Here is a 72089-nt window from a genome sequence, read left to right as displayed (position 1 = left end):
TGCTGGTTCCTTAGAGTGTAAATAAATGGATTCAGCATAGGAGCGACAGAGGTGTAGAGAATAGCCACCCCTTTTGTGAAAGCAACTCCTTCCTTTGCTGATGTTTTCACATATATGAAGATGCAGCTTCCATATGAGATGGAGACAACAATCATGTGTGAGGAACAGGTTGAGAAGGCCTTTGTTCTTTGTTGAGCTGAAGGAATTCTTAGAATTGTTCTGAGGATGTAAGCATAGGAGAGAATTATTAGTGTCAATGTGGTCAGGAGAGTGAACAAAGCTAAAACAAAACTCAAGAGCTCTAGAGTACTGGTGTCTGTGCAAGAGATTTGCAGCAAAGGAGCAGAGTCACAGGTGAAGTGGTCAATGACATTGGAATCACAGAAATCTAACTGCAAGCCCATGGTCAGTGGTGGAAAAATGACCAAGAAACCAGCCAGCCAAGAGATGATGATGAGCTGGTAACAAATCTTGTTGCTCATGATGGTTGTATAATGTAGAGGCTTGCAGATAGCCACGTAGCGATCATAGGACATAGAGGCCAGGAGGAAAAACTCTGTTGAGCCCAGGAAGATAAAGAAAAATAGTTGAGCTGCACAAGCATTGTAGGAAATCGACTTGTCCCCAGTTAGGATGCTGATCAAAAACCTAGGGTTACAGACAGAAGTAAATGAAATTTCTAGGAAGGAGAAATTCCTGAGGAAGAAATACATGGGTGTCTTCAGGTGGGAATCCAGCAGGGTCAGGGTGATGATAGTTAGATTTCCAGTAACACTCAGCACATAGGTGAGAAATATAAAGAAGAAAATCACAACCTGTAGCTCTGGATCATCTGTTAGACCCAGGAGGATGAAGTCTGTTACTGATGTTCGATTTTTCATTTCCAATGGTTGGTTTGAGGCAGATTTTACTGATAACATTGACCTGGAAAACAATAAAATATTGGTCAGAAGAGAAGCATGAACATCTGCATATAGTTTTTAAAGTGATATTGTATTTTGATATGAAGCACTGGGGACTTTTGCTGTTGTTGTGATTGTGTGTTGTATATTTCTCACTTTTATAGTCCAATCATGTATCTTTAATTTTTAATATCACTCTGGTGTATTTTATTCTGTCTCTACTGCATTAATTATTGAAAAATGAAGTTATTATTCACATAGTCTTCAAATGCTTCATTATTTAGCTAATACATATGGGGTACTGTGCCTTTCTTACATCATCTTCTCCAGGAACACAAATTCTTATTTGATCATGGAATTCTTGATCAACTCAACTTTCTAGGAAAAGCTCTAAATGTAATTCTTGATAATTAGTGACTACTACCTTTATTAGTATTTTGACAAAAAATTATAAATGTACAAATATTAAAGAAGGTATGCTATATTCTACATATTTCAGTTAGTTGCTAAACATTATCACTAAATATGTTTTTATACATCAGTTATCAAGTTAACTACTAAATATATGTGCAAATATTATAGATATATAGATAGATAGAACAATCTGAGAGAGATACAAAAATGCACCATAGTGAACAATAGGATAGAATGAATAGAAGTTGAAATATAATATAAAATAAGTTGAAATTACTTGCCTATTACCAAATATTGATGGTTAAAAGTAAGTGTTGAGTACAAAATGGTATTCTCAATTTGTTTAAACCAAAAGTCATGCAGTTGTTCAATGCTGCAGGGAGAAATACATGTTTTCTTCTCCTCCCATGGAACTGCAAATTCCCTCTCAAAGTCCTTTATACTTCATCTCAAAACACCCAGGAAAATATTTCCTTTTTATCTTTCCCCAGCATCATTTAACATCTGGAGCCCTGATACATTCCAAGCATCATCTTAATATCATATCTTTAGATGAAAGTTCTGCTTTATAAATGAAAAAAAAATTCTAGAGTTATTTTTGATAAACTATTTTGATATTTCTCAGAGGGCCAAATCCATAAAATTTCCCTTGGAATAAAGTATACCACCTTAAATGTATTTTGTTTCACATAATATCAGAAAAAATAATTGAAGCAAATAAATTCTTAATTACCTTGTGGGTAAATAATGGGGCTCTAATGAATCTGTTCATTAGATAAATTTGGGCAATCATATTTGAATTGGTTAATTATGAGACCTATGTCCCAGGAGAAAACAGATTATTCAGCAAAATGTTAACTATGCATCTGGGGAAGGGTGAAGCCCAGGAAAAATTCACTGATATCTTCTGATTTTCACTTTCATGTGTTGCATGCATTACTCTGAAGACTGGAAGGAAAATCAGATTAAAAATACAAAAAGCATGTTATGCCACACAAAAAAACAGAATCATCTAGAGGTGTGCTTTTTCTCCACATCCTCTCCATCAATTATTGTTGTCTGTATTCCTGTTAACTGCCATTCTGACTGGAGTGAGATGAAATATTAGAGTAGTTTTGAAGTTTTGATTTGCATTTCTTTAATTACTAGAGATGTTGAACATTTTTTCATATATTTGTTGATTGATTGTATCTTCTTCTGAGAAGTGTCTGTTCAGCTCTTTAGCCCATTTATTGATTTTGTTGCATGGTTGTTGTTTTTGTTGTTGTTGTTGTTGTTGTTGTTTTTTCGTTTGTTTTGGTTTTGGTTTTTGGTTTGTTTTTTGTTTTTTGTGTTTTTTTTTTTGTGTGTGTGTTAAGTTTTTGGAGTTCTTTATATCCTGGAGATTAGTGTTCTATTTGACATCTGTGTTGCAAAAAATTTTTCTCCCAAAATGTAGGCTCTCTCTTCACCACATTGATTATTTCTTTGGCTGAGAAGAAACTTTTTAGTTTGAGTCCATCCCATTTATTAATTCTTGATTGAATTTCTTGCCCTTTAGAAGTCTTGTTAAGACAGTTTGGGCCTAATTTGAAGTGATGAAGATTTGGGTCTACTTATTCCTCTATTAGGAATAGGATCTCTGGACTAATTCTTAGGTCCTTCATTCACTATGAGTTGAGTTTTTTGCATGGTGAGAGATAGGGGTTTATTTTCATTTTGCTGCATATGGATTTCTAGTTCTTATAGCACCATCTGTTGAAGAGTCTATCTTTTCTCCAATGTATGTTTTTGGCACCTTTGTCTAGTATGAGGTAACTGTATTTATGTGGGTTTATTTCTGTGTTTTCTATTTTGTACCATGGGTCTAAATGTCTATTTTGGTGCCAATACCATGACGTTTTTGTTATTATACCTTTTTAGTTTAAGGTCTGGTATTGTGATGCCTGCTGCTTCACTCTTCTTGCAAAGGATTTTTGGTTATTCTGGGTCTCTTATTTTTCCAAATAAGTTTCATGATTGATTTTTCTATTTCTATAAAGAATTATGTTGGGATTTTACTTTGAATTGAATCTGTATAGCTCTTTGGGTAGTATGAACATTTTGACCACATTAATTTTGCCTATCCAAGAACCTGGGGGATCTTTCCATATTCTAAGTTCTTCTTCAATTTCTTTCTATGGTGTTCTGTAGTTTTTATTGTAGAGGTCTTTTCTTTTTGTTAAACTGATTTCCAAGTACCTTTTTTTTGAGACTATTGTGAATGGGATAGTTTCTAATTTCTCTTTCAGAGAATTCATCACTGATATATTGAAATGCATTTAATTTATAGGTATTGATTTTATATCCTGCTCCTTTGAATTTAATACATTGTATCTGTGTTCTCTTTCACATTCAAGCATTTTTTTTCATTTCCTTCTTGTTGTCTTTTGCAAACCCTTGTTCATTCAGTAGCATATTACATAGTCTCCAGGCGTTAGAGGAGCTTTTTTTTTTTAATTTTATCATTGGTTTCTAATTTCATTTCATTATGATCTGATAGAATGAAGGGTAGTATATCTACTTTTTTGTATTAGGTAAAAGATGCTTTGTGGCATAATATATGGTCTATTTTAGAGGAGGATCCATGTGCTGCTGAGAAGAAAGTATACTCATTCTTTGAAGGATAAAATATTCTATATATGTCAGTGAAGTCTAAGTTATTGATGTATTAATGAATTCTATAGTTTCTTTGTTCAGCTTTTGTTTGGACAATCTATCCCCTGGGGAAATAAGTGTGTTAAAGTCACCCAGAATTATTGTGTTGTGGTCTATTTGAATCTTGAACTTGAGAGGAGTTTGTTTGATGAATATAGATGCTCCATTGTTTGGGCATATAAATTTATTATTGTGTGTCTTGTTGATGAATGGTTCTCTTAAGCAGTATGAAATATCCTTCTTTATCCCTTTTCATTAACTTTGGCTTCAGGTCTACTTTATTTGATATAAGGATGGAAACCCAGCTTGTTTCTGCAGACGTGAGTGGTATGCTTTTTTTTTTTCCAAATTTTCACCTTCAGTCTGTGGATGTCTTTTCCTAAGAATCTCCTACAAACAAGCATATTGTTTGTTCTTTTTTTTTTTAAAATCCAATCTGCCAGTCTATGTATTTTGATTAGTGAGGTTAGGCCATTAACATTCAGGGTTATTTTTGAGACATGATTTGTATTCCCAGTCATTTTTGTTTATTTTTGGTATTTAACTTGCCTTGGTTTCTCCTTTGATTAGTTTTTCCTTTAGTGTAATACCTCCCTTTGCTGATTTTCATCATTGTTTTTCAATTCCTCTTCATGGAATATTTTGCCAAGGATATTTGTAGTGAAGATTTTGAGTTCTAAATTCTTTTAACTTTGTCAACATGGAAGGTTTTTATTTTGTCATTAAATCTAAAGCTTAATTTTGCTGGATATAAGATTCTTAAAATCAGCATACTACAGTGATGCAGCCGTATCAATGTTTATAGCAGCGCAATTTACAATAGCCAGACTATGGAACCAACCTAGGTCTCCCTCAATAGATAAATGGATTAAAATATTTGGTATACAAACTCAATGGAATATTACTGTATTTAAAGAAAAGTAAAATTATGACATTTGGCAGTAAATGGTTGGAGTTGGAGAATATAATGCTAAGCGAAATAAGTCAATCCCACAAAACCAAAGGCTGAATGTTTTCTCTAATATGTGGATGCTAATTCACAATAAGGTGGGGGCACTAGGGAAGAATAGCATTAGCTTAGATTAGGTAGAGGAAAATGATGGGAGAGGAGAGGAGGGGATGTGGGGATAGGAAAGACAGTAGAGTGAAACAAACATTATTACTGTGTGTATATATGTGATTACATGACCAATATGATTCTGAAACATGTGCACTCAGAAAAATGAGAAATTTTACCCAACTATGTATGGTATATCAAAGTGCATAGATGCATTCTACTGTCATGTATAACTAAATAAAATAATTAAAAATTTTTAAAATTAAAAAAAAGATTCTTGGTGGGCATCATTTTCTTTCAGAGCTTCATGTATGTTTTTCCAGGATCTTCTAGTTTTCAGAGTCTGGGTTGAAAAATCTGCACATAATCTAATTGGTTTTCCTCTATATGTAATCTGATCCTTTCTCTCATGGCTTTTAATATTCTCTCCTTATTCTGTATGTTAGACATTTTCATTATAATGTGCCTTAGTGTGGATCTGTTGTGATTTTGTACATTTGGTGTCCTGCAAGCCTCCTGAATTTGGTTTTCCAATTCATTCTTCATGTTTGTAAACTTTCCTGATATTATTTCATTGAATAGATTGCTCATTGAATAGATTGCCCATTCCTTTGGTTTAGAGAGAGAGGGGGGAAAAAATCTTGAAGGAAGAAACAGGTATTGTTTTGGTTGGAGATCAGTATCTTTCCTGCTTCCCTTCTCATCCAATAGGTAGGGTCATCTGTTGTTAGCTGGTATCTCTGTCCTCAGGATGGTGAAGGTAACAAGGGTGTCACTGTGCAGTGGTAGCAGCTGCTGGGGAAAGGGGTGAGTTATAAGCTGGGTACCTGGCGAGCCAGAGTTCCAAACTGAGAGTTGTCCCCACTGAAGTTGGTGATGAAGGTGACCAAAGGTGGAGGCGCATGCTTTCAGAGGTGGGTTATCAGGTTGCAGGGGTAGCCAAGCCATGGTGTTGTTGGAAGATAAGCTCCGAGAGCAGCTCAGAGTGTGCAATGTGTGGCTGTCTGTTGACTTCAGAGCCTGTGTCAAGTTCTCCAGTGCAGGCAGGCTACTGCATGTATGGGACTATCTTTGCTACTGCTGACTCTCAAGATGGTGGCGACTGGGGGAGCCCCACATTGGTAGATGGGGATCCATATGGGAATGGTAGCCTGAGATCCTACTCATAGAAAGCTGCCAGGTCTTGTATGGGAGTGGTGTCCTGATTTCTCCTCGGGTGGGTGGCTGAAAGTTCTGCCCAGGTGGTGCTGGTGCTGATGGTCTTGCTCAGGTACCCGGTAGTCCTGCGTGGGTGAGTAGTTGAGAGACCTACTTTGACGCTGAGGCCTAGAGCCCTGGAAGGGCACAGGACCATGATTCCTGCATGGGAGCAGGAATATCACTATCTGAGAAGCAGTATTGTCATTACTTGACTCCCATGTCACAAATGACACAGAATGCTTCCTCCCTCTGGCCTGCCATCTTGGATCTCTCCTGTCTTCTCATTTTGACTTGCAAATTTTGCTTCAGTTTTTTAAAGTTTTTGCATTGCTTAATGGTAACTGAAGCAAAAAATCTCTGAACCAGTTCATACATAAGGTGAAGTGGCATTTTTTTGTTGTCATTACATGAATATTAATTTTACCTTTGGGTAACATTTTAATTGTTCATTTAATATGTATTTTCTTTGTGGTTTTGATAAAGCTAGTTTCATAAATGTGTTACTTTTTTCTAGTTTTCATTGATTACTTATGGTACATAGTATATGTTTTGAGGTATTTTAGGTGTTTTTTTTCTCATCTCGCCTATTTAAAAGATAAAATGATGCACTGTATTTCAAAGTTTCTTTATAATCAGATATCTTTGTATTTCTCCTCTTGTCCTAGTATCTTTTAATACTATTGACTCATTACAGTAGGATTTATACATGTTTATATCTTGTGGAGATTTTGATATATCATTAAGGAAATAATTTTTCATCATTTTATATTTTACAAATACTTTAAAAATATATATTCTTTAAATAAATTGTTTATGCATCAAATGTTTAAAATAAAATATTAAAAACATTGTAAATATTTAGATGACATAGCTTTTTGAACTATTTATATTTTTATATTTTTAATAGTTTTTAGATAAATGTATATTTAGGTAAACTGAATGTTTGCTAATTAATTTAAAAAAAAACTATTTCAAATTGTCTTAATTTCTTACTGGACAACTATGACTATATAATAAAGGAAATAATTGTGACATTTGTACATACACATAATATAATCTGATGAATTTTATTTACACTACCTCTCTTTCCTTATCCATAACCCTGAACTCCTCTCTTTATTCTATTTGTTTCCCTTTCATTTTCATGAGATCGTCCACTCTTCTTTCCATTTTTTTCTCTCTACCTTTCATATATGAAAATAAGCAAACAAACCAAAACAACACTTGACTGAGTTTGGCTTATTTCACTTAACATAATGTTCTCAAATTCCATTCATTTTCCTACAAATGACATAATTTTATTCTTTGTGTCTGAATAAAATTTCATTGTGTAAGTATGCCACGTATTCTTTATTCATTTATCAACTGGTGGATACCTAGGCTGGCACCATAATTTGGCTATTGAAAACTGGGCTGCTATAAGCCCCCATACATATCTCCATAGTGAGTGTACTAATTTGTAAGTCCACCAAGAGTGTGTAAGTATTTTTTTCTCTTCTCACCATCTTGCCAGCATTTATTATTATTTGTATTTGTGATGAAGGTGTTCTAACTGGCATGATATCAATTCTCAGTGTAGCATTGGTTTGCTCTCTTATTGCTAAAACTGTTGCATTTTTTCCATATATTTCTTACTATTTGTTTCTTTTGGGGGGAAATTTCTTACTTAATTTATTTGGCCATTTGTTGATTGGTGTTGTTTTTTTGTTTGTTTGTTTTGTTTTTGTTTTTGATGTTAAGTTTTTTGAGTTTTTATATATTACAGATATTCCACTGTCAGAGAGTAGATGGAACATATTTTGTGTAGGTGTCACATGCTCATATTTTCTTTGCTGTGCAGAAGCTTTTTAACTTGATGCCATTTCATTATTGTTATTATTTCCTGAGCTTTAGATAATGAGGAAGTTATAGCCAGTGCTTTGATGTTGGAGTGTTTCCCTTATTTTCTTCCAGAAACTGCAAACTTTCAGGTTTTTGATTCATTTTGAGTTGATTTTTATTTATCTGCATATGGATATCCAGTTTGCCTGGCACCATTTGTTAAAATGGCTGTCTTTCTCCAGCCTATGTTTTTGGTACCTTTATCAAGGATCAGATGGCTATATTTATGTGGGGTTGTCTTTGTGTTTTCTTTTTCATTGGTTTATGTGTCTGTTTTAATGAAAATACCATGCTGCTTTTGTTACTGCACTTCTGAATTATAACTTAAAATCAGAGCCTCCAACATTGCTCTTTTCCTTACAATTGCTTTGGCTATTGTAGGTCTTTTATTTTTCCATATAAATTTTGGGACAGTTGTTTTGTAATTCTGGGAGAATGTTATTATATTTTGATGGGTAGTGCATTGAATCTGTAGATCACTTTCAGTAATGTGGCCATTTTAGCATTAGTAAGCCTGTCTATAAATAAACATAGTAAGTCTTTGCATCTTCCAATATTGTCTTTAATATCTTTCATCAGCATTCTATAATTGTCATTGTAGAGATCTTTCAGTTCCTTAGACTGAATCATAGGCATTTTATTTTTATTATTTGAAGCTATTGAAAAAGGGATTATTTTCTGATTACTTTTTTAGTGAATTCATTATTGATTTTTGAATGTTGATTTTTAATATGTTACTTTGCTAAATTTGTATGTTAGTTCTAGAAGTCTTCTAATAGAGATTTTTGTACCTTCTAAGTATCAGATCATATCATCTACAAAACTTGAAATTTGATATCTTCTTTTCCTATTTGTATCCCTTTCATTTTCTTTTTATGCTTAATTGATCTGACTGAAATTTCACATACTATATAGAATAAGAGTAATGACAGTGGACACATTTGACTTATTCCTGATTTTAGAGAAAGTGTTTTTAGTTTTACCCCATTCAGTATGATTTTGGCTTTAAGTTTGTCTATGTAGCCTTATGATGTTAAAGTAATTTTACCTTATCTCTAACTTCTTCAATTTTGTTGTCGTGAATGAGTGCTGAATTTTGTTGAAGACTTTTGCAAAATCTATTGAGGTAATCAAGACACTTTTTATTTACTTCTGTTTATGTGGTGGATTACATTCATTGATTTGCATATATTGAACCATTCTTTCTTCCACGGCATGAAACTAACTTGATTGTGATATTCAATATTCCTAATGACTGTTGAATACAGTTTGCTGTTTATTAAGAATTTTTGCATCTATATTCATAAAAATATTATTCTGTAATTTTCTTTCTTTGAGGTGTCCTTATCTAGTTTAGGTATAAGGGTGATAACTAAAATTAATTTGGAAGTGTTCCATCCCTCTTTCTATTTCATGAAACAATTTTAGGAGGAATGGCATTAATTATTCTTTAAAAGCTTGATAGAATTCACCAGAGAATCTATGTGGTTATGGGCTTTTCTTTGTTGAAGACTTTTTAATTACTGCTTCAATCTCATAGCTTGTTTTTTTTTTTAGTTTTTTATATCTTTTTGGTTTATATCTTCTTGGTAATTCATATGCATATAGAATTTTATCCATTTCTTTCAGTTTTCTGATTTATTGAAGTACATGTTTACAATACAGACCCTAGTTAATCTCTCAATTTCCATAATGTCGATGGTGGTATGTCCTTTTACATCTCTACTTTTATTAATGTGGGTTATTAGTTTGTTTAAGGGCTTATCAATATTGTTTGTCTTTTCAAAGAACCAACTATTCATTTTATTGATACTTTTCCTGTATTTTTTATTCTCTATTTCATTAATTTCAGCTTTGATGCTGATTATTTTCCTTCTTTTACTGCTTTTGAAATTTTTTGCCCTTGATTTTCTAAGATCTTGATATGCATCATTAGGTTATTGATTTACTTATTATTTTCTTTATTTGGGACCTTTCTTATTTATTTAATATAGGCAGTTATTGCAACTGAGTTTTTCTCATAGAACCACTGTTACAGTGTTTCAGAGACTTTGATTTTTTTTATAGTTTTAAAGTTTTTTGGTTTTTTTTTAAATTTTTTATTGTTGGTAGTTCAAAACATTACATAGTTCTTGACATATCATATTTCACACTTTGATTCAAGTGGGTTATGAACTCCCATTTTTACCCCATATACAGATTGCAGAATCACATCAGTTACACATCCATTGATTTACATATTGCCATACTAGTGTCTGTTGTGTTCTGCTGCCTTTCCTATCCTCTACTATCCCCCCTCCCCTCCCCTCCCCTCCCCTCTTCTCTCTCTACCCCCTCTACTGTAATTCATTTCTCCCCCTTGTATTATTTTTCCCTTTCCCCTCACTTCCTCTTGTATGTACTTTTGTATAACCCTGAGGGTCTCCTTCCATTTCCATGCAATTTCCCTTCTCTCTCCCTTTCCCTCCCACCTCTCATCCCTGTTTAATGTTAATCTTCTTCTCCTGCTCTTAGTCCCTACTCTTTTCTTAGTTACTCTCCTTATATCAAAGAAGACATTTGGCATTTGTTTTTTAGGGATTGGCTAGCTTCACTTAGCATAATCTGCTCTAATGCCATCCATTTCCCTGTAAATTCTATGATTTTGTCATTTTTTAATGCAGAGTAATACTCCATTGTGTATAAATGCCACATTTTTTTTTATCATTTCGTCTATTAAAGGGAATCTAGGTTGGTTCCACAGTCTTGCTATTGTGAATTGAGCTGCTATGAACTTTGATGTAGCAGTGTCCCTGTAGCATGCTCTTTTTAGGTCTTTAGGGAATAGACCGAGAAGGGGAATAGCTGGGTCAAATGGTGGCTCCATTCCCAGATTTCCAAGAAATCTCCATACTGCTTTCCAAATTGGCTGCACCAATTTGCAGTCCCACCAGCAATGTACAAATGTACACTTTTCCCCACATCCTCGCCAGCACTTGTTGTTGTTTGACTTCATAATTGCTGCCAATCTTACTGGAGTGAGATGGTATCTTAGGGTGATTTTGATTTGCATTTCTCTGACTGCTAGAGATGGTGAGCATTTTTTCATGTACTTGTTGATTGACTGTATGTCCTCCTCTGAGAAGTGTCTGTTCAGGTCCTTGGCCCATTTGTTGATTGGGTTATTTGTTATCTTATTGTCTAATTTTTTGAGTTCTTTGTATACTCTGGATATTAGGGCTCTATCTGAAGTGTGAGGAGTAAAGATTTGTTCCCAGGATGTAGGCTCCCTATTTACCTCTCTTATTGTTTCTTTTGCTGAGAAAAAACTTTTTAGTTTGAGTAAGTCCCATTTGTTGATTCTAGTTATAAACTTTTGTGCTATGGGTGTCCTATTGAGGAATTTGGAGCCCGACCCCACCGTATGTAGATTGTAGCCAACTTTTTCTTCTATCAGATGGCGTGTCTCTGATTTGATATCAAGCTCCTTGATCCATTTTGAATTAACTTTTGTGCATGGTTAGAGAAAGGGATTCAGTTTCATTTTGTTGCATATGGATTTCCAGTTTTCCCAGCACCATTTGTTGAAGATGCTATCCTTCCTCCATTGCATGCTTTTAGCCCCTTTATCAAATATAAGATAGTTGTAGTTTTGTGGATTGGTTTCTGTGTCCTCTATTCTGTACCATTGGTCCACCCACCTGTTTTGGTACCAGTACCATGCTGGTTTTGTTACTATTGCTCTGTAGTATAGTTTGAAGTCTGGTATCGCTATACCGCCTGATTCACACTTCCTGCTTAGCATTGTTTTTGCTATTCTGGGTCTTTTATTTTTCCATATGAATTTCATGATTGCTTTCTCTATTTCTGCAAGAAATGCCATTGGGATTTTGATTGGCACTGCATTAAACCTATAGAGAACTTTTGGTAATATTGCCATTTTGATGATGTTAGTTCTGCCTATCCATGAACAGGGTATATTTTTCCATCTTCTAAGATCTTCTTCTATTTCTCTCTTTAGGGTTCTGTAGTTTTCATTGTATAAGTCTTTCACCTCTTTTGTTAGGTTGATTCCCAAGTATTTTATTTTTTTTGAAGATATTGTGAATGGAGTGGTTGTTCTCATTTCCATTTCAGAGGATTTGTCGCTGATATACAGGAATGCCTTTGATTTATGCGTGTTGATTTTATATCCTGCCACTTTGCTGAATTCATTTATTAACTCTAATAGTTTCTTTGTAGAGCCTTTTGGGTCTGCTAGGTATAGAATCATATCATCTGCAAACAGTGATAATTTAAGTTCTTCTTTTCCTATTTTGATGCCTTTAATTTCTTTCATCTGTCTAATTGCTCTGGCCAGTGTTTCAAGAACTATGTTGAAGAGAAGTGGAGAGAGAGGGCATCCCTGTCTTGTTCCAGATTTTAGAGGGAATGCCTTCAGTTTTTCTCCATTCAGAATGATGCTAGCCTGAGGCTTAGCATAGATTGCTTTTACAATATTGAGGTATGTTCCTGTTATCCCTACTTTTTCTAGAGTTTTGAACATAAAGGGATGCTGTACTTTGTCGAATGCTTTTTCTGCATCTATGGAGATGATCATATGATTCTTATTTTTAAGTCTATTGATGTGGTGAATAACATTTATTGATTTCCGTATATTGAACCAGCCTTGCATCCCAGGGATGAATCCTACTTGATCATGGTGCACAATTTTTTTGATATGTTTTTGTATCCGATTCGCCAGAATTTTATTGAGGATTTTTGCATCTAGGTTCATTAGAGATATTGGTCTGTAGTTTTCTTTCTTTGAAGTGTCTTTATCTGGTTTAGGTATCAGGGTGATGTTGGCCTTGTAGAATGAATTTGGAAGTTCTCCCTCTTTTTCTATTTCCTGAAGTAGCTTGAAAAGTATTGGTATTAGTTCCTCTTTAAAGGTTTTGTAAAACTCTGCTGTATACCCACCCGGTCCTGGGCTTTTCTTAGTTTGTAGTCTTTTGATGGTTTCTTCTATTTCCTCAATTGATATTGGTCTGTTTAGGTTGTCTATATCCTCCTGACTCAATCTGGGCAGATCATATGACTTAAGAAATTTATCTATGCTTCACTATCTTCTAATTTATTGGAGTATAACGATTCAAAATAATTTTTGATTATCTTCTGTATTTCTGAAGTGTCTGTTGTGATATTGCTTTTTCATCCTTTATGCTAGTAATTTGAGTTCTCTCTCTTCTTCTCTTCGCTAGCATGGCTAAGGGTCTGTCGATTTTGTTTATTTTTTCAAAGAACCAACTTTTAGTTTTGTCATTTTTTTCAATTGTTTCTTTTGTTTCAATTTCATTAATTTCAGCTCTGATTTTAATTATTTCTTGCCTTCTACTTCTTTTGCTGTTGTTTTGCTCTTCTTTTTCTAGGATTTTGAGATGAAGTATGAGATCATTTATTTGTTGGTTTTTTTCTTTTTTTAAGGAATGAACTCCATGTAATGAATTTTCCTCTTAGAACTGCTTTCAATATGTCCCATAGATTCTGATATGTTGTGTCTGTGTTTTCATTTATCTCTAAGAATTTTTTAATTTCCTCCTTGATGTCTTCTATAACCCATTGATCATTCAGTAACCTATTGTTCATTCTCCAAGTGATGTATGCTTTTTCCTTCCTTCTTTTATCGTTGATTTTCAGTTTCATTCCATTATGATCAGATAAGATGCATGGTATTATCTCTACTCCTTTATATTGTCTAAGATTTGCCCTGTGACATAATATGTGATCTATTTTTGAGAAGGATCCATGTGCTGCTGAGAAAAAAGTGTAAGTGCTTGATGTTGGGTGGTATATTCTATATATGTCAATTAAGTCTAGGTTATTAATTGTGTTATTGAGTTCTATAGTTTCCTTATTCAACTTTTGTTTGGAAGATCTGTCCAGTGGCGAGAGAGGTGTGTTGAAGTCTCCCATGATTATTGTATGGTGGTCTATTAGACTCTTGAACTTGAGAAGAGTTTGTTTGATGAACATAGCTGCACCATTGTTTGGGGCATATATATTTATGATTGTTATGTCTTGTTGGTGTATGGTTCCCTTGAGCAGTATGCAGTGTCCCTCTTTATCCCTTTTGATTAATTTTGGCTTGAAATCTATTTTATGTGATATGAGTATGGACACTCCTGCTTGTTTCCGAAGTCCATATGAGTGATATGATTTTTCCCAACCTTTCACCTTCCACCTGTGTATCTTTTCCTATCAAATGCGTCTCCTGTAGGCAGCATATTGTTGGGTCTTGTTTTGTGATCCATTCTACTAGCCTGTGTCTCTTAATTGGTGAGTTTAAGCCATTAACATTTAGGGTTATTATTGAGATATGGGTTGTTCTTCCAGCCATATTTGTTTATTTCTGTTACTAAACATGGTTTGTTTTCCTCTTTGATTATTTTCTCCCCCTTTACTGTCCTACCTCCCACTCTTGGTTTTCATTGTTATTTTCCATTTCCACTTCCTGTAATGTTTTGGCGAGGATGTTTTGAAGAGATGGTTTTCTAGCTGCAAATTCTTTTAACTTTTGTTTATCATGGAAGGTTTTAATTTCATCTTCCATCCTGAAGCTTAATTTCGCTAGATACACAATTCTTGGTTGGAACCCATTTTCTTTCAGTGTTTGAAATATGTTATTCCAGGATCTTCTAGCTTTTAGAGTCTGTATTGAAAGATCAGCTGTTATCCTGATTGGCTTACCCCTAAATGTAATCTGCTTCCTTTCTCTTGTAGCTTTTAAAATTCTCTCCTTATTCTATATGTTGGGCATCTTCATTATAATGTGTCTAGGTGTGGATCTCTTATTATTTTGCACATTTGGCATCCTGTAGGCTTCAAGGATTTGGGATTCTGTCTCATTCTTCAAGTCTGGCAAGTTTTCTCATATTATTTCATTGAATAGATTGCTCATTCCTTTGGTTTGGAGTTCTGTACCTTTCTGTATCCCAATGACTCTTAAGTTTGGTCTCTTAATGTTATCCCATATTTCTTGGATGTTCTGCTCATGGTTTCTTAACAGTCTTGCTGAGCGGTCTATGTTCTTTTCCAGTTGAAATACTTTGTCTTCATTGTCTGATGTTCTATCTTCTAAGTGTTCTACTCTGCTGGTAGTATTCTCCATTGAGTTTTTAAGTTGGTTTATTGCTTCCTGCATTTCTAGGATTTCTGTTTGTTTGTTTTTTATAACCTCTATCTCCCTGTATAGTTGATCCTTTGCTTCCTGGATTTGTTTGCGTAATTCGTTGTCGAAGTGATCTTTCATTGTCTGATTTTGCTGTTTAATGTCTTCCTTGATACTCCAGATCATCTGAAGCATGTATATCCTGAATTCTTTATCTGACATTCCATCTGCTGCAGCTGTTACCTCTTCTAAAGTTGAGTTGACCTGCATTGCTTGTGGTCCTTTCTTTCCTTATCTTTTCATACTGCTTGCGTTTCTTTCTGCTTGGTGAAACTGTTGTGTTTTTGAAATGTTTTTTTCCCCTATATATTTATATTGCTCTTGTATAGTTGAAAAGTCTCCCTTGCAGCGGCGGTCTGCCTACCTTGCAGGCGCGGGCGGGGGCTCTGCTCTCCCCAGCCTCCAATTGGTGTGAGGTGTCTACCATGCCCGCGGACCCCTGGGCCTGTTCTGCCGGTCTGTCGCAGGTCTGCCCACCTTTCGGGCTCGGGTGGCGGCTCTGCTCTGCCCCTACTCCAATTGGGGTGTCGTGACTACCACGCCGGCAGGTCGCTGGGCCTGATCTGCAGGTCTGTCGCTGGTCTGCCCTGCACCTCCTACCATGCCCGCGGACCACTGGGCCTGATCTGCAGGTTGGTTGCAGGTCTGCCCACCCTGCGGGCACGGGTGGCGGTTCCGCTCCGCCCACACTCCAATTGGGGTCACGTGACCACCACACTGGCGGGGCCTGATCAGGGCGCGGGCGAAGGCTCTGCTTTGCCCCTACTCCAGTTGGGGTGACGTGTGTACCACGCTGGCAGGCCGCTGGGCCTGACCCACCAGTCTGTCGCAGGTCTGCTTACCTTGCAGGCACGGGCGGCGGCTCTGCCCTGCCCCTCCTACCACGCCTGTGTACCACTCGAACCCAGAATTCAGCAGGTCTGCCCAGCTTGCGGGCTTGGGTGGCGGCTCCGTTCCGCCCTCTCTCCAATTGGGGTCACGCGACCCCCACGCCGGCGAGCCGCTGGGCCTGCTCCGGGCGCGGGCAGTGGACCGGCTCCTCCCCTCTGGCTCGAAGACAAAGCGAGAGAGACTCGGGTGTCTGTGACTCACCCTCCCTACCAGGAGACCAACTGTTTCTGTAGCCGCTGGTATTGATGAAGTTCTCTCCTCCACCGCTTTCTGAAGACATCAGATCTCTGCCATGTTGGTATCCTATGCGAATGGCAGCACTTCGTTCCCTTTGCCAGGTGACCAAAGCAACGGGTGAGTCCTGACCGGCCCTCACAGGCCCCGTCTCAGTCCTGTTGCCACTGCCCACGAAGACTCGGTTGGTATTTACCTCCACAGTACTCATCAGGACCCGGACCGAGAAGCAGTTTCCGCGGGCTCCTTAGCCCTGGGCCAGAGCAGTTCCGGGAGCCGGAACTCAGCCGCTCCGTTCTCCGTGTATGCTCCAATAAGGCAGGCTCCAAGAAGCAGTCTCCGCAGGTCATCTAGCACTGAGCCTGAGTAATCTGTCTGCAAGCCGCAGGCAAATGGCAGCCTGAAATTACCTGTTCTATGGCTGAATGAGCTGCGGTCAGTCGAAAACAGGGATGGTGACGTCAGCTCTCCAAGATGGTGGCCGCTGGCCTCCTCTGTGGTCTGACCGGTGTGGAGAACCAAATTGGACCGCTTCCTTCCCCCGTCTCGAACCCAGAATTCAGCACTGAGTACGGTGATTGCACGGCTGGCAGAAACTGCAGCGCTGTATTCCTGCGTCACTATCTCTTCGTTTCCCAGCGCACGCCGCAGAGTCTAGCCGCGGGGCAATTTGCTGAATAAGCAGTGTTACCCTCCATGCGACAAATCTCTCGTGTTTGAGTCCCCGCAGCCGATCCTTGTGAGATGGAAATCCTTCCTCCAGGTTCCGGAGCACCCCACTGTTGCTGGAAATTCCTAACAAGATAGCCTTTAGCAGTCCTGACTCGTCATTCTCCCACAAAGTGACGAGGCACACGGGGGCAATGCACTCCCCTCGCCGCCATCTTCCTTCCAAGAGCCAGAGACTTTGATATGTCATGAGTTACTTTTTATTTTTAAACTTTTGATATGTCATGAGTTACTTTTTATTTTTAAACTTTTTAAATTTATCACCTCATTTCCTTATTTTTATATACTTTCTGTCATTTTTCTTGTTTATTTCTAATTTCGTTCCACTGTTATCTGCTAAAATGCAAGGAATTATATTGATTTTTTTATACTTTCTAAGACTTGCTTTGTGGTGTAATATATAGTTTATTTTGTAGGAGGTTTTATGAACAGCTGAGAATAAAGTAAATTTGGGTGTTGTTGAATGAACTATTTTGCAGATGTCTATTAGTTAATTTATTAATAACATTGAGGGGCAAAGAATTCTTTACTGATTTTATATCTGTTTGACCTATTTATTAGTGGGAAAGGGGCATTAAAAACCTCTCAGTATTATTGTATTGGCTTTTATCTGAGTTATTATATCAAATCATATTTATTTATTTATTTAGGTGCACCAGTATTTTGGGCATAAATATTTACTATCATTATATCTTATTGTTAGATTTTTTCATTTTATAAAGTGACCATCTTTGTCTCTTATGATTAATTTGGGGTTTGATGTCTGTTTTATTTGTGTCTTCATTTGAATTGAATGTTTCTTTTTGTTTTAGACATATTTTTTTTCTGCTGTGACCAAAAGACCTGAAAAAAATTAAGAAGAAAAGTTTATTTGGGGGCTTATGGTTTCAGAGGTCTAGGCCAGAGACAGCAGCTGGTTCCATTTCTTGGTGTACAAGGGCAAAAGAATGTGGTGGAGAAGTGGCTCAGGACAGCATACCAGTAAGCAGAGAGAGATAGAGTGCGCACTTCACTCAAGAAGAACGAAAGTTATAACCCAGGGACCACCATACCTGCCTACTGTTACCACCAAGTTAATCTTTATCAGGGTATTAATACACTGATTGAGTTAAGGCTCTCTTAACCCAATCTTTTCACCTCTAAAACCATCTTCAGTGGCTCACACATGTGCTTTTTGGTACACCTGGTATCTAAAGCATAACACTGTTCTTTAACCTTCAGTCTGTGGCTATTTTTGCCTATAAGATGAATCTTTTGTAAACAACATATAGTTAGATCTTGTTTTTTAATCAATTATGCCAATCTAAATTTTAATTGGAGAGTTGAGATAATTTTATATTTAGTGTTATTACAGAAAGAGTTTTATAAAATCCTTAGCTATTGCTTAGCTATTCTTCTAAGAAGATTCATACATTCTTGAGCTCTAGAGTTTGTTTTTAACTTCTTTAGTGTGTACTTTTAAAATGTTTCTGTAGTGTTACCTTAATATTTATGTAATCTTTTATTTTTTGCTTATCTTGGAAGGTTTTCAAGAAATCAAAAATTTTCCTTTTGATTTTGAAGTATAGCCTTTACTCAATATGACAATCTTGGTTTATAGGCATTTTATATAATTACTTGTTTGTAGTTATTTTATTTAATAACTTTTATGTTTTGGAGCACAGTGTTCAATCCCTCATGGATGAGGGAGGGAGAAATCAAATTCTGATTGAATTACCCCTAAATGTTACATGATATTTTTCTCTTGAGACTTTAATTTTTTTTTTTACATGTTAAACATTTTTATTATACAAGGTGTCATGGAAAATTATTTTAATTTTTCTATTTGGGGTTCTGAATGTGTCTTTCATCTGGACAAAGTTTCAAAAAATTTCTATTAACCAAATAGTTTATCCATAAACTAATCCTGTATCTCAAATCCCTGTTTGATTCCAATAGTTTTTAAATTTGGTCTGTTAATGTTGTCTGTGAGTTCTTGTATATTCTGTTCATGGTTACCTATTTTCTTAATACAGTCTGTATATTTAATGCCAGCCCCCTTCTAGTTCTAAGATTGTGTGTTCTACTTGATTTACTCTATTGGAAAAGCTTTCACTGGAATACTTAATTGATTTATTCTGCCTTTTGTTTCTAAGATTATAGTTTGATTATTTTTGAAGTGTTTATCTCTTTATTGAATTCTCATTTATATCCTGTATTGACTTCACTAATTTCCTTAGTTGTTTTTTGGTTCTCTTGAAATTCATTGACTTTTTAAATAATCATTCTTTTGATTTATTTATATGGTATTTCATCCAATTCAGTATGTTGGGAGTTACTTACTAAGGAAGTATAAACTTTAGAAGGTGTCAAGTTACCTCTTATTTTCATTCTTTTTGTGGTTCCAAAGACTTGTGCATTTGTTAGGATATTTTTCTTTTTCATTTTTATGTGAGGGCATTTTTAGGGCATATCTTCCTCCTGGAAAAGTACCCTGTATTTTTATTCATAAAAATATTCATAACATAATATGTATTCATATTATGTTATGAATATTGAATGTATTTCCAGTATATACATAGTTTAGTATCCCTGCTAGTTTTTTGGTGCTTATTAATATGTATTATTTCACAGCTTGAGGATCCCACTTTTTAAATCTCACAAGAGTGGGTTTCTTCTATTATGGCGGAGAGTTGTGTTCTATATATCAATGTAGTATGGAATAGAACTTCTATCATGGGATTTTAGACTGCAAAATTCTGTATTTTCTAAAAAGGTTAGGTTGAAGCTCCTGCTAGGTATAGTTTACAAAATCTTTCTGTGATTTCCTATTGTTGGTATAAGAACAAAATTCCATGAGTTGAACCTATGTCCCCCTTTAGCCATTCTTACTTGAGGTCTTCTCATTGGTTTGGGATATTAGTTACCCTTATTCTTTGTGTTTAATTATTGCTGATGTTTGAACATGGTTGTGTTGTGCTACGTGTAGCAAGAAGCACTGTATCTGGACTGGGTTGAAGTGTACCTCCTTAGCAGAGTGTGTACCATGTGAACTTATCATCAAACCAAATACCCAGTCCCATATAAAAGGGGGAGATAAACAATTACAACTTTAGCAGTTAACAATATATAGCATTAGAGTAAATACTGCTTGCCTATTAAGACCTACACTAATAATCACAAAAACAGGAATGGCAGGGTCAGAAATTAATAGCAGGTAGAACAACAAACATTTGGGAACTAAATAGAGCACCAATGTAAACACCAGTTTTCAGCAACCTCCACAATACAAATAATAAAAACAACATGAATAGTGGGTCAGAAATTACATAAACTAAATAGTTTGAAAAGATGGTAAAAATACAGTTAGTTAAGAGAAAAGAAAGTGGGGAAAGAAGGTAAAGAGAGTTTAGAATACGAAAAATGGAAATGAGAAAAAGCATAAGAGAGGGAGCACCTACCTGAAAGCGACAGAGAAGAAGGAAAAAGTAAAATAACAACAACAAAAAAAAGTATATTTGTTTATAATTCAGAGAGAGAAGAGATTTTGACTATTTGAGACAAAAGAAAAGAAAGTGTAACAAACCAAACCAAACCAAAGTAAAAAAAAAATAAATAAATAAAAGAAAGAAAATAGAAAAGCACAAAACTCATCAGCCACCAGGAAACAAAACAGAATAGCAAAAGGATGACAAAAAGAAAAAGATGAAACTAAAAAAGAAATGAAAAATGTATGTATTTGCATTTACATAAGCCAATTTGTAAATGCAATGGTAATAACCAAAAAATTCTAAATAAAAAATGAAAGAATTGTGTACCCTGAGGTGGCTAAAATTATAGACATGGAAAGATATTCATTATAGATGCCATGCTGCTCTTGTTTTCACGTTTTCTTGGAGATGACAAAGGCTGGGGTTACTTACCATTTCTTCATTTTGTGTCCTGGGACCAAAGACAGAAGTGGTCTGGGACCAAAGCTGATTAAAATGGCTTTCAGCTTCCCTGCTCACCAGTGAAAGGTAAGACAGAATGGGAAGTATCATCTATTGAAACTTTTTTTTCTAGAAAGACTAGATCAATGCACTCCCAGGGTAGGGCTGATCCAGAGTTGTAAATGGGAAGTTACTATGGTTGGGGGCTAGCTCAGATTGCAACTTTGGAAATTTGTTGGGTGATACCTATTTTGAAGAGATAATATCAACACATCCTAAGGCCAAACAAATGGAGTTATCTGATGGGCACCTGAATCTTGCCCCCTCTCCAAGAATTCTATTTATCAGCAGGATAATCAGCTGCCTTGGATATAGGTGATATAGCAGGTATTGTGCAATATGATAAGAGAGAATGTTACAACTTGTAACTCTAAGTCATTTGTAAGTCCAGAAGAATAAATTCTCCAATTGATGTTTTATTTGGCATGGCCATACTCTGAATTCTGATACATCTAGGTGAAAAGAAAACTTAACATCAATTTATAATATAATTTCAAATACATTTTTAGTTCTCTTATTCTGCATAAAGTTCATCACTAGACACATTCAACAGGAAATGGCAAAACAGCTGTTCATCAGAAGTGAAAGCTCATATCAGAATGTATTAGGGAGGGACAGGATTAATTTGTGTCCAATTACTGTAAAAGTATGTTTTAACCTCAGTTTTAATAATTCTCTCTCATATGCTTTTTGGTTACTTAGTTAATACACAAAATGCAGGTTTTTTTTTTAATTTTTAATTTTATTTATTTATTTTTTAGGTATCTTTTTAAAATTTCTTTTAATTAGTTATACATGACAGTACAATGATCTTGACATATCATACATTTGAATCACATGGTATATAATTTCTCATTTTTCTGAGTGTACAGGTTGCAGAATTACATTGGTCATGCAGTCACGTATATACCTACAGCAATAATAATGTCTATTTTATTCTGCTCTCCTTCCATTCCCCACTTCTCCTCCCCTCCCATCACTTCTCTCTACCCAATCTAATGTGACCCACTTCCTTTTTTTCCCCTCACATTGTCATACCTGAATTCTGTATAATGAAGGGGGTCTCCTTCCCTCTTCCATGCAATTCCCCTTCTCCCTCCCTTTCCCTCCCACCTCTCTTCCCTATCTAGAGGTAATTTTCTTCTCATGCTCTTCCTCCCTACCCCATTTTGAGTCACCCCCCTTATCTCAGAGAAGACAATTCGGCATTTGTTTTTTGGGGATTGACTAATTTCATTTAGCATAATCTGCTCTAATGCCATCCATTTCCCTGCAAATGCCATGATCTTGTTATTTCTTAGTGCTGAGTAATAATCCATTGTGTATAACTGCCACATTTTTTTTTATCCATTCATCCATTGAAGGGCATTTAGGTTAGCTTCACAGTCTAGCTATTGTGAATTGTGCTGCTATAAACGTTGATGTGGCTGTGTCCCTGTAGTATGCCATTTTTAGGTCTTTTGAGTGTAGTCTGAGAAGAGGAATAGCTGGGTCAAATGGTGGTTCCATTCCCAGTTTTCCAAGGAATCTCCATACTGCTTTCCAAATTGGCTGCATCAATTTGCAGTCCCACCAGCAATGTATGAGTCTGCCTCCCCCCCACACACACATCCTCACCAGCATTTATTGTTTTGTTTTGTTTTTTTTTTTTACTTCATAATGGCTGCCATTCTTACTGGAGTGAGATGGTATCTTAGAGAAGCTTTAATTTGCATTTCTCTCATTGCTAGCAATGGTGAACATTTTTTCGTGTATTTGTTGATTGATTGTATATCCTCTTCTGAGAAGTGTCTGTTCAGGTCCTTGGTCCATTTGTTGATTGGGTTATTTGTTTTTTTGCTGTTTAACATTTTGAGTTCTTTGTATACCCTAGAGATTAGAGCTCTAACTGATGTGTGAGAGTTATAAAATAGTTAATGATGATAACAGTTTGGCTTTATTGTACTTGAGGAAGATGAAACAAATTGTCAAAACAATTAGAAATTTTGAAAAGTTAGTGACAATAAAATGAAAATTCTAAATCTGTCATTGGAAAATATTGTTTAATAAGTCAATTTTTTAAAAAAGTGATTTTTGATCTACATTCATAGAAAAAAAATCAAACAAAAGTGTTATATTTGGGGGAAATTCATTGAAGTCTTTCTTATTGTGCCATGATGATATATTAACCCTTTTAGCTCTTCTCTGACTAAAGTTGACTCAAGTTGATACAATTTTCTTGGGCAAAATAGCTCCCAAGGGCCATCTCATATATCATGGAAGCTAGAGTGAAATACACCTTCTGGGGTTCAGGAATTTGTTGGAAAAGCTGGCAGCTGTGTGGGCTTCATGAAAGCAGTTGTTGAAGGTTAAGGCAGAATGGGAAGCAGCCTGACTAAGCATTGAAGAAGTCCCCCATCTTTGACTCAGATCCCAAGACCAGAATAGTTCTACGAATTTTTCTTTTTTTCTGTTTTTGGCTTCAGATGTTTAAAAACATTCTGACGAGTCACCATCTGAGTACCAACATAGAAAAATAGAGGCCATTGTGATCATGCACGATAATAGAAGTCTTATAAAAAATAGTTTAGTTAAAATCTCTAAATCAATATGACTGCAGTCCTCAACAAACAACAGCAGCAGAATCGGCAAGGGAAAAGAATTTGATTCCCAGAGTAACCACACTATATTATTCAAAATGTCATTTAAAAAATAAAAATTAAAAAAAAATAAAGAGTGACAAGGCTTACCCAAAAATAAGAAAGTATGGACTAGTCACTGGGATTTGGAAGTAGGAAGATACAAGAAAGAAATTGTCAGGAACAGATCCTCAGAATGTGCAGACATAGGCCACATTAGATGGTGACTTCATATCCATTGTGTTCAAAAAGTTGAATGTAACTATGGACAAGCAATGGAACCACAAGAATGATGAATAAATGAAAAATATCAACAAAGTGACTAAGAGTATAACAGCAAATCAAACAGAAATTTAAATTTGCAAAGTATAATAGCTGAAATAAAGAATTTTAAAGGACTTCAACAGCAGATTTTAGTGCCAATGAGAAAGCAGGAAAATCTTGCATATTGGAAAAATGATATTATATAGTTAGAGAAGATACAGAAAAAGATTAACAGTATCTGAGTCTATAGTACTTGCAGTATATAAATACCCATTTTGGGAGGCCCAGAGGATGAAATGAAAGGATAAACAGACTATTTTGAGTAATAATGGTTAAAATTTCCCGACTTGAAGAAAGACATGGATTTACATATTCAAGAGGGTCAATGAACTTCAGTTAGGATAAACTAAAGAGACTACAAAGAGATACATGAAATTCTGATGTCTAGAGCCACCCAATTTCTGGTTCTCAGTACATCAGCACTTATAAGTGAATGTATTTTCTTACAATTTCACTCTGGAAAGGTTTAGATTGATTTTCAATTATTTCCTTTTTTTAACTTTTAGAATAATCATCTTCAGATAAATTTTGAATAAGATTATAAATATTGCTTCATTTATCTTTAATGTATCTGTATTAATTATGTATGCTAGTATAAGGTTAACATTTATCATCTAATTTAACATTTACTAGCTTTATTCACATTTCTTATTTTCTCTTTTGTGTTTTTGCTTGAATAATATAATCTTATAGAGTGTCTTATTTCATTTTGGGGGGAAGCTTTTGCTACAATATGATATTCATAGACAAAATAATCATAGAATTATAGTTTTGTATTGGTATTTTATATATTGGATTAAATTAGCAATGACCAATTTTCTGTTTTAAGAAAATCTCTGTTATATATATATATATATATATATATATATATGTATAACTATATATGTATATATATATATGTATAACTATATATATATATATGTGTATATATATGAAACTGACATATATATTATATATTATATAATATTTAGTATATATTATCCATATATAATTATATATATGTATGGTTTTATCTATAGGTAAAAAAACCATTCAAAATATTTATTTAGAACAATATATTATTAAAAAAAAGATGGTAAGATGCACACTTTGGCAGCACATATACTAAAATTCCAGTGACACAGAGAAGTTTAGTATAGCCCTTGTAGATGTATGACATGCAAATTCATAAAGGTTTAATTTTTTTCATAAATAAATAAAATGGCAGGAAATGATGATAATTTTTATAAACACATTGAATGTCAGTGGTCTCAACTCTCCAGTTAAATGACAGACTGATAGATTGGGTTAAAACAGGTATCAATCATCTGGTGTTTTTAATAAATTCACGTCACAGGAAAAGGTAGCCATAGGTTGAAATTGAAGGAGTGGATAAAGATATGCCATGAAATTGAAAATAAAAACAAGCAGGAGTAACTACTATCATAGCTGAAAAAGCAGACTTCAAGACAAAATTAATCAGAAGAGACACGAAATGTTACTTTATATTGGTTACAGAAACTATCCAACAAGAGCATATAACAATTGTAAATACTTCTGTCACATATCTAACTACATAAAAGAAATCATACATATAGTATCATCAGATATACTATAATACAATAATATTAGGTGATGTGACTATTTCTCTCCAATTAATAGATAGGTTATTCAGACAAAAACCTGAAGACTATTTAGACATTAACAACACTATTAAAAAAATGGATCTCACAGACATCTGTAGACTATTTCATCCCACAACAAATGAATTCACTTTTTTCTCAGCTGTACATAGAAACTTGCCCAAAATAGAACATATTTTGGGGCACAAATCAAGTCTTATACAAAAAAGCAGAGGTTATATCTTTTGTCTTATCCTATCATAATAGGATGAAATCTTAAATTGATAACAAAATAAAAAACAAACCATTTTAAAATTCGGAGATTGAATAATACCATTTTGGATGAGGAATGGGTCAAATGAGAAATAAAAAAAATACTAATTCAAAACCAGTAGAAAAGAGGAAATCATTGAATCAGAGCCCAAATTAATAAAATGTAGAATAAAAAATGAAGGTAGTATCACCCTGATATGAAATCTAGACAAAGGTTTTACAAAATACTGCATTAGATATGAGGTTCTATTTATATTTAGGCAATGGATTTCTTTACCATTTAAATATACTTGAAAAACATTTCTTGACAAAGTTCTTAAAAGATTCTTTTACCTGCTGGTTCCTTAGGGAGTAAATAAAAGGATTTAACATTGGGGTAACAGAGGTATTGAGCACAGCTATGCCCTTGGTCAAGGTTTCCTTTCTTTGGCTGAAGTTTTGACATACATGAAAATGCAGCTTCCATAAGAAATGGAGACAACAATCATGTGTGAGGAGCAAGTGGAAAAGGCCTTTTTCCTTTGCTCAGCAGAGGGGATCCTCAGAATTGTCTTAATGATTAACACATAGGACAGAATCACCAATGTTAAGGTTGTAATGAGAGTTAATATGGCCAGGAAAAACGCCAAGAGCTCTAGTAAGGACGTGTCTGTGCAGGAGATCAGAAGCATAGGAGAGGAGTCACAGATGAAGTGATCAGTGATATGAGAGTCACAGAAATCCAGTTGTAGTCCCATGATCACAGGCGAAAACAATGATAAAATCAGTCATCTAGGAACTAATGAAAAGCAGAATGCAGATCCTGCTGTTCATTATTGTTGTGTAATGCAGTGGCTTACAGATAGCAACCTAATGCTCATAAGACATAACAGTCTAAAGGAAAAATTCTGTTGCACCAAGCAGTATGAATAAAAACAACTGGGCCATGCAAGAATTAAAGGAAATGGTCTTATCCCCTGTTGTTATGCTGACCAGGTATCTAGGAATAGAAACTCTTGTGAATGAGATTTCTAGGAAAGAGAAATTCCTAAGGATGAAATACATGGGTGTTTTTAGGTGCAAGTCTATATGAGTGAGAGTGATAATTTTTAAATTTCCAATAATTCTCAGTATGTAGGTGAGAATTAGAAAAATTAAAAATGAAAATATTTGGCTTTGGATCATCTGTTAATCCCAGAAGAATGAACTCAGTTTCAGATGTTTGATCTTTCATTTCTTATTTTTCACTTCTTCCAGGTCTAAAAACGCAAATAAGGATCAATTCTTTAAGGATGTTAGTACTACCTTTTCATCACGTCTCCTGAGGTGAGAAACATAAAAGGCATGTAAAAAGAATAAATTAACCATAAAGATGTACTAATTTTAAAAAATACACATTAACCACAACAAAATAATCTGTTTGTTACCTGCCTTATACATCCCTAGCCATTTAATATGAAGTTAGTCTGTTGGTAGGTATAATAAGAGAGTCTGCATAAGAAAGGTATACTTTTTGAATATGCCATACTTTCCTTTACTTATCTGACCATATGTGTGCAAAAACTACATAGAAATTCTTAAAACCTAAAATACACTTTTGTTGTTAAAATACTATTCCAATGAACACACATTCTGAATTTCTGAACATGGAACATTTCAAAGTATGTTTCTTAATTTTCCATGATACTCAGTGTCCCTCTTAACAGTATATAGGATTAATAATTTTACAAATAAACCAGGACTTTGAAAATATTACTTATATAATTCAAAAGAAACAAACACGGAATTTTCCAAAATATTAAAAATTTTCCTTTCTGAATTGAGTAATAATTTATCTCTGCATAGATGAGTTTCTGAGGGCCAAAGTTAAGTGTATATTATACAATTATTAGAAAAGGGAGAAAAAGAAATGAAGAAAAAAAGAAGAAATGCACTTATAGTCATGTGAATGCTGTTGAACTGCCGAAACCCAAATGCTAAGTTACTCTTATTTAAGTGATGATGTTTGACACTTTACTTTCAGAGTTTTTCATATACTTCTCAGCCTGCCTATCTCTATTTTTTTTTTTTTTGCACAATGACAAATATATAGCATATTGGTGGAATTGGGGCTGATGGTCTTTGTTATATACAGTGAACTTGCTGTAGGAATGACCCCATTAGAAAATCTAATGCTAACATCAGAGAGGCCCTGATGGGATGGGAATATGGCCTCAAGTAGTCAGAGAAGGTCCTAAAACCAGACTTAGGCAAAGTATCCAAGAAGTTCCACTCTTTATGGTCTGGGAAAGAGTTTGGGACCTGATGAGAAATCTTGTATACTGGGAAGAAGCCCTAAGGGTAGTCTGAAGTATTCAATTCATGTTAAGTCTGAAAGTCTGGAACACAGGTAGCATTGCAAAATGGTCATTGAGTAAAAGTGTCTGTTACCAACTTACTATTTTTAAGAGTAGAACTATAAGTTTGAAGTTGGAGATGGCAGTAGAAAAATGAACAGTTTAGAATTGATTACAGGGCAGGATTTCACAGCCAGAGATAATGCTTTCTTTGAATTTGGAAAAAATTCTGAGAAAGAAAGGAAAGAATAAAGGAAGGAAGAAAGAAAGGAGGAAAGAAAAAGCAGGAGGGAGTGAGGGATGGAGGTGAGAGAGGGAGTAATAAAGAGAGAAATCATTAAATAAAAGGAACAAAATAAGTGGCTTTGGGGGATTTTTTTTTTTATTTTGAGGGCCAATACTTACAAAGAAAGAGACAAATAGAGGTGATAAAGATGTCAAATTTGCTTGTGAATTAAGTGAAACAGTTTCTAATCAGGACAGAACACATGCCATGAATAAAAATCAAGGATCAATAGTTATGAAAAACAGGTGAAGTGCATGGCATATGAAATGCAATTGTTGTGATGATTAATAGTAAAGGATTATATCAAGTTGTATGATCCAAGATCAGGCATTTAGTATCTTGTTTCCAAAATTTCTATAAAAAGAATAAAGTCCTGACCTTAGATGCTAGGAAACCTGAAATACATTTTACTTGGCTCTCAGGAAGCATTAATAAAAGATAGGTTGCAATTTTTTTATTACTTCTTTTTTACCTTTCTGTTGGAAAACTTGGTTTTATAAATATTCTTTTTAAATAAACTAATTTGTTTTGTCTGTTTCTTTTTTTTTTTAATTTCCCCTCCTCTAAACAGACACAGGGGATTCTTGCTGGAGAGCAGAATTAAAATGTCTCTGGAGAGCATGGTACTGATGAGAGCACCCTAAAGAAAAGCTGAGTAACTTTAACTAGACTTATTTTAGAATTTTTTTCCTCAATATTAAATAACAGAAAATTGTACAATGGCAACAATAACAATAAAGAAATGACAGTATTATGTTACTTTGGACTTCATATTGTCCATCTTGTCTTTTTTTCAACCTGAAACAAAAGTCTGATGAAATAATATAATCCTACTTCATGGGAACATGTAAAAAAGTAGAAAATAGAATGAGAAGAGACTTCAAGAATATTGTGTTAGGCAGCTTTTGATTCCTCTGACCAAAATACCTAACAAGAACAGTTAGTGGATATACTATTTACTTTGAATCACAGTTTTGTAAGTTCAGACCATGGTTGGTTCACTCCACTACTCTGGGCTGAGATGAGATGGAGCATCACGACAGAAATGTGTGGTGAGAAAAAGCTGCTGACCTCATGGATACTAGGAAGCAGAGGGAGAGAGAGACAAGAAAGAGGGGGAGAGAGAGAGAAATGGGGTGGGGAGATGCATTCAGGCACTGGGGCAAAATATAAACTCCAGAGTCATGCTTCCAGTCACCTACTTCTTCCAACCACACTCCACCTACTTATATCCTAACCATCCTGTTAATCCATTCAAATTAAAATGGTCTGCTTAAGTTACTACTCTCATTATCTAAGCATTTCAAATCTGAACATTTCTGTGGTGATTCATGCGAGACACCTCATATGCAAACCATAACAAATATTAACTGTGCCATTCAGATCTTTATTTGTTGATAGAAAGCATATTGGGTATGTATTTTAGGGAAGATAAAGATAGCTATAGGCATATCAGCAAGATACAATGAAAATTGAGACTATAATATAAATATAAAACTCATAAAATTGATATCTGTAAAAACTCCTCAAATATTTTCCTGTACTCCATGTTTGTGAAAATATATCAACATACACTCAACTCTCATGCATTAACAAATTAAATTAAAATTAAAACATTAACAAATTAAATTAAAATTAAAACATAAATTTTTTTAACAAAAAAAATTAAAAATATTGTTTCTTTCACATTAGAAACCAAGTAAACAAAGTTTTTGTGCTGTTTTTATTGTCTATGTCTGATTTTTCTATGTGACAATTTCGGGTCTGTTACATTGTTTCAGTTACTGAATCCTTTAAATATAATATGTTTGTTGTGTATGCTGAATTTGATTTTTATTTTAATCCTTGGAATTGTGTTATATCTACCTGGATGTGCTACAAAAAAATGAATCTGCAGAAATGGGGGAGAAATACTGGTGACTTAGGTTGATTGTCTACTTTAAGAGCATGTTTAATGAAGGACATGATTTTTCTAACCAAAAAAAAAAGTTCCTTCCCCCTTTCTAATGGTGAGATTTTGTAAGATTTCTATCATATTTCTTTTGGACTCATTTTTCCTGTTGAATTTTTTAAAATTCATTTGTATGAATACATTATAGTTTTATATAATTATATGGTTCTTTTGAATATTCATAAGTGAATATAATGTTTTTTTTCAGTCTCAATCCCCAATATTATCTCCTTTGCTCCCCATCTCCATCTGGTCTTATTATTGTACTGGGACTTGCCATTCAAATGAGAGAGAAAGAGAAGGAGAAAAAAGGGAGGAAAAAAAATGAGAAATGTACTGCTGTAGTCTTCTGGGTCCTGGGGTTGTCAAGAATACCATAGAAGATGCAGAAAGGGGTATAGATCGCTCATGCTCTCTACAAATAATCTTGTCCCTTTTTTAAGATGCAATCCTTGTCCCAGTTCTCACTGTCTTCAACAGGGAGTTCAGATAACCTCACCAGTGCAGATCTGCTTGTATGGAGGATTGTAGTTCTATACTTAAAATTGCAAATTGCATATATGTCTGATTGGTGTGGTCTGTAATATTTGAGATCTTTATGATATCTGCACCTCCTCCCAGCACTCAGAAAGGGAGTTCCCCATTTCCTCTGAGCAGCCACAATCCAGGTGCTCTTGTAGACTGTTACACTCACCCAACCATTGCAACTTTCTTATTTTTCTAAAACTCCATTACTTTTTGTGCTTTGCCTGAGTTGGAATAGAGCTCTGCTCTCCTGACTCCTTGTGAAGCTGCACAACTGTTGATCCAGTTCAAAGGCAGAGCCATCAATATGGTCTGGCCTCTACTCACCCACCGCCTTATTCCATGATGGCATATTTTTTTACATGCAAAGTCCATAAGGAATGAATACCACAATCATAGAGGAAGAACAAATGGAAAAGACATTTATTTTTCCTTTGCAGGGCAGAGGGGATCTTCAGACGTCCAAGGATGAGTATGTAGGAAAGAATCAATAATGCTAAAATACTATGAGTGTGACTATTAAGAAAAATGTTAAGTCCTTTAGTAATTTTGTGGCAGGCAATCAGCAAAAAAGGAGAAGAGTCACTGATGGACTCTTTTCATTTGTGTTGAAGTCACAGAGATTCAACTGGAGGCCCCAGATCACTGAGAGAAACATAATGATAAAACTAGCTAACCATGAGCTGGTTACAAGATTGTTACAGACTTTGTTCCTCATAATAGATGTTTCATACTGAGGTTTGCAGATAGCCACATAGTGATCATAGGGCATGACAGACAAAAGAAAAAATTCTGTTGCTTGCCAAAGCATTAAATAAAACACCAAAGAAAACACATAAAATAAAATACAATAAATTGCCAGGCAAGAATTTAGGAAATGATTGTGTCCCCATAACAATGCTAATCAGAAATCTAGGAATGCAGACTGTTATAAGCAAAATTTCTACGAAAGAGAAATTCCCCAGAAAAAAATGAAGATTTGGTAGTGTTAATGTAATGATGATGGTTGTGTTGCCATTTAAACGCAATAAATGTGTGATTAGCATAAAGGAGAATATCACAGCTCATAATGCTGAGTAATCTATAAATCCCAGAATTTCTAATTGACATTTTATTTGACATGGCCATGCTCTGAATTTTGGTACATTTATTGGTAAAAAGAAAAGTGAATATCAACTCATGATATGATTTCAAACATATTTGTGGTGCTTCCATTCCTCGTAAAGAACAAAGAAGAGAACACAGCCTACAGATCTTGCACAATACCAACTGTACCAAAACATGCATTATGGGAAGCCAGAAGGAAATAGAAAGGCATAAAGTGAGTATTTGAGAAATAATGTTAAAATTTTCAAATTTGGGGAAAAATATGAATTCACATATCTAAGAATCTCACTGAATTCCAACAACTCAGGGAAATTGCAGTGAGACACCTTAAAATACAATGTCTTAAGTCACCCCATTTCTCTTTTTTTTTTAATTATAGCATCACTTAGAAATGAATACATTGTATAGGATATGGGGTACATGCATGTGTTCCCAGCTACTCTGGAATCTAAGCAAAATATTATAAATTTGAGACCAATTTGGTCAACTTATCAAGACCCTGTATCAAAAGAAAAAAAAATTATTCTTATGTTGAGAATTATTGCTCAATGATACTATCAATGGTAGAGCTTCCCTGGATTCAATATCTAGAACTGCAAATAAAAAAAAAGGAGGGAAGGAAAAATGGAAGGAAAGAAGGAGGAAGAAAAAAAAAGGGAAAGAAAGAAAGGAGGAAAGGTATATATTTCTTAATAATTTTACTTTGAAAAATTTATACTAATTTTTACTGTTTGACTTGTGGAATAAATTTATTTAGATAAATTTTGATTGATTAAGAGTATCAAATTTTGCTTCATTTTATTCAATATAAATTTCTTTTCTCAATATTTATTTTTCTATGTATCTTTATCATTAATGTATATACATAAACATAGTATACATATAACATTAACACTGATTATACCATTTCATATTTACATTTTTTTACATTTCTGATATTCTCTTTTGCTCTTCTGCTTGAATATTATAACAATACAAAAAGTCTCATATCGTTTCATTGCTTTGTAAATTTTGTCCTATAACTGGAACTCTAGACAAAATAATTATAAGTTTAGATTTTTTTGTCGGTATTATGTATATCATAATAAATTGTCAATGATGAATATGCTCTAATTTTAAGAAAAAAGTTTTGTGTAATATTACTTATATCTGGTTGATATTTATAGGTCAAAATAGCATGTTAGAATGTACATTTAAGATAATATATTATTAAAGAACATATAAAATTGCAATAATGTGCATATTTTAAGAATTCAGGCCTACAGCCAATACAACTTTTTTCAATAACCTAACAGAGCTCCCTTTGTCCTCAATTCTGAGAATACAGGATAGGGCCACAGTGCTAACCTTTTCAAAATCTTGGTAGGCAGTCAATGAACAAAGTCATAATTTTAAATAAACTCTGTAAACATAATTATGTTTATCTAAAATTAATCTTAACAACTCTTCAAACCTTACATGTTATCAGATTTAAAGACAGAGAAAGGGCGGATTGAAATACCCTTTGTCAAACTGTGGTTAAATTGCAAATATTACCTTCTTATGAACTTATGTTTAGAAAATAACAACAAAAACATTGTATAAAAATGAATTCTATATATGAAATTTGCAAAAAAGTATATTTGTATGCTTTATTATTATCAGTTGCATTACAAAATTTATATCTTAGAATTTTTGTGGATGAACATTTCATTGTTCAACATTTAACAGCACATCTTTTCTCTATTCTCATATGCACTAAAGGAGCTAGACTTCTGCATACCATATTGCTTGAGTCATATCTACATCAAAAGGTACAAAGCAAACTCTCACTTACACAGAATCACCAAAGCAACTACTGTAAAAATAAAAGGCCTTGTCAAGCAATTAGAAACAAAAACCTAATTCTGAATGGGCTTAAAAATTCAGCTCTGTAAAGCTTAAGAAGAAATTCCAATGAATGTATCAATTCAAAAGGAAGTTGCTATCAATTTAGCAGAACATTTCTTGCAATCACACAAAGTCAATATTTTGGCCAAGATATATGGATGTTTTAAATATTCATACTCTCAGTATAAATTTGTTAATTTTCATTTTCATTATTATTAATTTTCATTTTTTATTATTGTTTCTATAAAACTTTGCTAGAAAAACTCATTGTTTTTAAGGAGGAGAAAAAAATAACTAAAGCACTGAGAATTTTAATGAATAGGAAGGCAGTGTTCCCATAGTAAATGAAATAATTTCACATGTAGATGCATGGCTGTAGAAGAATATTGCAAAGTGGTTAATGATGAATATGGAACAAAATTTTAGTCTTACAAATTTAAAGTTATAACTAACAACCTCTTAAAGAAATGGATTATACCAAAGAGAGAATATTTTAAACATTCCTAATCCCACACCCTCCAGAGTGTCAAAGTGTGTGTGTGTGTGTGTGTGCATGAGAAAGCTAGAGAGAGAGAGACAGAGAGAGAGAGAGAGAGTGAGAGAGAGAGACAAAGTATAAATATAAATAATAACACAATATACACACTGAAAAACAGTTTAAGGTATCATCAGTGTATTAAAATTTTGAGAATTGCAAGGACGATAGAATGCAGAGGGGTTTAACATGCCACAAAAAATATGGATCCAGCAAAAACATCAGATCCAGCAAAACCAAAGACAAGACAGAGTCATTCCAAAAACAAGCAAACAAATAACATACACACACACACACACACAAATCCTCTAAGATAAAATCCAGGATCAGAAATAGCAAATTAAAAGAAAATACTGGGATATGGGGCAACCATTTGTGTAGTTCATTAAAAATGTATCCTTCTGAGCATACTGGAGCCTGCTAGAAATATCAGTTGTCCTTCCTATGTAACTTTGAAATTGGAGTCAAAGAGCATTAACTAACATGCACTACAACAATAAAGGATTTAATTCACAATGAAGACACAATACATATGCACTAAATAGAATGAGACAGTATTCATGATGTGAGATCCATTGGAGGTAGGAAGAGAAATAGAAACATACTAGAATACATTAACTCAAAGAAGAGTTTATGTTAGTACTCTGCTTATGCCCTCAAAAAAATAATGCACAGAGTGTCATGATAATATTTGCTAAGCTTTGGCTTGGTACTCAAAAAGAAAGTTCTTCAGTTACCCTAAAACCCGAATTCTGGTAATTTTGTTAACTGTCATTTTCATTTTTATGACATCAAAACATTCATGCTCGTCAGAGAAATGCAAATCAAGACCACCCTAAGATACCATCTCACTCCAGTTAGATTGGCATCCATTATGAAGTCAAACAACAACAAGTGCTGGCGAGGATGTGGGGAAAAGGGTACACTTGTACATTGCTGGTGGGACTGCAAATTGGTGCAGCCAATTTGGAAAGCAGTATGGAGATTTCTTGGAAATCTGGGAATGGAGCCACCATTTGACCCAGCTATTCCCCTTCTCGGTCTATTCCCTAAAGACCTAAAAAGAGCATGCTACAGGGACACTGCTACATCGATGTTCATAGCAGCACAATTCACAATAGCTAGACTGTGGAACCAACCTAGATGCCCTTCAATGGATGAATGGATAAAAAAAATGTGGCATTTATACACAATGGAGTATTACTCTGCATTAAAAAATGACAAAATCATAGAATTTACAGGGAAATGGATGGCATTAGAGCAGATTATGCTAAGTGAAGCTAGCCAATCCCTAAAAAACAAATGCCAAATGTCTTCTTTGATATAAGGAGAGTAACTAAGAACAGAGTAGAGTCGAAGAGCATGAGAAGAAGATTAACATTAAACAGGGATGAGAGGTGGGAGGGAAAGGGAGAGAGAAGGGAAAATGCATGGAAATGGAAGGAGACCCTCAGAGTTATAGAAAAGTACATACAAGAGGAAGTGAGGGGAAGGGGAAAAATAATATAAGGGGGACAAACGAATGTCAGTAGAGGGAGCAGAGAGAGAAGAGGGGAGGGGAGGGGAGGGGAGGGGAGGGGAGGGGGGGAGGGGAGGGGGGATAGTAGAGGATAGGAAAGGCAGCAGAATACAACAGACACTAGTATGGCAATATGTAAATCAATGGATGTGTAACTGATGTGATTCTGCAATCTGTATATGGGGTAAAAATGGGAGCTCATAACCCACTTGAATCAAAGTGTGAAATATGATATATCAAGAACTATGTAATGTTTTGAACAGCCAACAATAAAAAATTAAAAAAAAAACATTCATGCTCAGGGGCTGGGGTTATATGGCTCAATTGAAGAGTGCTTGCCTTCCATGAATGTGGCACTAGGCAACACATAAAAATAAATAAATTTAAAAAGGTATTGTGTCCATCTACAGCTAAAAACAAAAAAAAAAAATTAAAAATTCATGCTCAAGAAACTTTCAGGGCATATAAATGTAAAATGCTAACTATTCCAACTGAGATGGAAATGTAATAATGTAGAACACAACATTCAGGGAAAGGTAGTTTCTTAGTGAGTCGATGCCCAAATACAACAGGGTTGGTATGGCATTGCATGTGACATTCCATTTAATGCCCAGGCAGGAATTTATTTACCATTAAAATTTACTTGACAAACATTTCTTGACAAAGTTCTTAAAGGATTGTTTGACCTGCTGGTTCCTTAGGGTGTAAATAAAAGGATTTAACATTGGGGCAACAGAGGTATTGAGCACAGCTATGCCCTTGGTCAACGCTTCTCCTTCTTTGGCTGAAGTTTTGACATACATGAAAATGCAGCTTCCATAAGAAATGGAGACAACAATCATGTGTGAGGAGCAAGTGGAAAAGGCCTTTTTCCTTTGCTCAGCAGAGGGGATTCTCAGAATTGTCTTAATGATGAACACATAGGACAGAATCACTAATGTTAAGGTTGTAATGAGAGTTAATATGGCCAGGATAAATGCCAAGAGCTCTAGTAAGGATGTGTCTGTGCAGGAGATCAAGAACAAAGGAGAGGAGTCACAGGTGAAGTGGTCAATGATGTTGGAGTCACAGAAATCCAGTTGTAGTCCCATGATCACAGGTGGAAAGATGGTGAGAAAGCCGGTCAGCCAAGAACCAAGGACAAGCAGGGTGCAGATCCTGCTGTTCATTATTGTTGTGTAGTGCAGAGGCTTGCAGATAGCCACATAACGGTCATAGGACATCACAGTCAAAAGGAAAAATTCTGTTGCACCAAGCAGTATGAGGAAAAACACCTGAGCCACGCAAGAATTGTAGGAAATGGTCTTATCACCTGTTATGATGCTGACCAGGTATCTAGGAATAGAAACTGTGGTGAATGAGATTTCTAGGAAAGAGAAATTCCTAAGGAAGAAATACATGGGTGTTTTTAGGTGCAAGTCTACCAGAGTGAGGGTGATAATTGTTAAGTTTCCAGTAATGCTCAGTATGTAGGTGAAAAGTAGAAAGAGAAAAATGAAAACATTTAGCTTTGGGTCATCTGTTAATCCCAGAAGAATGAACTCAGTTGCAGATGTATGATTTTTCATTTCTTTATTTTTGGGTCTAAAATAAAAAATAAGAAACAATTCTTTAATGAGTTTAGGACTCCTGAGTGAGGAAACATAAAAGGCCTGTAAGGAAACAATAATTTAGCCACTAAGGTGTACCAAATTTTGAATGTATGTATTAGACACATACAAAAAAATAACTTGTATTATCTGCCTAATACATCACCAGTCATTTAATATGAAGTTATTCTCCTTCTAGGCTTAATAATTGCATCTGCATAAGAAATATATACCTATCAAATATACTCCACTTTCTTTAAAAAATCTGATCATATGTGTGTAAAAACTAAGTAGAAATTTTAAAATGTAGAATATTCATTTATGGTAAAATAGTATCTCTATTACCACAAGTTCATTTTATTTTCTGAAAATGAAACTTTTTGACAGTTTATAAATTCTTCAGCTTTTCAGGTATCTAACATCATTCAAATGTATAGAGAATCATGTAATAAATAAATAAGGACCTTCAAAACCAATACATTATCTAAAGAAACAAATTCATACTTTTACAAAGTATTAAATTTTTTCTTTTGTTAATCAAAAATATTAGACCTGTATAGTTGAGTTTCTGTGTACCAAATTTGAGTTTTGTAGGTTATACAATGATTATAAAGGAGAAAAATAAATGAAGCAAGCAATAAAAATGCACTTACATTGAGATAATATCATGGGTAGCAGTTGGACCACTGAAACCCAAGTTGTAGGTTGCTTTCTTTGTGTCACAATGTTTGATGCTTTGTTTTCAGAGTTTTTCATGCACTTCTCAAGTTGTGTGTACCTGTGACTTTCTTACATAATGACAAACTTGTATAGCATATAAGTGGAATCTGAACACATGATCCTTGTTATATACAGTGAACTTACTGTAGAAATGACTCCAATAGAAAACCTATTTTTAACATCAGACAGACTCTGATGGAGGGGGGCATAGCTTCAGGTACTGGTAGAAGTTGCTACAAACAGATGTAGGCAATGTATCCAAAAATCTATGGAATTTATCATCTAGGAAAAGAGTTTGTGAATTGATAAGAAATCTGGTGTCCCCTGGTCAGTGGCAGAAGCTCTGAGGGCACTCTCAAGTGGTTAATCATGTAAAGTCTGTAAGCCTGAAACTCAGGTAGCATTTCAAAAGTTGTCATTGAATAAAAGGGTTCCTGGTACCAATTATTTAAGAGCAAAAAAAAAAATGGACAGTTTAGAACTGCTTACAGGGTAGGATGTGTGAGCCAGAGCTAGAAATAATGCTTTCCTGGAGTGTGGCAAAGCTTCACAGAGTGAAAGAATGAAAGAAAAAAAGAAAGAACAGGAGTGGGAAAGAAAAAAGGAATAAGGAAGAAACAAGAGAGACAGAGAAATAGAAAGCAAGAAAGTGGAAGAACAAAAGGAGTAAAAAAGTGGAAACTTTATCAGTTTATTATGAAAATACTTACAGAGAAGCAGGCAAGTAGAAGTTGATAAAGCTGCATATTTTGCTTGTGAGTTAAGTGAAAGTCAATTGATGAACTGGAGAGTTCTCATATCATGAATGAAAATCAATAATCAATACTTATAGAAAAGAGGTGAGCTGCATATAAAACAAAATTTTGGAGAAGATTAATAGTAAAGGGCTATGCCAAGTGTATGATCCAAGATTAAGTTTTTGGTAGTCTCTTGTTTCCCCAAAATCTATAAAAAGAACAAAGTCTTGACCTGGGTTACAAGAAAACCTTCTAATATATTTTACCAATTTCTTATCAATTTTTGTAAGAAAGATGGGTTGTAATTTTTTTTTTACTTTGTTCACCTTCAAGTTAGAAAACTTGGTTTTATAAATATTCTTTCTTAAATAAGCCAACTACTTTTATCTGCTTATTTTTCTCCTCCACACAGACACAGGGGATTCTTGTTGGAGAGCATAATTAAAATGTCTCTGGAGAGCATTGTACTGATGAGAGCACCCTAAAGAAAAGCTGAGTAATTTTAATTAGGCTTTGTAGAAATTATGTTTTTTCAACATTATATATCAGAGAAATATGCAATACAAGCAACAACTGTGAAGACATGACAGTCTTGAATTAATTTGGACTTCCTATTGTCAATCTCATTTTCTTTCAACCTGAAAGAAATGTCTAACTAAGTAATATAACCCCACAGCATGGAAAATGTAACAAAACTATAATGAGCAAGAGAAGTGGACACAGAATATTAAATTTGCAAATCAAATATTTTATTTGTTGATAAAAGCATATTGAGTGTGTATTTTAGGCAGAAGAAAGTTAGTACATAGACACATCAGCAAGATACAATAACAACTGATAGTACAGTATAAATATCAAGCTAATGAAATTGGCAAATAAAAAAATCTAAAAAAAAAAAAACCTTGGGCTGGGGATGTGGCTCAAACAGTAAAGCGCTCGCCTGGCATGTGAGGGGGCGCTGGGTTCCATCCTCAGCACCACATAAAAATTAAATAAATAAAGATATTGTGTCCACTGAAAACTGAAAAATAAATGTTAAAAAGTTCTCTCTCTCTCTCCTCTCTCTTTCTCTTTCAGAAAAAAAATACAACTTGGCATAGTCCTTTACTATTAATCACCTCCACAATTTTGTTTTATATGCCATGCAGCTCACCTCTTTTCCATGACTATTGATTCTTGATTCTCATTCATGGTATAAGCCCTCTATCGCTCATGAACTAAGTTTCACTTAACTCAAAAGCAAAATGTGCACCTTAATCACTTTTTTTAATTGTTTCTTTCACAGTAAATTAAACCAAGCACAGTTTATGTGCTTGCTGCTACCTGCACAGCTGAATCTTAGAAACCAGTGAGGGACATGGGAGATTAAGACAGACAAAAACACTTCTAGAGAGAAAATTGGGACCATGTGGGACACTGTCCTCTGAAGGAGGAAAAATGACTTGGAGCTAGTACAGCATGTTTGTTATTCGAGTTTTATTATCAATAGGTTATTTGTGGGAAAGTTTCTCCAAACCAGTCACAGCACTTGTGAGACATTGTGGTTATCTTATCATGCTCAGAATTCTCTATCCCTGACAGCTAATGTTTGAGCTTAAGGTCAAGAATGGTATAGTTCCATGCCTTTGTACAGAGCCTCCTCAGGAAAGGCATCACCATAGAAACTGGGCAATCTTGTCCTGAAGCTTTGCAAAGAAAGTTCCCTGTGCAACTCAGCCACATCCACAGCCACGAGGCAGTCAGAGACCATGATCCAAGTCACTTCCTTCCACATGTGCTCCTTTCATTATCTATGTCTGATTATTCCTATTGGAAAATTTGGGGTATGGTACATTGTTTCAACTTCTAAATTGTTTGATCACAGTATGCTTGGCACATATTCTGAATTTAAATTATTTTTGTTCTTCAAATTGTTTTTGTATCTACCTAGACTTTCTAAGGCAGGATATCTTTGGGAATTCAGGAGAAATATTGATGAATTAGGTTGATCAGAATATTTGAAGAGAAACTTCAATGAAGAAAAAAAGTTTTGGTTTTTTTTGTTTTTTGTTTTTTTTTTAACAAAAAAGACAAAAAGTGTCTCTTCATTTGTCTTGGAAAAAGTTTTTTTGGTTGTTTGTTTGTTTGTTTTGTTTTGTTTGTGTTTTTTTTTTAACAAAAAAGGAAAAAAGTGCCCCTTCATTTGTTTTCTAATATTTTCTAAATGTTTTGTGCAAGACGTTTCAGAATTGTTTTTTTCTTTACATTCTCCACCAGGCTTCTAGGAAAACATTTGCTTTTGAAGATGTGGCACTTGGGTTTTAATAAAAGTACCAAGATTGGCAACCCCTGGGATTATACCCTTTCATAATCTCTTCTTCAGCACTGGAAAAGAGGCTTAATTCTAATATGACAAAGATGATTTGAAGGGCTGGGGTTGTGGCTCAGTGGTAGAGTGCTTGCCTAGCATGTGCCAGGGTCTGCATTCCATCCTCAGCACTACATAAAAAAAAAGATGATTTGATGTCCTTTTTGTGATTTATGTTGTATTATGTAAGGTTCTTGCCAGTTTTGTTGCTCTCCATCCCCTCTCCTTGCTGGCTCTGGAGAAACAAGCTTTCAGGAATTCTAAAGCTATCATAAATGTGCTGGCAACAGCCTGAATCATCCTGGAAGTAAACTCATGATCCCCAGTTGGACCTCAAGATAGTGACCAGACCACAGAATGCCTCTGTGAAAGTATTGTAGAACATCCAGGTTTTCCATTCACAGATACGGTGAAACTTCTTCTGTGTCTTCTTAAAAAGTGCTAAATTTGTAGTACTTAGTTACATGGCATTGGATACTATTACAGAACATACTGCCTGTGCCTCCCAAGTGGAAGATTTGTAAGGAAGCACATTAAGATCTGGCAGGCTTGACATCAACTTGCTTTGGAATCTTTAGTACCTGGCAATCTAGTGGACAAAATTTCTTATTTTTCCTCTTAAGGAGAGCATTTTCCTTCTGAGTTAATCCATCAGTGAGCTTTTCGGTTCAAATTTATTTTTTGTTTTACACTTTTCTCATGTAACACTCTAGCCAATTTTCCTCTTCTCCACAAAATTTCTACTTTACTCTTTATTTTTTCTGTAGCTTTATCTTTGTGCTAAGGCCTTAAATGATAGGCATTCTTATTTATTCTTCTTATTAATATATGTTTCTTATATCTGTGAAAAATTTTGTATCTAGGAAAATACAATATTCCCCAAATAAACTTGTGCTTGCAAATCATTTTTACCCCTGTATCTCCTCAGCTAGAAACATGCTTGAAAAGAAGTCAGAAAATGCATGGTTGGCAGAATAGACTCCTCCTGTGATTTTTACACGAATAAAAAAAACACAAACCCAAATAAAACCTTTAACTATATAAATCCTCAGATGAGAAATTGAAAACAACATACCATTGTGCAGACCTAAATTTCTGTCTCTCAGACTATCAAATGCATGCTCCATTTCTTCAGTAAAGGGAAGGACAGATTGTAATGGCTTTTATTCATTGGGTAATATCCCTTCCTCTTGTACTTTGATGAGATTATTTTTTTTAATATCTTACAAATGTTTAAGTGCTAAAGTTCACTACCACAACATTTTTTTTTTCCATTGAAGTGCTGGAAACTTAGTAAATGTACAGAAGTAATAGCAAGAAACACTGTAATATTTCCCACTGAGATATTTTTTTCTGAAATTGTTTATAAATTGTTTTTAATTGTTTATAAACTTTTGAGAAGTTTTGTTTTTTTCTCTTCTTTCTTTCTTTCTTTAATTCCTTCTACTTCTTTTTTTTTTCAAAACTTATTGTACCATCCTGGATTGAACCCAAGGCCTCATGCATATCAGACAATGTTCTACCACTGGGCTATACCCCCAGCCTTGAGGATTTTACAGGGTATTTTGGTTTAGATATGAGGTGTACCCTAAAAGCACATGTTTAGGACAATGCAAAAAAAGTTTAGAGGTAAAATTATTGAGTCATGAGAGGTTCAGCCTAATCAGTGCATTAACCCTTTGATAGACATGGGTGATAACTGTAAGCAGATAGGGTATTCCTGAAGGCAGTGGGACACTAGGGGTGTGACTTTGGGGTATATATTTTTTTCAATATAAGGGGAGAGGCTCTTTCCCTCCTTCTACCCTCTGTCTTTTCCTGATTCCATTCAAATAAGAGCACCAAGTTCATCTAGCAGCTATTCTGAACTCTTGTGTTCTGACAATCCACCTCTTTCCCTAGAATCAATGATCCAATAGACCAAGGTAAAAGCATCAGTGCAATTTGTGATCCATTCTCAGGGGCCATGCACATGTACATTATTTTTCAAACCTTATCCCTTCACGTTCCTCCTCCTCCTTTTTCCCTTTTCTGTGAATAAAAAGTCCCTTGTGTAAAGTATGTCATAGTGTTGTTCCCCTTTTCCTTCTGTCCCATAGGTGATGAAAAAAATATAGTTAAATGTAAGAAATTACTATGATATATGGCATTAATATATCATCACTTCTTTGGGTACTCTACCTCCCTTGGGCCTTAATCCAGACTTAAGCTGACTCTGTTTTGTAATTAGCTAGAGGAGTACAGAAACTCATAATTAGGGTTTTGAACTCAAAATGACTTTTGTCTGTGCTCCATTTCAGCTGGCTTTATTGAAGAAAAAACAGAGTAGTTTTTCATTGAGATCCATTGAATTTTGAAGCTTTGGGTTGACACCTTTTATTTTATTTTTACTAATTATTTTTTATGAGAAAGGATCTTGCTATTTAGCCCAGGCTGATCTCAAACTTGTGATCCTCCTGCTTTAAGCTTCTGAGTATGTTGGGTTGATATCTTTTCATGAGTAAGGAAATTCTTAGCAGTCATTATTTTGAGTATTGCTTCTCTCCCATTTCTCTCTCTTTTCTGAAATACCAATTTTCATATATATTAGAAATTTTTTTCCTCATGAAATACTATATTTCATATATTTTGTCATCTGTTCTACAAATTGCATGACCTAATATTTCATAATAAATTTTCTTCATTATCAGATCCTATCAAGTATTTGATTCTGTACTAGTTTCAAAACCACTGCAAAGAGGTTATATTAATAAAAGAAAAGTAAAGAATTTTTTGTTAGTTTAATATTAAATGTTAAACATTTTATAAAATATAATGCATCCCCTATAAAAAGAATATCTATTATATGTATCTTAATGAAGTACCAATATAAATCTCTGTAGAAATTTATCTGGCTTCTTCTTTTACCAATTGAGGTTGTTTTTCATCAGATTTCATGATAGTTTTTCAAATAAGGAGTAAACAAATAATTTACTGATTTTAATGTAATTTTGCATTATGTTTAATAAAAGAACAAATCATCTCTCTGGTTTAAAGGACATGTATACAAAAATGTGGATGGGATTTTCTTGAGAGCAGCTTGTTTAGTTATATTTCTATTTTAAGTTACTTCCTAAAATGTAAGTTATGCCATTGTTTTTGTGGACATCTTATTCACATGTGGACATTTCATGTTATGAGTTGGTGCAGAGACTATAAGAAATATGTCTGAAGCCCCCAAAGCACATACTATGAGTTGATTTTAGAATATCCAGTGATTAAGGATTATGACCAACATTGTCATTAACATGATATTCTTCTCTGAACTCTTCTTTTGGAAGGTAGAATGAGAAGGCTCCTCATAGCTCAGACACTTGGCACAATTTAATTTTTCATACATCATTTGAATGCCACTATAAAATTTAGACTCCATTTTATCATCAACATTTCAGGCTTTCCTATAGAACTGTAATGAAGCCACTAATTAACTTTGATATTTTGTTTCTAGATTTAATGGTGAAAATATCATTTAGTGTCTTTTCCTATAAGAAATCTTGGGGATCCAAGAACCTTTATCAGTTCGGAGTAAATATGCTCAAATATTATATAAAAATGGAAATATAATGTACAGCAATCTGGAGACAAAACTATATTTTTCATACAAGTCATAACAGGAATATCTAGCTAGTTAACAATAATAAAATATTACAGTTTTGATGCAAATGAACACCTCAGATTTCCAGATTTTAGATTAGGCTGAACCTACACATCAATCATTTGATTTGTAGAGAAGTTAGAAAAAAGTGTTTGAAAATGCCACATGTAAGCTGAATGGAGACACAAATCTTTATATATGTTCCTAAATATCTCTGGATTTTAATATGAAAACAGTCTTTGTTGAAAAGGATGCAACAAAAAAAAGTATGGGTTAGAAATTAATTTTAGAAGATCTTTTTGAAAAGCCATGCCTAAGATAACTTTATTTATAATAAGTAGAGATTTTCAAATGCATCAGCAAATGAAATACCTGTGGAATTTGTGGAAAGTAAATGCATTTGCTGTTTTATTGTTTTGTGCTCAAAGAAGTTGTCATATAAACCATTTTATTCTGAATATGTAACTATAAGATTAAACCAGTTGGGGCTGGTGATGTGGCTTGGGCAGTAGCACACTAGCCTGGCAAGCGTGGGGCCAGGTTCGATCCTCAGCACCACATACAAGCAAAGATGTTGTGTCCACTGACAACTAAAAAATAAATAAATAAATAAGTATTAAAAATTCTCTCTCTCTCTCTCTCTCTCTCTCTCTCTCTCTCTCTCAAAAAAAAAGATTCAACCAGTTAAACTTAGGTTTAGAGAAACAAGAAAATATTCATGTAATGCATGATGAAAGACTTAAAGAACATATTTGAAAGAGTTGCTGTGTTTGTCTATTGGACTAGCACCATGAGCAATAATTGTAAAATATGTAAAATAAAAAAGGTGACTCATACTTGTTCCATTACATATAGAAAAGGATTCAGTGTTTTAATATTACTCTATGAAAATTGTTGAGAGCCACAGCCGAAGGGGCCCCAGCAAACTTCCAGCTGCCAGCTGATGATTGGCTCACAGCAGCCCCAGCAAACTTCTAGCTGCCAACTGATTGGCTCCTCTGTGGTGATGCTCATTGGGTTGTTTCCCTGCCCTTTCAGACCAAAGAGCTGCTCATTGGGGGACTTTTTTTGGCTCTGGCCACATGACCCAGCCAATCAGCCTCAAGAGCAGGAGGAGTGGGGGAGGTGGAGAGGCTCGTGGGAAGCTGGTGGTGGCAGTTGGGCTCTGAGAGTTTTTCCTGAAGAGCTGTGTGGTGCGGTGTGTGTGTTCTAAAAATAAAGTTCGTTTCTTTTGTCAAGTGCCTCCTAAATTGTGCCCAGCCAGACTGTGGCAGAAATTATTACTAATATAATAAAACTAATGATGAAGTCAAACTTATTGAACAATTGGGAAAAATGTATATTCCATGTAAATTTTCAACTGTGCATTTATATGCCAATTTTACAGTGCATATTGTTTTTAGTCTTAAAATTAATAAAATTTTCTTTCTGTTGAAAAATTTCTAATGACCACTACCAAAACCCGTGGATCTAACCATATATATATATATATATATCACCAGGAAATAACGTTTTAGAAAAGATTAATTGCAAAACATTAGTTTTGATTAGATGCACATTTTGAAATACAGATATATCCAGAAAATACACATCTTTCTGAAAGAAACTAAGCAGAAGATGATTTTAACAATAGGGGCATTAACCATGTTAACCTAAAAATGTTTTCCTGTGTAATCGGTGAGATTGTAGGTTTTAGGTCTGCATATATTAGAAAAACTAGATAAGTGTGCAGATACTTCTATCAGGAAATTATAAAGCCATCCTTTTGTAAAGTAAAAAGTATCTAAAAAGAGAATTAGTAAAATGAGTATACAAAAAAAAAGATAAGAGTAAGGGGGTTAGCCTGGAGTTCTGACTGCTACATAAAATGTGAAAACTCTTAAAGGAAAGTACATGCATATCTAAGGAGTTGTTGGGTTCTTTTTTTTTTAATCTTAATTTTTTTTGATAAGGATATATATATATATATATATATATATATATATATATATATATATATATTTTTTTTTTTTTTTTTTTTGTCTTTTTTGGAACTGGGAGTCAAACCCAGAGCTTTGCGAATGCCAGGCAGGCACTTTGCCATTGAGCTACAACTCAGCCCTGGGTTCTTAATTATCACTTCAAAATATGCACTCAATGTTTCCTTTTAAAATATTGTTTAATTATTCATCACCTCCACCCCCTTGCAGGTCAAATGGCATCTTGACAGAATTGAACCACACAATAGTAATAAAGTTCATTATTTTAGGACTGACAGAGGGCCTAAATTAGAAAATTGTAATTTTTCTTTTTCTATTTGTAACATACCTTTTGAGTGCTACTGGAAATCTTACCATCATCCTTCTGACCTCATTGGATTTCCTCCTCAAAACACCCATGTATTTCTTCCTAAGAATTTTTTTCTTCTTAGAAATCTCATTGACAACTGCCTGCATTCCTAGATACCTGGTTACCAAGGTCACTAAGAAAAATACTATTTCCTGTGATGCTTATTGGGCACAAGCTCTCTTTACTGCTTTCAATAGTTTCTCCTGTTGGCTGCTATGTCCTATGGCCGCTATGTGGCCATCTGCAAACCCCTTCATTATGCAACCATTATGAGCAGCAGAGTGGTCCACAATCTGCTTGCTGCTTATCACCCCTGGAGCTATTCTGAGTCTAACCCTAGAATTCTGTGATGTCAATATTATTGACACATTTTCTGTGACTACACTCCTATCCTGAAACGTGCCTCCACAGACACCAAGTACATAGAATTGTGAAAAAATCAGAGGGGGGGGGGCAGATATCTTTGATTCAATTCAGGGGCACTCAACCACTGAGCCACATCCCCAGCCCTATTTTGCATTTTATTTAGAGACATGGTCTCACTGGGTTGCTTAGCACTTCACTGCTGCTGAGGTTGACTTTGAACTTGTGATTCATCTTGTCTCAGCCTCCCAAGCTGCTGGTATTACAGGGGTGTGCCACCATGCCCAGCTAATTGTCAAATTTTATTTTAGCAATTATCACACTCTTGAATACATTAGCACTGGGATTGTTGTCTCATATCAAAATCATAAAAACAGTTCTAAAGAACCCTTCTGCCCAGGAGAAGAAGAATGTAAGGGTTCTGTGTTGGGAATTGAGGTTTCTGATAGCTTCATGCCTGTGGCATTCTTGGTGGCTAGTGAAGTTTCTGTGCAAAGATCAGAATACGTGGCTTCTAGTAAAACTCCTGTGCAAAGACACAGGATGCCTAGATGCTGTAGCAATGTCCTACATGAGGTGACTCTGTGCTAGAGTCTTACCAGCTTCAACCTTGATCTCAGGCACATAGCTCCTGGGAATAAAGTAAAATGTTTGCTAGATAAATACAACATTTCACCAAGCTCCAGTTCTTCTGGACCTGAAAACTAACAGTAACTTTAAATAATGGGCTTCTTGAGAGCTACACAAAGTTCCTAACATTTCATATTGCAACTATAGAATGTAACTGAGGAATAAGCTGAATAATGTTGCTAACTCTGTAACCTACCTAATGACACAATAAACAACAATGTAGTTATGGCATTAAGGACCTAATGGAACCTACTGGAATAAATAAATGTGGCCACTTGGATCAACAGCCATCTTTCCTGCCTCTGCATCTTGTCTCTGTCTCCTTTTAGTTTTCTTGCAGAAGAAGACTTTTTCCACCTGTTTCTCCCACTTGATTTTTGTCTCCATCTCTATGGCAGTTGTATTTTTATGTATCTCAAACTGTCTGCAGAGGAAAGGATATCTTTTAACAAAGGGGTATCAGTGCTCACTATTTCCATTGCACCTGTACTAAATCCTTTCATATATAAACTGAGAGTTAAGCCTGACCCAGCTCCCAGCCTGATGGTTAACCACACCTATAGTTAGAAACTGGATACTGACTAGACCCTGCTTCAATTATAGTCAGCACAGAAAATTGGTGTCAGCCCAATTTCTACTACCCAAACTTGGGTATTAGAAACTAGAAACCAAGAAAACAAGCTGAGTCTCTTTCCTCAATGGTAAGGTCAGTACCAAAGTGATCAGCATTGATCAGGGTGAGCATTTCTGCAGCACAGATCACTCATGGAGAATCCACAACCAAAGGACCTGTGGTTATAGACAACCACCTGGCTCTATGCCATCTTTAAAGGGATCCTGTACATGGGAGCAGGTACATGGAGACCCACAACAATCACAGTAACATCCCAGAGCTCTGCATCTTGAACTTCTGTGTACAACTGAAACACCCGACAGACACACCACCATACCTTCCAGTCATCAACCACAGGCTCCCAAGCTGGAAAACCAGAACTGGCTGGCATGAGGTCCACAACAACTAAAGGAGTGTCTCATTACCCCAGCCCCTCTGGAGAGATCCAAAATCAAAGAATTATGAACATCTTCTCAATGTCTCAAATCCTAATGGCATAAATGGCAAGATTCAATAAGGATTTTCTTCATTTTGGCATGCTTTACTATAAATAACTCTCACATAAACTTTAATTATATATAGTACTTTTTATCTTGGTTGTTAGTCGTTAACCTAGTAGCAAACACTGTACCTTCGACCTGTTTAGATGTATTTCCTCTAATGTTTTAAAGCATTAATTAGAATCATTCTCCCCATCTTTGTTTCCCTAGTCCTCATTTATATGTACTCCTCTTACACTTTAGCTTCCCTACTACATTATCTGCTACTACCTCAAATGCCCCCATATTTTTCTCCTTTTATCCTTGGGGCATACTATTCTTTTCTTCTTCTTCTTCTTCTTCTTCTTCTTCTTCTTCTTCTTCTTCTTCTTCTTCTTCTTCTCTCTCTCTCTCTCTCTCTCTCTCTCTCTCTCTCTCTCTTTTTCTCTCTCTCTCTCCCCTCCAATCTTTCTTCATCAACCCTAAGCCCTCACATAATGTCACAGCAATTGTACTCTATTTAATAACTAATTTTTCAACATGTTCCAGAACTTTACTACAAGTTTATACCTGGATAAGAGAACTGTGGAGAACCATATCAGCAAGTATTTCATGTCATAAGATTGCACAGTATATGGCTTAGCTCTAAAGTTACTGTAGTAAATACGGGTTCAGTTTTTTTTTTCTCAAAGTGATGCTGAGAATTAAAGTATCAATACCTCTATGATACCCAACCAAGGATTCTTAGGAGAAAGAAGCTCATGAAATAGTTCTTTGCTTAAAAAGCAAAGCAATATACTTCCCATTAGATTAGTAAACATATAAGCACTATGAAAAAAACTGGAACAAACAACCCAAAACAGCTCTGAACACTTCAACAACTGACTCTTTAGAGAGTTCCTAGTTAAAATGTTCAATGAGCAAAAAGAAGATGTATACACTTTTCATATGCTGTGTATGTCTTCATTTGTCACAAAGATTTTTTTGAATTCTCCCATGACCTATTTTATATTCAAATGAGTATAATTTAATCTTCACATGATAAAATGGTTTCTGTTATTCTTTTATTGATTTCTAATTTTACCTGATTATGATTGAATAAGATACAGGGAATTATTTTTCTCTCCCTCCCTCCTTTTTCTCTTTTGTATTTCCTAAGACTTACTTTGCATCCTAAAATATGATCTATTTTGTCAAAGATTCCATGTGCAGCTGAGAAAAAAAAAATGAATTTGATAGTTCATGGATAAAATAGTGTGTAGACATTGTTAGATCCATTTGATTAATAGTATTTATAAGGTCTGAATGTATGTAGCATATGTCTGGGTGACATATCTATTTGTGAGAAAGCTGTGTTGAAATCACTGAGAATTATTAGGACTTTATGTTTAGTCTATCTGGGACTTTATGTCAAGTAGTGTTTAATGTATGTAAGTCCATTGACGTTTGGGGCATAGATATTTACAATCATTACATCTTTCTGTTGGATATTTCTCTTTCCTAGAATGAAGTTACCATACTTTTTTTTCTTCTGATTAATTGGGTTTGATAGATTCTTTGTGAGATATGAGAGTAGCTACCCCTGCTTGTTTTCATCTTTATTTGCTTGGCATATTGTTTCCCAAACTTCTGCCCTCAGCCTGTGGATGTTTTTGTCCATAAGGTGAGCTTCTTGTAAACAACATATGGTTGGGTCCTAATCCACTTTGGCAGTTTATATCTTTTCATTAGAGCTTTGAGACTATTTACAATTGGTGCGGTTATAGAATGATAATTTTTGTTTCCTGCTATTTTGATTTATTTCTAATGTTTAATTCAGACATGACTCTCCTTCACTTAAATTGTCTCCTAGTGAGATTATTCATTCACTGACTCTATTTTTTTATTTTTATTTCATCTATGCATAATACTTCTTTAAGTATCTTTGTAGTACTGAGTTAATAGTCACGAATTCTTTTAATTTATGTTTCTGTTGGAAAATTTTCATTTAACTTTCAATTCTGAGGGAATAGCTGTGCTAAATATTATAATCCTGTTTGGTAATAATTATCCTTCAATGTTTGGTATATGTTCTTCCAAGCTCTCCTGACTTTTTGAGTGTGTGCTATGGAGTTAGTAGTAATTCCCACAGCCTTACTTTTAAGTGTGGCCTGCTGTTTATCTCTTATAGCTTAAAAATTCTAATCTAATTCTGTATATTACATATTTTAAATATAGTGGGTATTGGAGAGGGGTTTTTTACCCCAAATCTTGTCTATTTAGGATTTTGAAGATATCTTGTATTTGGATTCCCATTTCATCCTGATGGTTAGGAAAATTTCCTGTTACTTCACCAAAAAGTTTATGCATGCTCTTTGTTTGTATCTTACTGCCTTTCTCAAAGCCAATGATCCTTACATTTGGTCTCTTAATGTTGTGGCAGATTTCCTAAGTCCTCTGGTAATAGTACATTATCTTTATTGCTAGCTCTATTTTCCAGATTATATACCTTAACTTGGAAGCCTGAAAGTATGTCTTTTTTATGGCCCAATTAGTTAGTGATACCTTCAATTGAATTTTACAATTTATCTATTCATTCATTTCTGAGATATCTATTTGATTATTTTTCAGAATATCCATTTTTCAAAATATTTATTTTTTTAATTATATGTGGAAGCAATGCCTGTATTTTATTTATTTATTTTTATATGGTGTTGAAGATTGAAAACAGGACCTCGCACATGCTATGTGAGTACTCTACCACTGAGCCATAACCCAGTCCTTCAGAATATCTATTTATTCAAATAAATTTTTACCTCCTTTATCTTCTATCTTAGCTCATTTCTTTGATTTCCTTTTAGTTTATTGATCATTTTAACCCTCTTATTTTTGAATGCTTCATATTAGCTCTTGTCCACTTCCAGTTTTCAGGAGTTATAGACTTTTGGAGGCATGCTAGTTTTTTGTTTTCTCATATTTTCTGTATGTCTTTGTTTAGATTTGTCTCTCTACTCATATGGGTCTTTCTCCCACTGTTGTCTAAAGGAATCTAGTGAGCTGCTTTCACTTCACCTATGTCCCAATCCATGAATATATCATGGCCCATGTCAAGGGGTCCCAGTCAATGTGTTTATAGTACTTTGGTTAATCCCTTACACCCCTTTGAGGGGACAGGATGATCACCTGTGACTGAAAATAATTAAGACAAAACCGAATGCTAATTAGTCTTTAAGCTTGCTAAACATTTTCTAAAACTTCAACTAATCTGAAGTGGAATATGGGGATTGCACACTACAGTAAGCTTAAAGGTTGGTATGAAAGAGGTGGAATTGGTATCATACTACATATGGCATGTACATCAAAGAGAAAGAAGGAAGAATACAAGGAGAAAAATATGAAGAAAGTAAGGAAACTAATGAGGGACAGAAGAGAGGCAGAAAGTGAAAAGTGAGTGAGATTATCAAAAATAGCAAGAATAAAAAATCTAATGTATACATCCAATTCATACTTTACCCTAAAGAAGATGACACTGGCAGTCAACCCCACACAAAAAAAGTAAAAAATAAATCATCCAAATAAAACTAACAATAACAACAAAATCTAGGACATAAAATAGAACAAAAAATTCATAAAAGAAAGAGAATAAATCTAGAAAATAGAAAACAACAAACAAAACAACTAATCAATTTAGCAAAAGAAAAATCAAACAAAAAGCAGAACACACCAAACACACACACAAATCACATACACTCACATACTCATGCACACATGCACCTACTAACAACAGAATGGAACAAAACAAAACAACAAATAGAAATAAGAAACATACAGAAATAAAAAACTCAGTGAAAGAGGCAGAAACTGGAGAAATGATAAAAAGAAAAGAGAAAGAATGAATGTCAGAGTAAGAAGAGAAACGAAATAAATAAGTCAGATTAATACAATATTTTACATTCAAAAATGTCAGTGAAAGAGACTCTTTCTAGGAACCCCAGCTACTCAGAGGTCTGAATCAGTGGGGTCACAGGGCTGAACATCCCTTGGTCGATCTCCTGTACTACAAAACTCAAAAATGCAACAAACATAATTAGTGATCATACAATAAAAACAGAGGAAATTTAAAAAAAAAAAAAAGAAAAAGAAGAAGAAAGGGGTGTGGGAAAGGAGATTAGCCAGGAGAGGAAATAGTAAAAGGAGAGAAAAGGAGGAAGGTTCATCAAAACAGAGAATAGTAGTGTATTTCCAATAAACACATTATAACATCACAGATTTTTAAAAATGCAGAAGAAAGGATTAAGGAATACAATTCTTGATAGTTTGAGGCAATATCAAATCAATACATAATGTTGTACACGTGATATAACAAAGGCTAATATTAGAGAGTCAAAAATTATTCCTTGGTGATGTTTCTGAAATGGAGGGAGTTCTTAGACTCCCTGTTTGGATTATGTTCACTATTGGGAGGTACAGAAGATATGTAAACTTCTACAGCATAATCTCTGAGTATCTCTGGATTACTGCATGTTACTTTGAATAAGAAGGAGCATTCAGAAGGCTAGATGTCATGGGTGTGGTAACAATGTTTTCAGATAATCAGGCAGTAGTAAATTGCAGATGAAACCCAATAGCTTGAATATACTTGAAGAAGCTACCACAGTCTTGTGCTAATATCAAGCTACAGAATTCCTCACCTGTGACCAGTGGGCACACCCATTAAAATTTACTGAATTTTATTTTGCTTTCTTTTCTTTCCATTTTTTATTTCTATTAATATTCACATTAAAGAAAGTGTAAAGGACTCAATCTCTCAAAAACATCTACCAGGAAAGAGTAATTTTGTCCATTGTTTTAGGACCACTGCTTCATGAAAAATTAATGAAAGAAAAAAACTCTAAAATTAGCTATCAGTAAAATTCTAAACATATTCGTCAGATGACAGAAAAATAACAGTGGGAACTCAAAGAGTCAGTGCCTTCACTGAAGAAATCATTAAGATGGCAAAAAAGACAGAATCAATTTTTAAAAATGATTCTGTTATCTAATAAAAATCTCTCAGCAATTAGGGGAGTGGCTAAGGAAGAAAAGGCAGCAAAATTTGGAAAGAAAATGTAGCATTTGGGGTATCACAAGTCATTCTCTGATCTGAGTTAATAACCCAACAGAACACATCCTATCCTTATTTTTAAGAATACAGGATAGTGTCACAGTGTTTTTTTAAATCTCTGTAGGCAGTCATTGAACCAATTCACAATTTTAAATAAAACCTACAAACATAATTAAATTAATTTTATTTGAAATTAATCTAATAACATTCCGAATCTTTCTCATGTTATCAGAGTTAATGACAAAGAGCAGACAGAAAAACAATTTTATTTCTCAAACTGTGTTAAATTGCAAACATTGCCTTCTTATAGAGGGCAAAAAAACAATAAAAACGTTGTGTGAACATCCAATTGTATATATAAAATTTGCAATAAAGTTTATCGTATCCCTCATTATTATTTTTAAGTTGCATTACAAAATTCATTTTGTTATTTGTTGGATAAACCTTTAATTGTTAAACATTTACCAGCACATTATTTCTCTTTTCCCACATGCACTGATGGGTCTGAAATTTTGAGTACCATATTGCTTGAGTCATCTACGTCAATAGGTATAAAGCAAACTCATACTTACGCAGAATATCCAAAGCAACTACTGGGAAAATAAAAAAAAAAAAAATCCCTGTCAAGCAAAGAGGAAGAAAAAGAAAACCAATTCTTGAATGGCTAGAAATTCAGCTCTATGATATCTAAGAACAGATTCCAGTGAATGGCCCAAATCCAAAGGAAGTTGCTATCAAGTAAGAAAAACACTTCTTGCAAGCACGTGAATTCAATATTTTTGTTTAGAAATATGGATGTTTTAAATATTCATGCTCTCATCAAATTTGTTAATTTTCATCCTGTTTTCAGTATGCATAATGCTCTTTATAATGGGATATGGAGTGATCCTCAGTGTAATTCATTAAAAATGTATTGTGATGAGGATGCTGGGGCCTGCCAGAAATACTAAAGTCAGCCTTGCAGTAACTTTGAAACTGGAGTCAAAAGAGCATGAAGCAACATACACTACAACAAAAGGATTAAATTCACAATGAAGATACAACACATACACAGTAAATAGTATGGGATAATATTCATGATGTGAGAACCACTAGAGATCAAGGAGAACTAGAAACATACTAGAAGACATTAACTCACAGAAGAGTTTACTTAGGACTTGGAGATTACACCTTTGGCAAAATATTTTCAGAGTGGTCAAAAGGAAAGTTCAATGATCCTTAAGCCTGAAATCTGGCAATTTTATTAAAAGTCATTCTCATTTTGTGAAATCAAAATATTCATACTCAGAGAATTTTAATGGTATATAAATGTAAAATTAAAACTGTGCCAAATGAGATCAAAATAGGAAAAATGAAGAATACAACATTCAGGAAAAGACAGCTCAATAGGGCATTGATGCCCAACTACAACAATGTTGATATGGCATTGCATGTGAAGTTCCATTTACACTTCAGGCAATAGACTTCTTTGCCATTAAATTTTATTTGAAAAACATTTCTTAATCAAGTTCTTAAAGGATTGTTTTACTTGCTGGTTCCTTAAGGAGTAAATAAAAGGATTTAACATTGGTGCAACAGAGGTATTGAGCACTGCTATGCCCTTGGTCAATGCTTTTCCTTCTTTGGCTGAAGTTTTGACATACATGAAAATGCAGCTTCCATAAGAAATGGAGACAACAATCATGTGTGAGGAGCAAGTGGAAAAGGCCTTTTTCCTTTGCTCAGCAGAGGGGATCCTCAGAATTGTTTTAATGATGAACACATAGGAAAGAATCACCAATGTTAAGGTTGCAATGAGAGTTAATACTGCCAAGAAAAATGCAAAGAGCTCTAGGTAGGTTGTGTCTGTGCAGGAGATCAGGAGCAAAGGAGAGGAGTCACAGGTGAAATGGTCAATGATGTTGGAGTCACAGAAATCCATTTGAAGTCCCATGATCACAGGTGGAAAGATAATGAGAAAGCCAATCACCCAAGAACCAAGGACAAGCAGGATGCAGACCCTGCTGTTCATTATTGTTGTGTAGTGCAGTGGCTTGCAGATAGCCACATAACGGTCATAGGACATCACAGTCAAAAGGAAAAATTCTGTTGCACCAAGCAATATAAAGAAAAATTCCTGGGCCATGCAAGAATTATAGGAAATGGTTTTATCCCCTGTTATAATGCTGACCAGGTATCTAGGTATAGAAACTGTGGTGAATGAGATTTCTAGGAAAGAGAAATTCCTAAGGAAGAAATACATGGGTGTTTTTAGGTGCAAGTCTATCAGAGTGAGAGTGATAATTGTTAAGTTTCCAGCAATGCTCAGTATGTAGGTGAAAAGTAGAAAGAGAAAAATGATAACATTTAGCTTTGGGTCATCTGTTAATCCCAGAAGAATGAACTCAGTTGCAGATGTATGGTTTTTCATTTTTTATTGTTTACTTCTTATAGGTCTAAAAATGAAAATTTGAAACAATGATTTAGTGAGTATGGTACTAAATTTTCACCACTTCTCCTGAATTACGAAACAAAGAAGGCTTATAAAGAAACAAAGAATTAATCAAGGTGTACTAAATTTTGAATAAGTATATTATCTACAACAACCACAGAAACTATGTCTGATGTCCTTTTGCATTACCAGTCATTTAATATGAAGCTAGTCACTTACATTGTCTAATAAATTCTTCTGTATAACAAAAATATACCTATAAAATCAAAAACCAAAAAAGTAAAATATTCTTTTAAAACTACTATGCGAATGAATGTTTTCTGATTTTCTGTAAATGAAGCATTTATTGAAGTATTTCTTAATTTTCCACAATATTCCAAGATATTTAATAGTCTAACAAAGAATCAGAGCCGTCAACACTAATACTTCCATAATCCTAATCAAACAAACCTAAATTTTCCCAAATTAAATATTTTACTTTCTGAATTAAATAATATTATTTTATCATTCTATATATGAGATTCTAAGGGCCAAAGTTAAGTGACGCAGGTTAAACAATGATTAGAAGACAGAAAAATAAATGAGGGAAAAAATAGAAAATGCACTTACCGTGAGGTAATCTCACCTGGTAGCAGTGAACCACTGAAACCTGAATGCTAGGTTGCTTTTCTTTGAGTGACAATGTTTGATGCTTTATTTTCAGAGCATGTTATGCACTTCTTGACCAGTGTCTATCTCTGATTTTCTTACACAATGTCAAACTTATAAAGCATATAGGTGGAATTTGGGCTGATGATTCTTGTTATATACAGTGAACATATTTAGGAATGACTCTAATAGAAAACCTATTACTAATATCAGAGAAGCCCTGACAGGAACTTGACATAGACTCAAGTACTGCTAGAAGGTGCTACAAGCAGGCTTAGGCAACAAATCCAAGAAGTTGAGGAATTTGTGATCTAGGAATGAGTTTGTGACCTGATGGGAAATCTGGTGTCCTGGACAGTGGATGAAGCTCTAAAGGCAGTCCCAAGTGGTCAATTCAGTTAAGTCTGATACTCAAGTTTGAAAAGTGTCATTGCAAAGCTGACATTGATAGAAAGTGTCTCTGGCACCAACTTATTACTTAGGAGTAGAAATATGAGCTGTAAAACTGGAGATGGCAGTAGAGAAATGGACAGTTTATAACTGGTTACAAGGAAGAATTTCAGAGGCAGAGATCATGAATGTCTAGAAAACCTTGAAGAAATAAAGAAGGAAAAAAAGAAAGAAAGAGAGAGGCTGGGGGAGAAGGAGGGAGAGCGGGAGGGAAGGACAGATAGACAAGGAAAGAAAAGGGGGAGAGAGAAAGAAGGAATAAAAGTAATGAAGAAGTGGGATTCTTTTAGTAGTTTTAGTACAATATTTACATATAAACAGGCAAGTACAGGTGATAAAGGTGCATATCTTGCTTATTAGGTAAGTGAAACTTAGTTCATGAGCAGGAGAGGGCTCATACCATGAATGAGAATCAAGAATCAATAGCTATGGAAAAGAGGTGAGCTGCATGGCTTATAAAAGAAAACTGTGAAGAAAATTAATAGTTAAGGACTATTCCAGGTTTTATGATTCAAATATTTTGTATCTTTTGTTTTCCAAAAATTCTATTAAAAGAAAAAATCCTGCCCCAAGATGTTAGGAAAATGTGCCAATATATTTTACTTGGCTCTCACTAAGTATTGTTTAAAGAAAGATGGGTTATGATTTTTTTTAATGAGTTCATTTTCTAGCTAGAAAAAAATGGTTTATAAATATTCTTTTTAAATAAACAAACTAGTTTTACCTGCTTTTTATCTGTTTTGTCTCCAAACAGACACAGGGGATTCTTACTGGAAAGCAAAATTAAAATGTCTCTGGAGAGTATAGTACTGATGAGAGCACCCTAAAGAAAAGAGAATAATTTTAATTAGTCTTATTTTATAAATTATGTTTTCTCAACATTAAATAGCAGAGATTTGTATAATACCAGCAACAAAATGAGGACATGACAGTCTTGAATTATTTTGGACTTCCTATTGTCAATCTCATTTTTTTTTCAACCTGAAACAAATGTCTGCCAAAGTCATATAATCCCATAGCATGGAAAATATGAAAAAAAATACTGAAAAGAGTAAGAGGAAAGGCCACATGATATCTAATTTACAAATAAAATGTTTTATTCATTGATAAAAACATATTGAGTGTCTATATTAGGCAGGAGAAAGTTAATAGATAAGCATATCAGCATCACCAAGGTACAATGACAACCAAGAGTATAATACAAAAATAAAGCTCATGAAATTCACAAATTAAAAAAAAAAACTCAAGCACTGCTTTTTTTTTTTCACAATAGAAGTAAAGCAAGCAAATTTTATGTGCTGTTTTTGTTATCTGTGTCTAATTTTTCCTGTTGGACAATTTGGGTTCCATTACATTGTTTCAACTACTGAAGTGTTTGATTACAGTATGTTTAGCATATATTCTTTATTTGAATTTTTTGTTCTTCTAATCATTTTTATATCTACCAGGACCTGCTGTGGCAGGTGAATCTATGTGAATGGGGTAGAAACACTGGTAATTTAGGTTAAATGTCTTTTTCAAAGAGAAACTTCAAAAAGGGACATGCTCTTGCTTCTAACCAAAAATATAAATTGGAAGTGCTCCTTCCTTGTTTTCTAAAAATTTGGTGAATGTTTGGTGCAAGCTATTTCAGAACTTTATTTTATTTTATTTTATTTTATTTTTTACATTCTCCACCAGGCTTGTGCGAAAATGTTTTCTTTAGAAGACATGGCAAGTGGGCTTCAATGAAGGCTCCAAGATTTGAAAACCCTCAGGTCATACCTTTCATATTCTCTCTTCTCCAGCAGTGAAAAAAAGGCTTGCTTCTAATGTGACAAAGATGATTTGATGTCCTTGTGTGTTGTGTTATGCAAGATTCTTGTCAGTTTGGTTGCTCTCCAGCATCTTTCCATTGCTGGCTCTGGAGAAACAAGCTTTCAGGAATTCTGAAGCTATCATAAATGTGCTGGCAACAGCCTGAGTAATACTGGATGTGAACTCATGATCCCCAGTTGAGCCTCAGAATAGGGACCCAGCCCACAGGTGGTTTTGGTAGCACTATTGCAACACTTCCAGGTTTTCTACTCATAGATTTCTGTGTGTCCCTTTGAGGTGCTAAATTTGTAGTACTTAATTACAAGGCACTGGATATTACTACAGAAGATACCTGACTGCAGGAAGCCACCAGTGAAATGTGTGTGGACCAGATAAGCATGGAAGCCACTGAGTAGAAAAATCTGTTATCTGGGAACTCCCAATGGCACTCCTGCTGGTTTTGAGAGGGTCCAGTGCATTTGAATTTCTACCCAGTTCTGTCAGAGGTGCCTTACATCTTTCAACATGTGCATGACCTGCTGAGAGCCAAGCAGCCTGCCTAGGCACACCTACAACCTGTTTTTCCTGAAAAAGCAAGCCTGAGATAAGACTCCTCCCACACTGCAACCTTATACCTCCCAATCCCCTTTGATCTGTACCAATATATTAAAAAATAAAAAGCAAGAATGAGCTTCCATTTTTATTAGAAGCTGCATCCCTCTGGTCAGCTTGTCCCGTTGTTGACCCCACTCAGGAAACATATTCCTGGTGCCCTGTGGTTATTTTCTAGTGTTGTGGGACAGACAAGGCTAGATACCTAGGGAATTAGAAGGAAGTAGTTTTATTGGCTGCAGCCAGGTCCAAAGGGGAGGTTTTGACTTGGTCCATTTGTCCCTCTGAACCCCCAATTCAGAAATGTTTAGAATTTCATACCCAGTGTGTATAAAAGGGAGAGGGGGAGATCAAAGACTCACAATCTGCAGAAGTCCACATACAAGTACATTTTTTCTACTGTTCTGGGCAATCAACCCAGGCCTGGAAAGTAAATCAAGGACACTCTCTCAGAAAATCAGTGCCTGGGAAGGGAGCATTCTCTCCTTTTCCCCCACTAGCTGGTTCCCAAAGAACCAGCTAATTTGTATTATTCACTCTTATCTTTTGGATTGTAAGGGACCCTCCCTAGGACCTAATCACTGTTCCCTGAAATGCAGATGCCTCAGTGAAGGCTTCAGGCCTGACAAGAAGCCTGAGTTAGAATCCCTTATCCCATTCTGCTTCTGCAAAAACACACCTCCTGCCTGAAAACTCTGTTGCAGAAATTCTTGCAGATAGTCTAAGAACAATTATGATGAGGATCTCTGGAAAGGTTAATTAAGATATTTTTGTGAAAGAGGGTGTGCCACTACTGTAGTACTACTTTCTTAGCTTTTATTTCTCAGCAAGCCCATCCTCTGAAAGGAACCCTTTCCCTAGTCCACACAGTACATGAGCCAGACCTGACTGTGCCTCCCACGTGGAAGCTTTGTAAGGAAGAGCATTAAGATCCAGCAGCTTGACATCAATTTCCTTTGGACTCTTTAGGACCTGGCAATCTACTATGCCAAATTCCTTATTATTCCTCTTAATGAGAGCAGTTTCCTTCTGAGGTAAACCCTCAGTAAACTTATCAGTTTGTACTATTTTGTTGTTGTTGTTTTTGTTTTACTTTTTGTCACATCTAGGGCTCCAGCCAAGTTGCCTCTACTCCACAAAATTTCTACTTACTCCTTATTTTGGTGTAGACTTTAGAGATATTTTTTCTAGTCTTCTATTTGTGCTAAGGGCTTGAATGATGAGTAATTTTATTTACTTTTGTTTTTTTAATATATTGTTCTCTAGGTGTGTGAATTTTTTTTTTAATCAAAGGAAACACAAAATTCATAAAAAGAAACTAGTAACTACAAAGCATCTTTAAATCCCTTTATCTCTTCAGCTAGAAAGATGGTAGAAGTCAGTTAGAAAATGCATGGTAGGCAGCATAGACTCCTCCAGTGATTCTTGCACCAATAAAAAAACACAAACCTAAATGAAACCTTTATCCATATAAAAGCCTCAGAGAAGAAACTGAAAACAGCATACCACTGGCCAATATAAAATTGCTGTCTCTCAGACCATCAAATGCATACTTCATGTCTTCAGTAAAGAGAAGTGCAGATTGTTAGGACTTCTATTCTTTGGATAACATCCATTCCTCTTGTACTTTGATGAAATTCTTCTTTTACTATCTTACAAATGATGTTTAAATGCTAAAGGTCACTACTAAACATATTTTTTTGTAAAAATACTATAAATGTGAAAATGTAGAGGAGTAACAGCAAGAAACACAATGATATTTATTACCAAGCTACATTTCTACAATTATAATAAAGACAACATTGGAATACTCTTCAGAAGTTTTTTCCTCTTCTTTTCTATTTTTTTAAAACATTGCAATGATCTGGATTAAATCCAAGGTCTTATGCATATTAAGCAGGTGTTCTACGACTGGGCAATACCCTATCCTTGGGGGTTTTGCAGGGTGCTATGGTTTGGATATTAGGTGCTCCCCAAAAGCTCACATGTGAGACAATGTAAGAAAGTTTAGAGGTGAAATGATTGGGTCATGAGAGTTTTAACCTAATCAGTGCATTAATCCCCTGATAGGGATCAAGTGGGTAATAACTGTAGGCAGTTAGTATGGGACTCAAGGAGGTTTGTCACTTGGGTTGTACCTTTGGGATTCATTTTTTTTTCATGGTGGTAAGGGAAATTCTCTCCCCCACCCTTTTCTTTTATAATCTAAATAAAAATCCAGTGTGTGAAATTTGTTCCAGGGATGTTTCCCTTTTCCTTTCTGGACTGTAACTGATAAAAAAAAACATAAAATATTAATATTATATATGGTATCAATGCATAATCTATCCATTAGTTACTCTATTTCGCCTTTGTCCTTGACCCAGATGTAAAGTAAGCATATTTACTTACTATCCAGAATGGTACTCAAACTCATATTGAAGATTTTGAACTCAGAATGATTTTACCTGTTCTACATTTCAGCTGGCTTATTTGAAGAGAAATCTAGTGTTGTTTTCACCTGAGGTTCACTGAGCTTCAAGTCTTTGGTTGAGACTTTTTATTTTATTTTTATAATTAATATTTTTATGATATAATGTCTTGTTATACAGCCCAGGCTTGCCTTGAAATTGTGACCCTCCTGCTTCAAATATTCTGAGTATCATGAGTTGATATCTTTAATATCTTTAAGTAACTTTTTTTGCAAATATTATTTTGAATATTGTTTTGTCCTATATTCTCTTTGTTCTTCTGGGATACCAATTCACATGTATATTAGAGGTCCCATGGAATAGAGACAACCATATTTCCTATATTCATCATTTGTTTTACAAATATGTGTGGCCTAATATTTCAATTTCCCTAAAATTTCTTTTATTCCATGTTAGTCATAATTTTCCTTCATTATCAGACCCTATCAATTATTTCATTCTTATGAATTATTTTTAAAATTAATGCAAATAGAATATATTTATACAATAAAAGTAAAACATTTTCTTATTAGTTCATATTAAATATTAGACATTTAATAAAATATATCCTTATATGATTTTCTAAATTATATTTTATTAAATGTCTATAAAGGGAATATCCTACTCTACTATATGTGTCTTAATAAATTATTCTTTTCAATTTCAATTTCTTTAGAAATTTTCTGGCTTATTTTACCAATTGAAGCTGTTTTACACATTTTACTGTGATTTTTTAAATAAGGAGTAAGCAAAATATTTAAATAATTTAATGTAATTTTGCATTATTTTTAAAGAAAGAATAAATCATTTCCCTGGTTTAAAGGACATGTATACAAAAATGTAGATGTGTTTTCCTTGAAAACATCTTGTTAAATTATATTTCTATTTTAAGTTACTTCCTAAAATGCTAGTTATGCCATTATTTTTCTCTGTCCATCAAATTCACATGTAAATATTTTATGCTATGAGGTGATGCAGAGACTATAAGAGATATATGTTTGACACCTCCAAAACACATACTATGAGTTAATTTTAGAATATACGGTGATTAAAGATTATGAGCAACATTGTCATTAGCTTGATATTCCTCTCTAAATTCTTTTGGAAGGGAGAATGAGAAGGCTCCCCATAGTTCAGAAACTTGGCACAACTTACTTTTTCATACATCATTTGAATGCTACTATATAAATTAGACTCCACTTTAATGTCAACATTTCAGGCTTCCCTAAAGACAGTGTAACAAAAATATTAATTAACTTTGATATTTTGTTTCTAGGGTTAATGATGAAAATATCAATTAGTATCTTTTCCCATCAGAATTCCCAAGAACTTTTACTAGTTCTGAGTAAATATGCTCTTTATGTAAAAAGTGGAAATATAATGAACAGCATTGTGGAGACAAAACCATCTTCATTCAAGTCAGAATAAGAAAAACAGAAAAAAGAAGCATCAATAATAAAATTATGGTTTTGATACAAATAAACAGCTTAGATTTCCAGATTTTAGGTTAGGCTGAACCTAGACATTTACCTTTTGATTTGTAGAGAAGTCAGAATAACATGTTGGAAAATGCCACACATATGCTGATTGGAGAGCAAGAGATATACACAATGTTTATGTATATTTCTAAATATCTTTGGATTTCATTGTGAACACTGTATCTGTTGAAAGGGAAGCAGCAAAAAAAGTATGGATTGGAAATTAATTTCTAGACAGTTAAAAAACATGCTTAATATATATTTGGTTATAATAAAAAGAATTCTTCACAATGCATCAGCAAAGAAAACCTCCGTGAAATTCGTGGAAAGTAAGTATTTTTCTGCTATTTTGTTTTTCTATGCACAAAGAAGTTGTCACATAAACCATTTAATTGCGAATATGTGACAATAGATTCAGCCAGATAAACTCACATTTAGAGAAACAAAGAAATTATTTATGTAACATGTATCTCATGATGAAATATTCAAAGAACATAATTCAAAGTGTTGCTGTATTTGTCTATTGGACTAGCACCATGAGAAATAATTCTCAAAATGTATATAAAAATGACAGATACACATTCCATTATAATTACTAAAGTATTCAGTATTTTAATATTACTGAATGCAAATCATTTCTTATATGATAAAGCTAATGATGAAGTGAAACTTACTGAACAATTAAATTGTAAATTCCATGTAAATTTTCAACTGTGCATTTAAATACCAATTCTGTAATGCATATTTTTTTAGTCGTAAAATTCATTAAAAAATATTTTTCTGTTGAAAAGGTTTTAATGGCCACTACCAAAACCAAACCAAACCAAAACAAAACCTCAAACCTAAACATACATATAACATCAGGAAATAACCATTTAGAGAATATTAATTGCAAAAGATCCTTTTTGATTAGCTACACATTTTGGGTACAATATATCCAGAAAATACACATCTTTCTGAAAGAAACTGAACAGAAAATGATTTTACTAATAGCGGGATTAACCATGGTAACCTAAAAAATGTTTTAGATGAGATTACAAAAGGTAGGTCTGCATATATTAGGAAAACTAGATAAGTGTGCAGATACTTCTAGAAAAAAAAATATAAAGCCATCGTTTTGTAAAGTAAAAAGGTATCCGAAAAGAGAATTAGGAAAATGAGTATCCAGAATGGAGATGAGAGTAAGAGGGGTTAGCCTGGAGTTTTGACTGTTATGTAAAAAACTCTAGAAGGAAAACAAAGCTTCTGCATATCTACTGAGTTGCTGGCTATTTTATTAAACTTGGAAAACTGCACTTGATGTATCTTTTAAAATATTGTTTAATTATTTATCACCTCCACCTCCTTGCAGCTCAAATGGCATCTTGACAGAATTGAACCATGAAGAACCACACAATAGTGACAAACTTCATTATTGTAGGACTGACAGCGGACCCAAATTTGGAAATTGTAATTTTTCTTTTTCTACTTCTAGCATATCTTTTGAGTACTACAGGAAATCTTCTTATCATCCTTCTGACCTTGCTGGATTCCCGCCTCAAAACTCCCATGTATTTCTCCTAAGAAATTTTTCCTTCTTAGAAATCTCATTGACATCTGCCTGCATCCCTAGATACCTGGTCAGCATAGTCACTAAGGAAAAGACTATTTCCCATAATGCTTGCTTGGCACAGGCACTTTTTGCTGTTTTCATAGGTATAACACAGTTTTTCCTGTTGGCTGCTATGTCCTATGACCACTATGTGGCCATCTGCAAACCCCTTTATTATGCAACCATTATGAGCAGCAGAGTGAGCCACCTGCTGGTTGCTGCCTGTTGGATAGCTGCTGGGGTAGCGATCATTCATGGAGTTATTGTGAGTCTGACCATAGAATTCTGTGATGGCAATGTTATTGAACACTTCTTGTGTGACACCTCTCCTATCCTGAAACTCTCTTGCACAGACACCAAGGAAATGGAATTCTCAAATTTTATTTTAGCCATTATCACACTCTTAAATACACTGGCTCTGGTATTGTTCTCTTATATCAAAATCATAACAACAGTTATGAAGATCCCTTCTGCCCAGGAGAGAAAGAAGGCTTTTTCCACCTGTTCCTCCCACCTGATTGTTGTCTGCATCTCTTATGGCAGTTGTATTTTTATGTATATCAAACCTTCTGCAGAGGAAAGGATATCTTTAAACAAGGGGGTATCAGTGCTCACTGTTTCCATTGCATCTGTACTAAATCCTTTCATATATACCCTAAGAAATAAGCAAGTGATACAAGCCCTGAGGGACCTAGTAAAAAAAAATGTACCTTTACAACTTTGAAGTAACGGCTTTGGCTTTTGTAAAAGCATACTATTGAGGATTAGTGAAAATGCTATCCTCTACTAGTTACATTTATAACATATCCCTTAATTAGTTTTTATTATGGCAGTCACAGAAGTTACCCATAAAGAGCCTTCATTGTCCTCCTGAATGTTTATCATTTTACTAGCATGGTCCTTCCCCGTTATGTTCTCTCATGATTATCAAAATATTCCACTATGAATCCTTATTAGAAACCTCACACATTTGCACATGGTTTTCTACAATAGATGACCCCTTTAGTGAACTCTGTAAATATGAACTTGTAAATATGAACAGACAATGTTAATATTTAAAAAATATATATGTGATGTTGCTGGAGCCAATGTGCCTTATTCCTTCCCTTCCTCCTTTTCTTTCTTCTTGCCCTTTTTTTTCTTCCTTTCTTATTTTTTGAGCATATGGGACGACATTTATTCCCACATATTTTCTTTCTCCTCATTTTTTGTAAGTTTCCTCTTACTTTTTTTTAATATTTCTTCTTTGTTTCCCTTTTGTCTTAGCTAAATATCTAAAAGTATACATTTATAAGGCTGAATATTTTGTACAGCTCCCATTACTAGTTTTTCATGTTACTATCTGTTATTGCCTTTCTTTATGCATTTGATCTCTTGAAGTAAGAAAAACAATAAGAAATAGAACCATCAACATGCTGTTTGCCTCACATCCTCATCCTGTGTGTACATGTAAACTGTATCTATGAGAATCCAGTGAATCACCACCAGTACTCACAAATGACATGAAATTGTTTTTCCCTCAGAAATTCTATCTTTTTTGGTGGGAGGATACTGGCATTGAACCTAGGGACTTTTTACCACTGAGTCTCATCCCCAGCACTTTTTACTTTAGAATGAGGTCTTGCCACATTGCTGAGGCTGGGCTTGAACTTGTGATGGTTCTGCTTCAATACTCCCAAATCTCCACCTAACCTTCTTCCCCTCCACTCCCACTGGTGCAATTACAGTTATATGTAGTGGAGCACAGCAAATATGCATCTTTTATTTGATATATTTACAGTAGTTACATTTAAAAATGATTACTGATGTAACTGAGGTATCTTCTCTCATATTTGTAATTTTTATATTAAATTTTGTTTTTAATTATGTTTATGTCATTTAATTTTATCACATCATTAGCATATCAATTATATGTCTCCTGCATTTTTACCCTTAACACATCTCCTCCTACAGGGTGTTTTGTCCTAAGTTGGTTAGGTTTTAATTGCTGTGATCAAAATACTTGACCAGAACAACTAAGAGGAGGAGAATTTTATTTTCAACCTCTGTCTCAGAAATTCAGTCCATGCACGGCCAACTCCATTGCTCTGGGCTCAATATCTTTCGTGTTTTTAATGATTTCTCTAAAGTTTTAAATTTATTTATTTTAAAATTAATCTATGTCAATCTTCAAAAGAACATTATACCTCCTCATGTGAAGAGCTGTACATTTGAAGAGCAATTGAATCAGTCCTTTAAGACATTGATGTCATTCATATTTTATAACTAATACACCATTAGTATTATGAATTCAAACACTTGTCTTTTTTTTAATTAAGAAAAACTTTATCTTTATTTTTTTATTATTCAACTTTCCTGCTTTCTTTGTAGAATAATGTTCCAAATTTATATAATATTTCTTCTGCTTGGAGAACTTTTTGAAATGTCCCTTTCAGATCAACTCTACTGATAATGATTTTAATCAGCTTTTGCTTCTCTGAGAAAGTCTATTTCTCTTCCCCTTTTGAAGAATAAATAAACTGGATGCAAATTCATAGTTTTTCTCTTTCAATATTTTATATATTTCACTACATAGTTTATTTTTGCTTATTTCTAATATAACATTGTTGTAATTTTATCCTTGTTCCTCTGTAGGTAAACTTTATTTATTCCTCCAAATTTTTTCAAGATTTTCTCTTTGTTTTTTTTTTCATTATTTTTATATGATCCATAGTTGTAACAATCAAAAAAGTCATTCTTCATTTTTATTGTGTTATACATTCCATTTCTCTAGTTAGAGTAGCCATCTGTTATTGCATGCTGTATCTTTTTCTATTAGAGCACTTACCATATTAATCACAATTATTTAAAATTCTTAGTTAGATATCTCCAACATTTACATCATGTCTGGCTCTGGTTTTAGAGCCACCTCTGTCTTATCAGATTTTCTGCTATCTTTTGTAATCCCTTGTAATATTTTTGTTGAAAGCAGAACATGTTGTATTAGTTAATGTATCTATAATAATCTTGCTAGGAATTGGCATATGCTTAGTTAAGATTTATTGTAGGTGTAGTGTCACAGGTTTCAATATACGTTTTTGTCATTGTTTTTGTCTCCCTTGTTGACTTTGGGTTTCTGTAAAAACTATTTCTTGGAGTGAGTCTGGGTCTTTTACTTTTAAAGCTATAATCCACTGTTATTATATTGTAGCCTTGTTGGTGTAGTGGTTAGTTGTGGCAAAGGGCCAGTGTTCTATGATTTTATGATTTAATATCTGTCTTTTAGGTCAGTGACTCTACAGTCTGAATTTCACATGTGTTTCTGCAGTAGTTCAGATTCCTCCATGGTTATGATTGAGTTGGAAGATGGAATTTAAGGTGCTCTGGAGTACAAGCAACACCTTTCCTGCAGGTGGGAGAATGATTTGATGAAGTTCTCCAACTGTAGGTGTCTGTAGTGGAGAACACTTTTGGAGTCTTTCAAATAGCTGCTTTTCTCCTTTTCAGCAGGAAGGATTTGTCTTGGCTCTTGACCATAGAACTTGATCATGTTCCTAGAGGTGGTTCCCAGGAAAGTATGGGTCCTTTGATGATTTTAGTTCCCAGGAGTTTCAAAATCTCATTCTAGTCCACACTCAGCTTCGAGCAATTTGTGAAAATTGTCACTTAATTTTTCCAACCTGTGTATAGGACCAGCAGTTCCACTTAAGCAGATCTGTGGTGTTTCACCCTCCCTCCAGGTTCCCTGGTGGCAGTATATCCTGTGCTTTAATTCCTTGAAAGATTCAAGAAAAGTCATCATTTTTCATTTTGTTCAAGATTTTCATGCTTTCAGGATGGGACTTTGAAGTTCATTATGTGTCAATCTATAACTGGAAGTTAAAAAAATTAGTTGTTCCAATCACAAGCTTATTTTAAAATTTCTATAGAAAGACAAAGAATTTAAAATAATCAAAATGACTTTGGAACCATGCAATACTTAAGACATTGTATACTTTAAAATATTTATTGCATTTATCAAATTTTCATAGGTAAATAAAAGATTAGTGGATATGATTTTATTCATTTAGGTACATTCTTTTAAAAAATATTTTTAGACGTTGATGGGCCTTTATTTTATTCATTCATTTATATGTGGTGCTGAAAATCAAACCCAGTGCCTCACCCATGTTAGGCAAGTGCTCTACAACTGAGCCACAATCCCAGCCCCCATTTATGTGTATTCTTCTGGTTTTTATTTTTATTTTTTTACATATTCAAGTCATTAAATTTTTGCTTGCTATAAAACAGATCAATTAAGAGAATATGGTATTAGTAATAGACAAAGGATTTCAGATAGAATCTGCATACAGATTCTCATGTTTATGTTCAATTAACTTTTGAAATAAATGTCAAGGTAATTCAATCACAAAACCTTGTGTTTTTTTTTTTCCAAGAAGGAATGCTTGAAAAACTGGACTTATATAAGCAAAAATCTGAACCATACTATATATCAAAGGATAACTCAAAATAGATCTTTTACTTATATGTAAAACATAAAGATTTTGGTAAATTGATATATTCATGCAAAGATATACTACATAGCAAAAAACAAAACAAAAAAAAGACCTAATTTAATGATACATGTAACCACAAGGATGAATCTCTAAAACATCATACAAAGTGAAAAGAACCCCAGCTCAAAATTTAGCTATTATATAACACTTATCAGGTTACATTTTGAAAAACAATAAAACCATAGAACAATGGATCAGGGATTATAAGTACTGTGAGATGTGAAATGAACACTTCACAAGTACTTCAGGTAACTTTTGGGGATAATGCAAAAATTCTTCATTTTGACCATGCTGGTGACTACATCACTACATATATTTTTAATGTCTCATAAAATTGTATGAACCTATAATTTATTATTTGAAATGTGTACTATTAGCCTGAGCAAAAGTCAAAAAATAAAGCAAAATCCAAGAGGTAAGTTTGATGGTATAGAAAAGAAAAGGATAGCAATATCAGGAGAGTTGATGGGTCTTTTGGGATAGACTTATTGGGGATATAAAAACTTGAAAATCCTGTTACTGATGGTGTTTGTATGTTATTCTGGCTGTGTGCATATTTTTTTTCACTTATTGTTTAAAAACTTGCATTATTGATTTTGTATGTTTTTTTTCTATGTAAGGCATATTTAACAATAAAAGTAGTGATATGAGTTTTATTTTAAATGTCTCTTTTCTGTCATATCTATATTATCTAATTTTGCATCTTTTTATGTTTATGATATAAAGTTAAATGTAAAATCAAACCATAATTTATTATTTTATTTTCAAATTAATTTTACATATGATTAATTGAAAATTGGAAAGTTATTGCTTTTCACTTAGGGATATGAATACATTATTTGTATGTAGAAAGCTGACCAGTTTATTGCTATCAAATTGAAAACAAAACTTTGGAAATGAATAATATTGTCCCTTATGTGATGATGGAATTGATCTCATAATGTTTTTGCAAGGTTAATGTATTCAAATTATGTAATTTGTATGTTGAATCTAGTCTCCATGGTAGATGCTGATTTAGATGAGTTTGTGGAAGATTCTTTTTCCTTAGGTGAGAGAGATTAGTTCTTTGTTTAGTATTTTAAGGAGATCTGGAAGCAGCAACAGCCCTAGAGAAAGGACATAACCCCTTCTCCCAACTTCCCAATTAACACCATTAATTTTGAAATGCCCATGTTATTTGAACCAAGCCATCCATATTAATCTAATGTATTTTTTAGATCAATAAAAAGATGAATATAATGACTTCCTCAAATGTGCAGACAGATTGTTGCATGGGACTCCATCTTTAGAGAATAATAAATTTAACTTTTATTATGGCTAAGAGCCAGTATTTGAAGAAATAAGTTTATGTATTTAAATTCATTCTTCAATATCTCTCACCTGAAATCATGTTTTTTTAAAATGCTTATGAGACAATTAGATTTCTTATCACTAATTTCAAAACTGAATGTGACAGAATTGGCCTTTTTCACTGCTTATCTGTAACACTTATTTACTCCTCTGCTGA

The 72089-nt window shown here is 34.3% G+C and overlaps 3 protein-coding genes, 1 non-coding gene and 3 pseudogenes across 4 annotated transcripts in view; 3 read left to right on the top strand and 4 right to left on the bottom strand.

Moving 5' to 3' along the window:
- LOC124087255 (olfactory receptor 6C76-like) overlaps positions 1 to 920 on the bottom strand; it is a 981-nt gene extending 61 nt beyond the window's left edge. The window contains exon 1 of the mRNA XM_046436034.1: positions 1 to 920. This exon is cut by the window's left edge and continues 61 nt beyond it. Within this exon, the coding sequence (XP_046291990.1) occupies positions 1 to 920 (920 nt within the window).
- Positions 921 to 25166: 24246 nt separating this feature from the next.
- LOC124087498 (U6 spliceosomal RNA) lies at positions 25167 to 25272 on the top strand. The gene has a single exon (XR_006850087.1). It is a non-coding gene; the product is annotated as a U6 spliceosomal RNA (small nuclear RNA).
- Positions 25273 to 26233: 961 nt separating this feature from the next.
- On the bottom strand, positions 26234 to 29342 carry LOC124087402 (olfactory receptor 6C65-like; annotated as a pseudogene).
- A 5820-nt stretch (positions 29343 to 35162) lies between these two features.
- LOC124087401 (olfactory receptor 6C65-like) lies at positions 35163 to 37635 on the bottom strand. Its single transcript, XM_046436290.2, has 2 exons — positions 36711 to 37635; positions 35163 to 35203 (listed from the first exon to the last, which is right to left on the bottom strand). The coding sequence occupies exons 1-2, from the start codon at positions 37633 to 37635 to the stop codon at positions 35163 to 35165; spliced, it is 966 nt and encodes a 321-aa protein (XP_046292246.2).
- Positions 37636 to 44726: 7091 nt separating this feature from the next.
- On the top strand, positions 44727 to 48982 carry LOC124087400 (olfactory receptor 6C74-like; annotated as a pseudogene).
- Positions 48983 to 56064: 7082 nt separating this feature from the next.
- On the bottom strand, positions 56065 to 59278 carry LOC124087251 (olfactory receptor 6C76-like). Its single transcript, XM_046436030.1, has 2 exons — positions 59256 to 59278; positions 56065 to 57016 (listed from the first exon to the last, which is right to left on the bottom strand). The coding sequence occupies exon 2, from the start codon at positions 56998 to 57000 to the stop codon at positions 56065 to 56067; it is 936 nt and encodes a 311-aa protein (XP_046291986.1). The 5' UTR covers positions 57001 to 57016; positions 59256 to 59278.
- A 6558-nt stretch (positions 59279 to 65836) lies between these two features.
- On the top strand, positions 65837 to 66771 carry LOC124087399 (olfactory receptor 6C74-like; annotated as a pseudogene).
- The last annotated feature ends 5318 nt before the right edge of the window (positions 66772 to 72089 follow it).

This window comes from Marmota monax, unplaced genomic scaffold, assembly GCF_021218885.2.
Source record: "Marmota monax isolate L192 unplaced genomic scaffold, Marmota_monax_Labrador192_F-V1.1 WCK01_AAM20220418_F8-fsc00012, whole genome shotgun sequence".
Taxonomy (NCBI): Eukaryota; Metazoa; Chordata; class Mammalia; order Rodentia; family Sciuridae; genus Marmota; species Marmota monax.
Note: the sequence above shows the minus strand (reverse complement) of the source record. Positions and strands in the feature narration are given on the sequence as shown.

What these genes read in the sequence shown, in the direction of transcription:
- LOC124087401 (XM_046436290.2), bottom strand. Translation starts at nt 37,635, where the DNA reads ATGAAAAATCATACATCTGCAACTGAGTTCATTCTTCTGGGATTAACA. An exon ending in TGTCAAGAAATGTTTGTCAA is followed by an intron (nt 35,204 to 36,710) that starts GTAAATTTTAAT and finishes TATTTTTTTGAG; the next exon opens with GGCATAAGCAGAGTACTAAC.
- LOC124087251 (XM_046436030.1), bottom strand. Translation starts at nt 57,000, where the DNA reads ATGAAAAACCATACATCTGCAACTGAGTTCATTCTTCTGGGATTAACA.